Source organism: Myiozetetes cayanensis, unplaced genomic scaffold (assembly GCF_022539395.1).
Source record: "Myiozetetes cayanensis isolate MyiCay16 unplaced genomic scaffold, myiCay2020 scf4, whole genome shotgun sequence".
Lineage (NCBI taxonomy): Eukaryota > Metazoa > Chordata > Aves > Passeriformes > Tyrannidae > Myiozetetes > Myiozetetes cayanensis.
In genome coordinates this window covers 22,003,129-22,075,217 of record NW_026087631.1, presented here as the reverse complement: position 1 = coordinate 22,075,217, position 72,089 = coordinate 22,003,129, and the positions used below count along the sequence as shown (strand labels likewise).

The 72,089-nt window shown below is 37.7% G+C and overlaps 1 long non-coding RNA gene across 6 annotated transcripts; it reads right to left on the bottom strand.

Moving 5' to 3' along the window:
- Positions 1 to 16,142: 16,142 nt before the first annotated feature.
- On the bottom strand, positions 16,143 to 64,752 carry LOC126647261 (uncharacterized). 6 transcript variants are annotated; one of them, XR_007630544.1, is made up of 9 exons: positions 64,617 to 64,752; positions 63,303 to 63,350; positions 61,828 to 61,907; positions 60,124 to 60,271; positions 52,540 to 52,701; positions 38,152 to 38,293; positions 36,329 to 36,629; positions 19,369 to 21,324; positions 16,143 to 16,982 (listed from the first exon to the last, which is right to left on the bottom strand). It is a non-coding gene; the product is annotated as an uncharacterized LOC126647261 (long non-coding RNA). The 6 variants fall into 6 exon arrangements; XR_007630543.1 differs by having other exon boundaries at positions 60,131 to 60,271; XR_007630542.1 differs by lacking the exon at positions 52,540 to 52,701.
- Between the last annotated feature and the right edge of the window lie 7,337 nt (positions 64,753 to 72,089).

The window sequence follows — 72,089 nt, the reverse complement described above, 5'->3', positions numbered from 1 at the left end:
TTGCAACAGTCAGCTGGAAAGGGTATCAAACCTAGAAAACAAGCTGTACACTACTTATTTTCATGTCTGTGTGAATATATTTCCTCTTTTCTGTAAGGCTAGTAGCTGTAACATATTGGAGAGAGAAAAGGCTTTTACTGTCTCTACAATAGGCCTGGAAAAGCACTCTGAGAATAAATTCTGTAAGCAGCCAAATATTAATTTGATTTTTGAGAAATTTAAGCCAACGTTTGAAGATGTAATGTTTACAGTAGTAGTTGTTTGATTGTATGCATCAGCATACAAAAAGCACATTAATAAATTTTCTAAAGCCTAGAGAGAAAAACAAATAGAATACAAAAGAAGTTCCAGAACTTGCCTGTTGCATGTTTTCTTAAATAGTGGTATAGCTCTGCTTTTACACCTTGCACAGATGTTGAAGCCAAATGTCATGAGAATGACATCTGTGAAAAGGTGCAGATGGGAAGGAGAACAGTAGCAGTCAGGAACATCCCTGTTACAACAGCAGTTCAGACCCAGAGTCTTAATACCATTCTCAGATGGTCCAAAGTGTCAGATCTCTAACTTCTACCATTTATTCTAAGCTGACAATTCTGCTCAGTTTTCCACGATGCTTTAACTGGGCTGAAGAAGAGGAAGCTGTTTCATGTCCAGTATCATCAGAGTACCAACAAAGTCGGCCTGCCTCTGCCTGTGAAAGTCCATGCAGAAATACTTCATTACTAGAGGCTATTATAAGGCTTGAATGCAAGGCTTAATAGCCCTTCCAAAATGCTTGGTATCTTTAATTATACCCCTGACTCTTAGAGATATGCATATAAATGTCTAATCCTTTTTTAATCCTATTACTTTCTTGTCCTCCAACAGCCTTGATGATATAGAGTTTCACAGTTTTTATATATCTCATGTGAAAGATTTTTTTTAATGGATCATTTTTTTTTAATTTTCCACCTTTTTGGTGTTATTAGGTGCCTTCTCATACTCAAGAAAGGTGGATCTGTGTGCTCCAGAGCATATATTGCGTTGTACATTTGCATAGTGTCTCTTCTCATGCCTCTCCCCTCTAAGGTAAATGGTCCCAACCATTTTCATTTCATATTTTAAAGCAAGATTGTTTAAAAGTTACCAGTGTATTTCTGAGTATTCTTCTTAGGGTCAATATGAACACAACCATTCTTACTTCCCCTATCAGAAAGGTGACGAAATTTAATAACAAACTCACACAGAGCAGCTGACACAGAGTAGGTGTACCCAGTGAATATAACCAATTCACCTCTGGCAAATCCGTTTTATCTCAGGCACCTGCACTGTCCAGATACTCTGTTACATAGGGACTGCACAGCCAGACAGCCAGGACATCTCCACCAGGAGTGAAGTTCATTTTTCTGATAGGTCAGTTGCATCTTCCCTAGACAGCCCTATGCAATCTGGATTTTACTTTTATCGTATACCAGCTTCAACTCGGAGTAAATCCAATTATTCTGATTTTTTAAAACAATTTGGCAATAGACAGGGTGATTATATCTCACTGGAGACACCACAAAGTGTAACGGGCTAGAAATATTACCCTACTCTCTTTCTTCATGGTTACTGTGAAGTTGTCTTGTTATATCTAGTCAAAAATATCTCTTTATTCATAATATGCTGCAGACAAACCTTTCAAGACTGTCCAGGCATTTTGTTTTTATAGCATCAGATTCTACATTATCAGTAGTAAGTGAAACCAGTCAGTAAGTGAAACCATATGTATTAGTCATATTATCTTCTTCAAGGAGGTGGCGACTATGATGTTGTTTGAGAATAATAATTATTCACCGTGTGTGTAACTAATCAGAAGCTAATGCGACAATATGTATTCTGAAAAGAAATACAGATAAAATGAGAATGTCATTGTTATCTCTTCATTCAAAGAGTCACTCAGAAATTTTGACCTCTTACATTCATACTCCTCTGTTTTATCTCATTTGATATTTCCTACTATAATGTTTTAATCTAATGTATGAAACTGAATAACACAATACATTAGAAAAGATTTCTCAACTAAATATATTTTTTTACTATTTCTGAATTACTTTGGAATTTTACTCTTATGCTTTGATCTGTTTCAGAATTTCAGTATAATTAAGGAAGCTACCATGAATTTAAAATTCTAGTTATCATGTTCTCCCAATAAACAATTTTATTGTGAATTACCAGTTAATTTTCAGACATATTCAAAATATATTATTGCTTCAGTACCACAATTGTTTCGTGGGTGTAACAGGTATGAATATAATACACTCATATTAAAAAAAATTATCAAGTACATTACTTTTTATACCACCTTAAACTTTTGAATTAATGTGTGTGACTGAATTAGACATTCTTCCTGTTTATGTTTCATTGAACTGTACTTTAAATTACAGAATTAAATGCTCAAAGCAGAAGCCTTGTCAGTTGCAATGTCACTGACTGAAATGCTGTAACGATGAAGTAGCCCTACTGTTATTTCTGTCTAAACCTTCTGGCTATACTTCACATCTGGTGCCTTTATTAGTTCCTCTATTTCTATTTTGCTAAATAAAATGTTGAAGCAATAGCATACACTCTGAAATAGACTGTAAGTATAAGCAGTGAACTCAGGCAGAGGTTGAACATATGAAACAAAAGCTGCATGATTTGGCATCCTCCCCAAATTAGAAAATAAAAGCAGTGGTAATTTCCAAAGAAATAAATGAACAAGTATATCAAAACTAAACTAGTACTGTTTTGGCATGTGGGCTATAAAACTGATATGGAGCAAGGTAATGGAATCTCAAAATAACATCCTATGCCCAAAAGTCTCACAGGAGTTAGGAGATGGTTTCTGAAGTTCTTTCTGGTTTTTGATAGGCCCTTGAGTCTTTCGACCTCCCAGGAATGCAATTGTAAGTCATTTATATCTCTACTTAATGTTATACTTAATATACATAGAGGTAGAACTATTCAGAATGAGAGAATATCTGCAGATATTATGTCAATACTGTATTATATTTTTCTTAGGTTGGAAAGTGCTCTTTTAGCAAATGTTCTAAATAATTATGCTTCATTTTGCAAAACAAAAATAGCATCTAACATTCATTTGCTATGATTTCTTTCAAGAAAAGAAGTTGTTATGCAGAAGTCAGTGAACAAAGAGCTTTGCAGATAAGCCAATTATTCTACTCAGTTTTTAAGAGTACTTCTACCAGCCATTGACTGCAGTTTTAAATACTATTGGTCTGCTTATGCCCAAGTCTCAGCAGCAAATTATCTGAAATTTACACCAAAATAACAAAACCACCATAAGTTTCCTCTTCTTGGAGCTTCTTGTGTTTTGTGAGATTTGGCACTGAAATACTCTTTTCCAGCTAGATTTAGTACAGTCAAATAGGTAGTTTTGGTGGGCCTGGCTGCCAGTAAGCTGTGGATTCTGCAAACAACTGTGTTGCACAAGTTCCCCATAGCACAGCACCACACAGAGTACATGCACTGTAAATTTACCTAATTGTGTGTTCTTGTATGTGCCCAGTCCTATATAGTGTCCTTCTTTGAAGTCAAAAACAATTTTGCTCAGTGGGGTACCTGGAACTGTAGAGGAAGAATGCTTTACCAATTAAATTCTCACTTCTGAAATGTGTCCATCACTGAGAACTCCAGATGAAATGGCAATTATGGTTCCTGCTTCCTAGTGCTAACATTTTCTTTAACAAAAACCTAATTTCTTTAGGTTCAACTACCTAAGCCATGAACCTGCCATGGCTTCCAACTGACAGGCTTCAAAAAAAGCTGAAATTCTGATCTCCTTGGTCTCCAGACCAAGGCATTTAAAACTTACAGCAGCACTTTTGAACCAGACATACTTGTTTTCTCAGAGCTAAAAAAAAGTTGGTTTTAGGAAGATCTAAAACAAAAAGATAGCTTAAAAATATTCTCAAGCATCAGAGAGGGAACTGAATGCAATTGAAAAGAAATGAATCACAGAGCAAAATGCCTGCCTACATTTTTCAACATAGAAAAGTTACTGGGACCCAATTCTTATTCTACAAGCTAACACAACTATGACCCTGACTCCTTTACCTGAAACTTAAAAAGTGAATGTATCTAGAGTGGAAGTGGCTTTCTGCTGGCCTGGTAAATTGGACACAATCCCCAAAAATATATTCAGACACATATTTAGATGGATGCAGAAACAGACAGATGGCTGTAACTTAGCCTGTGATCACAAAACACAAAAGAAACAGCCTCAAAAAAATTAATTCTTAAACAATTTCTTTTCCATCTTTATTCCTCGCCAATTCTTATTATATACCTTTTATATTCTACAGTCTTCAAATATTATTATAATTTTGTAATAATTGATTCTTAATTCTTACACATCTTCTGGCATTTGTAATTTCCTGAAAAATAATGACACAATTGTGGCCAGGAAACAAAGACAATCTCTATCTAAAAAATGTTTTACCCTAATTTTTTAACTATAACTTATTCAAATGAGAGCTTTTTATTCACAACTGAAGACATTGTATGATAGCACATAATTATTTTTACTTAAAACATCCCTTTATATTTGCCTGACAATCTTCTGGCTCTTATGCCATGAAAAAGGACCATAACATCAGGATTTAGTGGCTGCACTTTGTCTTCTTTTATACATTTTACCTTTAAATATTTATTTGACAGCCTACTCGAATTCAGATATACCTGCAGTAGGGGAAAACAGTGTGCCATTTAACTTAAGTCAGACATGAATTGTGGAAAATTTGCATCAGCAGATTGACATAATTTATGTTCCAAGTTTAACCCAGAGTCAAGAAATAGCATGAATGAGTCTTTCATGATTTGCCTGTGTGTAGTAATGCTCAGCGCAGAAGACACAATCCCAAGTTTTCTCTTTTGATGTTGCCTTCTGACCTCATAGAGTGGGTGAAACTATATCCTTTATAAAATCCAGTGATTCTGTAAAGATTCCTGACTGTATTTTATGTGTGTGCAGTTGATGTTTGACAATCAGACTACGTTTCCCTCCCTGTTTATAAACTGCTGAAAGAGCTTGCACAATGGGAACTCTGTTGGAGAGGAGCATATCATCCTGTGTGCAGTGTGCATATTTTCAGAAAGAAGGCAGCTTTCTGGTAAAACATTCTTGTTCCCCTGTCCACTGTTCCTTCTGTAAAGTTCCAAGGGGACATTCTTGGTAGAGCATTGTTTTCAAAGAGGAAACTCCACATGCAGGAAGGAATGGACTGCTACAGGACATGCTAAGTTCATTGTTCTCCTGGTGATACAGCCACTTCTTGGTATATGAGGGTTTCCAAAACTCTCACTCCTTTTTACTCTGTCTTTGGGCATGTTCCGGTTAATGGTTGTAGCAGTGTTTAAGAGGGAATGGTCAACATTCAATGTGAATTTTTAATCAATATCTACATTGATTAAAATATTTTTAGCAATTTATCATCTTTGTTTCATTTTTCCTCACCATGAAATGGTTGATTGAGAAGCCATCAATTACAACTATTGCTGGGTGAGTTTGTATTTTCACCTCAATTATGGCGCACTTTTAAGCATTATTTCTATGTTGAGGAGTATCAAATACCCAATCTGGTGTCAAACGTGTGGAAGTATTTCTCAGGGTCTTTAAGGCTTTGGAAACTGGATGGATAAATATGAATTTAGGGAGCTGGTTTCAGTACACAAATTTGGAAAACCAGGGCAGGAGGTAGGTATATGTTCTGCTGACAGAGCACATGCTCAGCAGGCTCAAGAAGAAAAGGAGATGGGGATTACTAAAATACATAAGGAATCAAAGGAGAAAGATTATTCATGTACCTATAGATTTGTAAGTATAGCCTATTCCTGTTTAAAAAAGAAGCATCATTTTCTTTTGTCTTTTGGCTCTTGAGGGTGGTTTTTTTTTAGGCCCCGGATGTATTTGCAAAAATCATAATGTGTATAACATCGCTGCTGACACAATGCTGGCATCACTCTTTTGTGAGTTCATCAGACCGAAAGGCACATTAACATTTCACTATGCAGCATTCAGATTAGATCTACAGAATTATTTCTCATTACAGTGAACTAACTGAAGTATTGCCTTGGAGTTTTGAAACCTCCAAACTCACAGACTGCTCGCACACCCTGACCATTTGCTGCTCTAACTTTCATTTTGCACCGTAAGCTGTGCTCACTTAAGTGTTGCCAAGGTTCTTTAAAGCTTTGAATGAAACTCTTTACAAAACAAACAAAAAATCCATTACCAGCAGCCACCAAACACTGTGGACTTGACAAACAGCCAACCTGGAAAGCTGAAGGAGTTTCATCAGACTGAAGAGTGGCTCTTGCAAAGGTGCTATTTGCTTTAGCATCTGTGCATGGTACAACACCTACTTTTGGAAGTTGTGAATCAACCCGGTAGCTAATTAAAGTACAGCATCAATCCTGTGTGTTTTAGAAGGGATTTGTAAATCCAGCACTGTCAGCCCATTTAAGGTCTGAATTCATTATTATAATGATGTTTTAAGTTCTGTCGCCTGAGTCAGCTGCCTTGGCCCATCCAAGCTGCTGCTCAGTGCAGCTCTGGCTTAGAGTACTTGCTATTGAAAGATTCAGCAGCAGTTGCTCTTATCTCCATGTGCCCCAGCAGCAGTCAACCACTGCAGTCACTCCACTGAAAACTGAAGAGAGAAGCACTCTGATAGGAAAGTCAGAATAAATTTTATACACATTTAAAGCTGAAATTACAAACCCCCACATACATATGCAGAACTGTAAGATACTAAGTAGATTAATATTGGAAAGCTCCTTATAAAAGGAATCTTCAGCAACTTATGTCAAGATGCTATAGAAACCAACAGGGGTTAAAAACTTTTGTAAATTATTATTTAATAAGAAGGCTGTAGCCTTTCCGAGGAAAGTACTCTCTCCTCACAAGTGCACTCAATCTCCACGATAACACTGGCCTTTCCCTATGGAAGGCTGGTAATGGCTGGTATCAGGTGCTTTTTAGCAGTGGGAACCACTGGTCTCCATTACATTTATAAATGCACATTTCGTTGTCAGTACCAAACTGTGTATGAGTTTGACATTTTCCCTCCTGCTCATTTAAATGTAGGTGCTTCTCTGACATCTCTTGCAGCACTGCTGTCTAGTTCAGTTTGCAAACCCCTCAGTATTGCCATATCATCTTACCACTGACCCTGCAGGAAATGAGGCAGTCATGTTTTATCTTCAAATACATAACAGTGTAAACCCAAAGCTGATCAGCTACAGAGCCAAAATTGCTGCACAAGACTGCAGCACCAACCTGAATAATAACAGCAGTTACAACCAGGGAAAGTCAATGTCTTCTAAACTTACTGCATACAACTGTCTCCCTGGTCTGTCACTGCGAAACCAAATGGCAGTGGACTCAAGTAGAATAAAGATCCCACTTGCTGTATGCACAACATTAGTCTCCTTGAAGGTGGTAGGAGTAATGGAGTGCGTTAGGTGAACAGAATGTAGCACAAATATTTTGCTTTGAGTTACTTGCAAATAATATGTCATTAAAGGGGAATTTCACACCTTACTTATGAATATTGTAGAAATAAGAAATGCATTTGCCTTCAGCGGACTCAGTTTTCCCAATTGCTGGTTCAGCTGAATCTCCCTTAGAACAATATTTATATAGGCCCTACAGATGAAGAAATATCTTAGTCTGGATGTATGAATTTCAATATGTCTTTAATATCCAAATCAAACTGTGTGTCTTCACAAAGAAAACTATACTATTTATGATGGAATACATATGGACTTTGAGGAACCTAGAGATTTGCATGAGGAAGTAAAATGTTGGTAACACCTCTTTTAGTCCTTGAAAGATGGGTTGTATGCACAACAGATGTCTTTTCTGTAAAACATTATTCAAAGGAACATTGTACAACTGGCCATCGTTTGCCTCTAGCTGTTATCACAGTGAACAGGCAAGAGGGCTGTGAAGTAACTCAAGCATGTATACACCACAAGTGTTAATGAAACCAAACCTTCCCTCTGCAACACAAAAAATAAGCACTTTTATCACACTATTTTAATAGAAAATTATCCATTGTATTTGGGTTTGGGACATGTTCAGTAAGACAATGACATACCCACACTCTCACTTTTTCTTCCATACATTTTTTTAAGATGTCACCAAAAAAAATGATGTGTGTGTCAGAAAATGGTTTTATCCTCATCCCCCCGAGATAAAAGAATTAAACCTTGTTTTAAGCGTCAGTGAAATCTGAAAGTGTAGTAAGAAGAATCCATTTGCTAATAGCATATTTTCCATGTCAAAAGTTGTATTAAAAAAAACCCAAAGATATGTATGTATATATTCAGCAGCACAAACCTTTGCAGATTTTTTTTATTCCGCAGTACATTGAAATATTAACAGAAATTACCTCTGTCATTATTTCCTGTTAAAATGCTGTAAGGATGCTCATTCTCCTGGTATTTCAGTGAAAAACAGAAGAGTCCTCTCTTAGAAAGGAAAACAATTCTGTTTAGTTCTGTTATCATCCTAAGGGAATCATGCATAATAACATTTATTTCTTCTGGGAGACTTTCTGCATGCAAAAGGGTGGGGGTTTGCCACTGGGCAGTGATAGAGGGGCAGAAGAGAGTCCAAACACAGTGTTTTATGCCACTTCCTACGTTTTCTTCCCTGTAGAGCAGATATTACACAGCATAAAGTGTACAGATATGTACAAAGCTTACTTCCTAACACTCCTCCCTTCCATTCCAACCTGTTTTGAAATTGTTTTGATAAAGTCCTGGTTTTGCCTTCTTGCAAACTTTGTAATTTTCAGTACTTGAGACAACACATCAGAAAATGAAATCCTACTAACTTCGTCTGCAGATCAGGTACAATATTATAATTTTTCTCCCAATATTTTAATGTAATGTGTATTTTTGTGCAAGATTTGTCTTCCTTTAATACTTAAATTAATTTGTATCTTTTTGAATCTTTATGTCAAATATGAGGAGTTTAAAGTCCTTTGCTGATTCATTGAGTACAGGTCCCTAGAACCAGTAGTATTCGGTATTTTTTCTTGATAAGTGGTAATTTCCAATACTGAACAACTTGTGATATAATTCTGGGATGAAAGCAACCTCTACTGCCCAAGTTAACATAAAATTTTGTCTGATAAAACTTATTAAAAAGTAGACTGTCTCAGCCTTAATTATATAACATCCATCTTTCCTCTTCCTGTTTGCTGTTAACTGTGATATGCTGAACTGTAGGGTTAATGGGGGGTTTTAGGTCTGTTTTGAGCCTTTTGTAGTTTTTCCCGTATTTATGCTAACCTTTTTCCATAATTATCTGCAAATTATTATTCTTGGCAAGGCCACTCTTCTCAGTTGTGAACTGTTTACCTTCCACACAGGCTTTGCTTCCTCCTTATCTGAGCTGACTCGTTGATACATCCTACTCCAGCAGCTCTTGTCCTCTCCATGTATTGTACACAAACCTTCTTCTCCTCGCCAGCCATATCCTCACCTTCACAACTCACTTCTCTCTTTCTCACGTTTTATGGATAACAAACCATTTCCTCTCTCGTTTCCTCTCACTGAAGATGTATTTGGTCCCATTCCCAAAAAATCTCTGGCACTAAATAATGCCCATTCCTGCCTTTCCAATGAGTAGGCTTCCAGATGTGTTTCATCTGGCCAGCAATCTAGGGGCAGGTCTGGCTCAATAAATTGTGTTCATTGCTTGGTTAGCATTCCTACCTTCCCAGGGCACAGGGGCTAGGGCTGGTTCCCTCTGGCAATAGGCTCTCCTGCTCATGTCTTCAAATCAGTTGCAAGAAGTCTGTTGTATGAAACAAGAGCTTCATTTTTTTTATTGAAAATGAAAAGAATACTAAACTGGGAAGGAAAATACTGAGTAATCTATACTTACACTGCTAAAATACATTTCTCAATTTATTGAATGGTAAATGTATTATCCAATTACTTTCATATAATTAACAAAGTTAGAAGTCACTTGAAAATAAGTTCAGCAATTCTGGACAAAACAAAGAAAGATCTCTGAAGTGGAGGATTCCTTACAGAGCTAAACAATACTGTCTTTGAAAGTGTATAGCTTTGAAAGAAATTGTGTTTACTATGCTTTGTATTGTTTTAGGCACTTCTATTTTGCCTTCAATTTTAACACCCAAAAAAATATTATAATCTCCTAGAAAGGAATAAAAGAATGAACTCTTTGTCTGATTTCTAGTTGTGACTTGTGTTTAAATGACTATCTCACTGGAAGCATTTAATTTCTTGTCTATTGATTTATATCTGTTAATTTACTTAATAATACTTAATGACAGTGACTAGGCGAATAAACAAATAAATAAAGCAAAGATTTTACACAGCCCAAAATGCAACTTTAACTTGACTGAAACATTACAGAATTAAACTGTTTTGATCTTCACCTTCAGGATGCTAACAGCTGAAAACCTGAGTGTATGAATCAATTATCACCAGGTAGACTTTCCTAGGAACTTCCAGTGTAGCAATGACTATATCAAAGCTACGTCTTTGGGGGGTAAAATACAGGGTGATTTGCGTTGTTTCTTCCCCAGCAAAGAAAGTGAACTCTTCAGTCTCCTATTTACTGTTGGATAAGAATGGAGATTCAGCAGGATACCACCGTGGATCCAGCTAGCACCCAGTAGTCCTTGTGAAATACAATGTCCCTAAATGAAGTGGTTTTGAGTAATAACACAGTTCGAGTGGTACAAAGACTTTTCAAAGAAACACAGAAATTAAAAAAACCAATGTTCATTAGGAGTTTGAGTTAGTTGTATTATGCTAAGGGGCTGCAGTTTTTATGAGAAGAGTTGTAGTAATTCCATCATATGGCCAGCGGGCTCTACCCTCCAAGTAGATAGGTACTGAATGAACTATTATTTACTGGAATGAGACTTGGTCCCCAAATACCTTCAGAAGATGGCTGTTTTAACTGAAACAAGAAGTTTCAGATATCTCAATTAACAAGAGACCTGAGGTTAAAACTCATTTATCAAATCTTACAATGTTTAAGTCTAAACTGCAAACAATTTTTCACAGACAGAGGAGAAGCAAAGATCAGTCAGGGAGCCAACTTTGATCCCAGGATAACTCTGGTGACTTGCACCCTTGTAAAACCAGTGCAGCATCAGGGTACATCAGAGTCAGAGCCTGTACTTCAATCAAACTTTTTTTTTTTTTTCTTGAAAGAAGAGAAATGACACATAGGAATTACATGAGTTTTGATGAGTGGTGAGTTTTTGTTTTACTACCTCTTCTCTCACAAATGACATGAATAGCCTTGTATAATTCCTATTTTCTCCCTCCAGTTTTGAAGAGATCCTTCCCAAGAAGAAACCTTAGAAACAGCCTGAGAGCACTGAATTATTCTTTAGGTGGATCAGATTTCAGTCTGTACATTTTCCTGAGTCTACCAGGTATAATGGTTAGTAACTGGACTAAGCAGAACTTCAGCAGGTTTATATGGGACAGCTGATACATTCATTCTGGCTCTGGGTTTAAATAATAAAGTAGGAAATACCTCTGGTATGATTTGCAAAAAGTTATTAATTTTTTCCCAACTTTTTTCTGGCCTGAAAATTTTTCCCAACTTTTTTCTGGCCTGAGGACCCTTTATATCTGGATCTCCCATTAATTTTCGTATTCTTCCTGCAGACCCAGACTCACAATCTTTGGCATATTCACATGTCTTCAGTGAAGCTGGTTTCACAAAGACTGTGAAATCAGTCTCTAATTGCCTACTATCCTAATATTTCCAGGTGGGTTTTGCACTCTTTTCTTTTTGTTCATAAGCAGAGTTCTGTAAAACAAATTATTTAGCATTTCAAATACTATGGTAACTTTTAAGCAGTATCTTGCCTTCAAAACTTGTTTTCTTGAATGCTCAGTTGGTTACCTCAGCATATTTAGGAGGATCTAAGCTAACATTCTTCCTAAGCTACCAACTGAAAGGCAGTGATTTGCTTATACTTGTGAAAACCTCCTGATGATCAGCATTATTTAATATATGGTTACTTAAAATGAGACAAATTCTGGGAAGTTATTTTCCACTTCTACTTTCTGATTGCATAGAGGTCTAGTGTTCTGGCAGCTGTACCCAGCTCTCTGAAAAATATTGCCCTCCCTTTTGTCTTCAACTTTCTAGGACTGGATGAACGCACTTAAAGTATAGTGGTCTTTATTTCCAGCTAAAAGATATTTGTGTCTCATCAACTGTATTTCATCTTTAAAATTCTGCCTACCATCCTTTACTCAGTGAGACTTCACCCTCTTTCCCTTGTGCATTTGATCCCCTAGTTTTTAAAGTTTGTCAAGTTCCATAAGTTGTTTGAAACGAGAGGAAAAAGGCAAGGAGACAGAAGGAGACACCTTGTTCAAAATCAGTGAGCAAGTAATTTAAAACCCCTTCTATCATTTCAAGCCTATTCCTTCACATAAGGTACCACACACTCTTCAAGAGAATATTGATTTCTGCCTTCTCCAAATTACACACCATGTATTACTTCCCACTACTTGCTGTCCCCACAGGATATCCTTGCACCTATCTCCTTATGTGGATTTAGGTTTCAATGGGTTTAGAGACAGCACAGTGTAAGGGGTTCAGAAGGACCTTACTGACTCAAGCACTGTGCAGTTCCTTTTCCAAGAGCAGCCAGACTCCTACAGAAAGCCAGACTCCTAGCAGAAAAGCAAGAACATCCTTCACCATATACATAAGGGATCTAGGCTCCATAATCACCTAGGTGATTCTGAGACCTGCAAATTTCAGCCTTCAATTACCAAATCAATTCCCAGTAAATTTATCAAATTCCCATCTGTTTTCCATTATACCTTTGAACTTAACACTCTGTGGCAATGAGTTCTACAGTTTTGTGGTAAAGATAAATGTTGTAAAATTCAGACTCTTGGGTAGTTTCACTTTAACTGTTAGTTTAACTATTCTTCCTTTCTCCTCCCACACAAACAATTTGGAAACTTTCACTGTAAGGTTTTTACAAATATAATTCCAAAGCATTATCATCACCTATTTATGTGTCATTGAAACAAGTCTTTTTTTGATCCCCTTCAATGTACAAATTACATGTAAAAAACATTTCTTTGTGTTAAATGCTGCAGGAAAAAATATTTTAAAACTTCTTTGAGTAACTTTAAAAGGGAGAAATCCAAAGATAATAATGTAATGTATTGGAGGACACATCTGTTTCCCTGGACTCTAATCCAAGTGCCTGATTCAGATGTTATTATACCCTTGACAGAGAGAAACTGTAACAATTGTTGTATGGAAATACCTGACTGTGTGGCAGTCCCACACACTTCAAGCAGTTATACGTGTAAGATCCAAGCTCCCATGACATCAACACAAACTAAGAGCTTTCAAGAGTTAGTCTAAAAATGAAAAGTTTATGTAGGAGCCAAACGGTGATGATAGGAAACAGTGAAATAGTAAATAACTCATTTTATTACATTTCTAACTCTGATATCTGCCATATCTCCTGTTCTTCATGATTGGAATAAATCCATTATACCTAAACTGTCTGAAAAGAGCAGAAGAGAAGCACACTGCCTGCTGACTTGAGGGATGTATGAGAAAAGAAGATAGGTGAAAATGTCTTCTCAGTCCTTGATAGTGGCAAAACAGCCAAAGTTGCATTAAGTCTCAAAAGAGAAAATTTACCTTGGGAGTAATTTATACAAAATTCTAGGCTTAATTTCTAAACAATTCTAGATTTAAGTCACGTCCTATAATATACTAATTTTCCCAGCTTTTAGGACTTTTTTCTGTGTTGTGTATAATCTGACCTTTAGAACTTTCCTTCCTTTTTTGATCTGTTGGTCTTTGTGCAGTGCTGAAATGTAAGAGGTTTTGGATAAGGACAGGAATTTCTCTGTTGTAAGTAGCCTATACTGCAGTTTCGCTGACAGGACACTCCTTTACCTTAACAGATTGAATGCCTTTATACCATTTATTCATGTATATGTGTTCATATTTTCTGGTCATCCTCTGAATCTAGATCTTTATGCTTCATAAAGTCAGTGAAAGCTTTGCCCATGACTCCAGGGAGAACAAAATCAAATTTTAATTCCATTTGCCCTCTAATCTATTTGATCTTTTCAGTCTCCCCTCACACTGCCACATCAAATCTTCCCAAACTTCCTATTACTTTCATCATAGCCTTGTTGCAATTAGCTACTGCTGTGATTAGAAGTAAAAAAATCTTCATTTATATCTTGTGGAAGCTCAGTAATCCAACCCCAACTGCTTTTATGGAAGTATTATCACTTTGCTTTTATTTTTTATCTCTGTCTGAACCCCTTTACAAGATATTCTGTGTTTCCATTATCATAATTTTAAGGAAAGGAAAGTTAGGCACAAAGGAGTTATATGGTTGATGCAAAGTTTTCCTAAGTTTCTCAAGTCAGCAAATCAAACTGAAACAAGTCCACTGTATCAGGCTTACATCTTCTCTAATCTTGTGGAAACAGGACTGTTTCTTGAATATTTACATGCAGACACATAGTGGTTAAAAGTCACAAGTAATATAAATAACTAAATCAACTAAGTTAATTTACAATTATGTATTAACTAAACTAACCTCTGAGAATGGATTCCTGCAGCCAAATATTCAGTGGCAATAAGGAATTGTGACAGAACAAAAGTGTCCTCTAATTTCAGTGCACAAGAAAATATCAAAGAGTGTATCACAATCTCCTGTGGACAAAGATGTACATAAAGCTTTTGTCTTTAGACTGCATGAATGTTTTCCATTTTGAAACTTAGAAAATATGTATAATGCTGACTTGCAGCAGGATGTAATGAAGCACTTGAATTGTAGTAGAATCATTTTCCTTATCACTAGCTACAGAGTTAGTCCATTAGTTGGTTACCTGCAGGTCCAATCATGCTAAATCCCTGAGTATTTTAATGGATCTGTAGTTCACAGAAATTTAAATTTCTTCTTTTCCACCCTTCAATGATTAGTGTGGATTTAGCACCTAGGAAAATACCCTGAGCTTTACATCAGTTTTTTCAAAGGGTAGCATGGCACAAAATATGGGCAATAAAAATTTCCTGGCCATTTTGAATAGGATATAATTTACAGAACCATAGTGTAACTTACTGACATTTTTTCTCTAGTTTTGCTCTCAAAGAGAGCAAATACAGTAAAAGAGGTAATAAACAGCATCTGTTTGGCAGTTCTGCCCACAGCTCTCTTCGTGGTGAGAAACAACATTTGACAAACCTGTGGGTGATAGCACTGTAATTTTGTACCAGTGCTGGTAGCAGCCATGGGATGCAGCGAGTGGGAGAATGAAGCGTGAGCCCTGGGAAATGGGACAAAGCTGTAATGATAAATCCACTGCATAGAAGAATTTGAAAGTACGCATGTAACTAAATATATTTTTAATCAAACCGCAGATGTTGTTCGGTATGGTCCAAGATTACAGCATGTTACAGACTCGTTGCCTTGGCCTCCACCCAGGGCCTGAGACAGCAATGTCTGCGCACCATTATGGCTAATCATTGACTTGACTTCTCCTAATAAGTATTTGTTCCTGTTATAGTTATTAAAATTTCTATGGTTGTGATTTATTATCACAAGTTTTGGGTCAAAAAAACCCAAAAAACTAACCACCACCAAAAGCATAATGTTTGTTCATTCCTTGCAGGGAAATGGAGAGGTGGTATTCCTTCCCATTTCTACAATAGCTTGGTGATGGGAAGCCCACTGGATCTGAAGTCTATCTTCTGCCTCTGTTATTGAAAGCCCTCCTTCTTGAAAAAAAAAATGCCTTATCTACCATGCAAACCCTTATTCAGAATATTTTCTTATCTTTTTATTGAAGCAGGTCTATCACCAAGAACAAAATTCATCAAACTAGAGAGCAAGAGGCAAAGTATGATGAAAAAAGCAAAGGAGAAGAATTAAAGACAACCAAAAGAAGCTAGTCCATTAGGACACTCTCTGGGAAGGAGAGTACCTCATGTGAGGAGAGTTTATTTAGTTTACATGAAACAGTTTTGGATTTAGCATAATGTAAGCATGAAATTGTCTCCAAGCTCCTCATCACTGTAAAAGCCAAGGAACTTGTGGGTAAAAATGAAAGCAAAATGTTATTCTTGTCAGAAAAATATAAAATAAAGCAGTTATAACTACAAAACTCTTATGCACGTAGCTATTGCTAAAACATTGACACCAAGTTTAAGACCATCAGTTTGGGTTTGAGTACAAGATGTAAATCAGGAAATAGCTGATTATGAGAGACTTGTAAATACAAATCCAAAGACCAACTGGCAGGCCACCAAAAATCCAATTCACCTCCTCACATTGTATTTTTTCAATTTATTTTCATTTATTGATTACATCTTCATAGATAGCTGCAACTGAGAGATTAAAACTGCAAAAGGGAAGTGGAAGTATAGGAAAGAAGCACCACACTGATAAATACCTTTTATGGAAGGCAATAAACCTTTATTTGGAAGTGTTAGAGTAGGAAGAAATGCAATGAGTTACTGGTAAGGGAAAAGGAAAGTTGTTAGGAGAAAATACAGTCAAAGGGTGTGTAAACACTTCAGATGCATCTCCAAAGTAGAAAAACTGTTTCTGTCTAATCTCCCTTTACATCTTACTCTGTCATAGTTGTGGTATCTTCCCATAACCATCTCTGAAAAAAAAGCTGCTACATCCAGCCTGATTCCACCTTTCGGCAGCTCAAGCCTATAATTAATTTTTCTATTCTCTCTGTTTGGAGAGGATGAATCTCTTTGCTCTTTTTTACCAGGATTTTCAGCAGGGGAACACCATAACCATGCTTGTTGGCAGTCTTCATTTCTAGGAGCTGAGCAGCCTCAGTTTGGGGTTTCTTCATGGGTCGTATTTCCCTGACCTTGTTCTTGCTCCACTCCTCTGGATCTACTCCAAAGGCCCTCAGATGTGTAGTCTCTGAAATGAGACAAAGGATGACAGCAAAAGCTTTTTTGATGTTGAGCAGAAAGATGACTTCATTGGAGGGATCATGGATATTTAAATCAGTGAGACCCTATCTAAAAAAGTCTCCAAATATTTGAGGTTCACTCATTACAATTTATGACAGTAAATGCAAGGACTGAATATAGAAAGCACTTATATACATATATATATTCTCTGTGATATGCAAGATACAACTGTTCTGTTTTATGTTTGAAATAAGCAGAGAAATCATAACAGGACTAGTCCCAGCAAGTACAATGAATTCCCTAGTAGAGTGGGAATTTTTCCCTGTCATATAGGAATCTACTAAAAGATTGTTTAACATACTTTTTTTAAAAGTCTAATTGATGTTACCATGCAAAAACTCAACATGTTTGCATGAACTTTGCCAAGCCTGAATAGAACTACTAGTCCATAAAGCGAGTTCAGCCATTCAATAGAGGCCAGTTTAGGACTACACACAGAGACTTGTTGCCATGAAGGTAGATCTAAAGCAACAGAGTCCTCTATCACTATTACCTCTTAACCTTGCAGCCTACTTTTCTTTGCTGTGTGTTTATTATTTAGATGATCTGTGCTGTCTTCCCTGTGGATTTCAGAAAAGTCTTTGTGACTTCTACCTCCATGGATAGTTGCTTCCCAGTGTTTTCCCCTCACATGTTGTGACTCGCCTTATTTTCATATTTGTTCATTTCAGAGACACAAACTTTCTGTTTTGCCAATTTCTATGAAAAGTGAAACATGAAAATCTTTCCTAAGCTGATTGCCCATTCTTTTGGAGGAGGCTGGGGGGAAGGTGAAACAACCAACAAAAAGCCACCACAAAACAATCATTACCTCATATATCAAATGGCTTTGATTTTAGTATGGTAACATCATCACTGTCACTTATTAGAGAAAGGAAATTTAAAATTAAAAAACAAAAAGTAATGTTGACCCAAACCACGCTTGAAATACAGCTTTCTTGCACTGAGTACAATTCCCCTACCAATACAGTTTAGGAGATATTGAGTGCAGTTAAAATATTTTCACCTAAATTCAAATTAAAGTTCTCACTGAGAGAGAACTTCTAAGTGTGTGTCCATCCCACATCAGCATAGCACTCAATTCTAAATATATGTTTGAGTATGAGTTTGCACTTCTTTGTCAAAGAGGCAGTTAACTCATGCATGTATTTAAACTGAGGCTTAGTCCTGGTCCTTCACTGAATAAAACTGAAAATTTACAGGCTAAAACAAAGCCCACGGAGTTTTAGTAGAAAAAAAAGACATCTCTGTCTTGAGAAATCCTTTATACATCAGAATATAGTCCCAAAAAGGTGGAAAGATAGTGATAACTGACAAACCCTTTTTGCCAAATGTTAGTTTTCTTGTTTCCAGTATAGGTGTGCAACCATTTCAGCTACTATCAAATCCGTTGTTTTCCACTGTTGTAGTGTGAAGTGCTGAAGTGGGAATAGCTAAAGGAAACACTGTTGTTTCCATAAAAGTGAAAGTTCCCAGAGGCAGATATAATCAGTGAGGTCTTTTAGGGACTGATGTTTCAAACTAGTGAGATCTGTGTCATGTCTTGAAGTTGGACTCACAGAATAGCAATATATCATAGCCAATTTATTCTTTTAATATCCTCTGAGATTAATAAGAAATTTTCTAAGTAATTAATTGAAAATTATTTCCAGGAGAGTGGAAAACAAAATAGCATACTTACTCCCACTATCAAATGAGCATATTTCTCTCTTTATCATGTGCATATCTGACTAGATGAGGATGTAAGTGTTTGCATATGAATGAAAAAATTCTGGGTTTTTAAGAAAAAGTTTTTGTGAGCCAAGGAATCCGGTATGAAGGGGAATCTTTATCTTTGTTTTGTTTTGTTTTGTTTTGTTTTTTGCCTTATTCTTAGGTGATATGAAGAAGCAAAATTTAGGTGTTGTTCATTAACCAAAGAGAGAAGAAAAAAGTTTAAAATGTTCTTTTAGATGAGGTTTAGTGCTCAGCTGCAGAGCGGGTGGATTCTTCCACACTCACAGACCAATCCTTCCCACAACATCCAACCCTTAGCTGGGTGTCAGTCTCTCTTAGTGACTGACATCTGAATGTATAATCCAAGCTCAGTTGATCTTTGGCTTCCTTCACTATTAACCCATTCAGTTTCATGGCTTTGAAATTTGTACCACTGATCTTCAGGGCCAGGGGAGAGCTCATCAAACTCATTGCACTTGACAGCCTATTCTAATTGGAAAGTTGAAATCTAGTCTTTTTGCTGAATTGAAATGTCTGTAAATTGCTAACAACATATAAATAAATAGATATATAAATAACTGATTTGTTCAGGCCCTTCATTTAAATGATTAACTTACCTTAATTTAATTTGCATGCTATTTTTCAGACTTCTCTTGATGAACCTCGTCACAGACAGGAATTAAAATGTATTGTTGGCAGCAGAGAAAAAAAAAAAAGACTACTTACAACCACTCAAAACACAGGAAAAAGATTGAAATTTTATATCTGCAGGGTATGGCTCGTTCTCATAGAGTACTTAATTCAGTCAAAGTAAGAAGAACTCCTGAAAGTTTATTACCACTAAACGTTCTTTAAAAGCATGGGCTTATTACATCAACAGACAGAAGAGGTGGAGATTAAATGAGGTATCTGGTCTCCTGAGTCTCTGGAGTCAAAGGGAAATGCCCCCATCCCATCAAACACTACCAGCAAAATACCTCACACAGAAAAAGTGGCTTTTTATTTTTGAGGTAAATATAGCTGAAGTTTTGTCTTCATTGTTCAAAATGTGTGGGATTTTATAGCTTAATGCTAGACAAACTCAATAACTGACTGAAATAACCTTAGAGAAGGATACATATTGAGGGCTGAATTCAGCCTGCTCTGTGAAAGTACATCTGTTTTATACGAGACACACAATCTGTCTCATTCCAACCTGCATTTCTGGGTCACTTGAGACATTTAAACTGCACTTATAATTAACAGCTATTTTTAAACAACGAAAAAATAGAGCACTGGTAAGGTACAAAAGCATTAAAATTGCCCCAGTTTTGCTTTTCAATAGGACACACCACTGCAATATGCTTCAAGATCAAAGAGAGCTCAGAAAAAAGAGACAGGCTGATCAGTGGGGATAAATTGTTCCCATTATGATGGTGTAAGAATAGGGTTCTTTCAGTTGAAACAATTTAATAACCACATTCATTACATTGGTGTCCACTTGGTTTTATCTGAGCAGTTTTTACATAACTGGGAGAAAGTTCAATTGAGCTTATTCTCTAGAAATTAAGATGTGCAGGGTTTGACATTCAGAAATTAGGCACTAATAGTCAGCAAAGCAGTTGTCTTGAGATTCCCCCTGGATATAGCTGGATCTGCGTACCACTAATTATGTCAAATGCAAATGTATTCTCTAAAAGACACACCAAAAAATTTAATTAGCTCATTTCCAAACAGCTAAGGTTATACCAGAGCAATGACAGCTATCGGAGCACGATCTTTTCCATGTTTAGAACATCAGTTTCACAAATGCAGAAGCCAAGCAAGTGCAGCACTGCTGTTTGTAAACTTTTTTCTCCATCATCTACAGCAGTAGTACTTTTAAGGGCCAGTCTTTAATAATCTTAAGGGAAGAAACACGCCCCTAGGGTGACATTTCCAGCTACATTTTTATAAGGAGCAAGAGAGTCATTGAGAGATTTCCCTCTTCCTCTAGTACTGACTTAAGCAGTCAACACCTGTGTTTCAGCAAAGAGAAGAATTCCTCACCAGACACCTTGGCAGAGGAAGATGGAATTTGTCAGTCCTCAGCTGCATGACAGTGTGCAAAGCATGGGGTGAAGTGCCACTTGACTTGAAGCATCGCAGGGATTTTAAGCACAGATTCTCCTGAGAAGAACCAAATCCAGAACTTGTGGAACATGTCTAAAAGCCACCATACCCATTGCTGTCTCCTAGTCTCACTGGTAAAGGGAACATAAGAACATAGACATTTCCCAGAGTACGTGGGATCCTTCCTTGTTTTCTTACTGCTGCCAAACCAGTGAGGAGTAAAGGCCTGTTGAAGTATGCATCATGTGGCAACTGCACAATAAGAGCATTTCTTCCCTTCCCCTCTGTCTCCTTCTTTTTTATCAGAAGACAAAGTGTAAAAACTATGAAGTTATCCTTGCCTCAGTGAAAGCTTTTAAATGGATGACTTTTCCCGAAGCAACTGTTCTTCTGTTACTTGGCTATTTCCCCAGATGGGATTTGCAGTAAAAAGCCATACATGGATCTGATATCGAGGAAAGGGAATAGACTTGTACAAATCACTGCAAAAATAATATGCCATATAGATCAATAAATAAAACCTAGTTCCAAAAAAATCAAGCTCCAGCATTCTAGACCAATTAAGATGTTATTTACTGCATACATGATTGCTAGTTTGACAATCTCCTTATTCATTTTTACTCTATAGGCATTTGTTTTCTTGAAAGATATATAACTGATTTGTAAATAGAAAATGATATAGATAGATTTTATGCCTCATAAAACTGTTAATCTGTGCTCCATATTAAATGTATGTTGTACTATTTCTCTGTACTTAGACACAGCTCTAGTATAATTAAAATAAAGTATGCTGCCTTTATTTTTTCAGTAAGTCATTTCCAAGCATAGAGCTCAAATAACAGTGCAACTGCAGCATGAAATGTGGTTATAATAGCCTGAACCACATTTCCTGAAACTAAAACATGGGAGATAATAGTGTGAAGGTACAAATTAAATGCAAATAAAACAGATTCCCCATTGTTGGTAATCCTTGGATTAGATTTCAGTGAGAAAATTAGCTGTAATGTTTAACTTCTTTGTATAGTAATCACTGATGTTTTAGCAGTTCCATTTTCAGAATTTGTATATGAATTATTGCGCAGAAATTTGAAAAAGCCAAACCTCCACCTTTGACACCCAGAATGAACCTATTCTATGGTAAACCATATCTAACACATAAAAATATTTATCATTTAACACAGAAACAGTTTGAAACACAGCTGTGATAAAAAAAAGGTATACTTTGGTAATGGATATGCATTTGATTTCTGCCACTTGACTTTCTAGTTGCATCCTGACTTAGACCCTGTCTCAGGTTGAGTAATAGGTGCACTTTTGCAACTGCCATTTTAAAATTGATTTATTATTTTAATTAGCTTGATAAGAACACATCTTTATAAGTGTGCAAAACTTCATCTAAGATCTAGCAAAACTTAATAACTAACCAAATTCATAAATTAGTACAAAACTAGAATTAATTTATTTAAAAGTCCACATGAAGTTTTTCCTTCTTTTTAATGAAATAAATGTAAAATAAGTTAGGTAAATGGATACACATTTTAGACACCTGCAGCACTACAAAATTTGAGAAAAACACCAGGATGTTTTAGAAAGTTACTCCTCTTTCTTTGATAGCTCATTTAGAACAACTTACATTAGTAGGTACTTACTGCCTCACAGAACAAAATGATGTGATAAATTTGTAGCATAGTTTGCAACTGTGAGTAGTTTGATGTACAGTTGGCAAATACACCTAAGGGAATTGGGCAAATTGCTTTGGAGAGCCCTGTGTCACAGATCTACATCCTTATATTTGAAGGGGCAATTTTTTCCCTATAGCTTTTCAAATGGAATTACACAACAAAAACAACCTACAAGTTGTGCTTTTCTTACTTACACTTGTTTTGACAGAGCAAATTACTGATCAATTTCTTCTGGTTCTTGCAGTTTTCCTTTTTATGTTGTGGTTACCTCACATTTATGAAATTTTGAAATCTAAATTTGACCTGTTGTTCAAGGTCTAACACAGACTCAGTTCCTGTGTTAGTAGGCCACAGATGAATCTTGCAAATACGCGTTTCACCCTCAGCCATACTGCCAAAGCACATGAAGTACTGCAACGTCTTTAAAGTGAAGGGAACACTCTTAGAAGCAATTACCAATTAAGAGAAAATCTTTCCACTTCCCCTTTCTTTCCCTTTTCTTGGAGTAGTAAAGATCATAGATCATTAGGAAACTACTAAATTATCCAGTTTCAGATTTCCACTGACAGAATGAATTTGGTCCAAACCCATTAAAGTCAACATGTACTGGCCTTGGTGTGATCAGAGCACTTGAGACATCTGACTCAGTTCATCTGATTATTTAGTGTGGACATTGGTAACTGAGAATAGTGGTAAATCTCTTGCACTTCTCTTTGACGTTGGTCACGTCACACTGTCTTCAGGAGTAGAGGAACAGACACCTTCCCAGTTTTAGGTTAGGTCCCACAAAATGGAGCCTGTCCCATGAGGAATGGCACAATGTGGCTATGATTATAGGCTTTTACTGACTCTGAGATGTGACCAAATATTAGCAAGGGTTCACTCTCTCTTCTGTTTCAGAAGATTTTTTCTTTAAAGGTAGTGTGGAATTCACAATGCAAAAATATCTGTTTGAAGTGCCTCTAAAATACAGTAGGACTTTTATTTTTGCCTTTCATCTGTAAAGAACAGCTAACAGATCATCTGAGGCAGGTAGATGGCATATAGAATGATAAATAAAAGCTGATCCTGAAATATCAAGCACTGGCATTCCAGGACATTAAAGATATTATTTGTTGCTCAAGTGATTGCTAGCTAGAGTTTCTACCTGACTTGTAAACCTACTGCAAGACCTTCTCACAAAAATCACCATATCAATGATACCATTGTAATTCATGTGAAGAAAATTCCCCACAGAGAGATGAAAGCATATGAATCCTATACTCTGTGAAAGCAGAAATACTGGTTTCGTTAAAGAAAATGGCTGTGTTCAAACAAACACGGTGTTCTTCTCCCTGAGGAAATGTATCTCAGCAGTTCTGTTGCCAACTAAAGTGACAAAGGTTTGGTCTACCCCAGGGACGTATAGCCCAGTTTCCTTGTCACTTTGCTGTCATAAGTTTCTCATACACCAGAACAGGTCACAGACAATTTTAATGACAGGAATCTACTAAATCACATGGGTTGTAAGATTCTGTTTTGCACCTCCACCCAACTCAGGTTCTGACAGCTCTTGTGGGGCTGGTTACTCTCCAGAGCTGCCACACTGATACCCAACCCATGTCAAATGACTCACAAACAGTCAATGGCAGAGGAGTGTTTGTCCTAGGTGTCAAAAAAAGAAGGTGTATGCCCAAGTCTAGGTGACATGAGAAGACTTCAGAGATGCTGCTGCCACTGTAGGGAGAAAATTCCTGTAGCCAAAGCTCAACGGGAATTGCAGCTGGCCAGAAATGTTTGGGACGATAAAAAGAGGTTTTTTCAAATATATTAAGGTCAATAGGAAGTAGTAACCTTACAAACAGGGAATGAAACAAGGCAGCGGTGTTTAGCACTTTCTTTGCCTCCCTCTTCAAAAGATGATGGGCAAAGAGGTTCGCAGTGCCCTGAGCTGGAGTACCATGACTGCAAGAAAGACCTCGTCACAGTGGACCCTGAAACTGTGTGGGATCTGGTGCTCCAGCTGAATAACTACAAATCTATGGGAACTGATGGGATTGATCTAAGAATCCTCAAAAAGACTGACTGATGACATATCAAAACTTTTCTCCATGACTTTTGAGCAATCTCGGGTGTCCAAAGAGGTCCCAGCTGAATGGAACCTGGCAAACATTGTCCCAGTTCTCAAGAAGACCAAGGAGGAACCTGGAAGCTACAGGCCTGTTAGTCTCACTTCACTGCATGGTAAAGTTATGGAGAAGATTATTTGGGGAATTATTCTCATAGTATTCTTCTGGACAAACTGTCCAACATACAGCTGGATAAACAAAAAAGGTGGTGGGTGAGCAATTGGCTCCCAGGTTAAGCACAGAGGGTAACAGTGGATGGGGTGACATCAGACTGATAACCTCTCACCAGTGGCATTCCACAGGGCTCCCTCTTGTGCCTTGTGCTCTTCAGTATCTTCATTAATGACTTGGATGTAGGACTAGAAGTGATACTAAGCAAACTTGCAGATGACAAAACCAGAGACTATGCAGAGAGACCTCAACAAATTAAAGGACTGGGCAATCACCAAGCAAAAAGTGCCAGATTCTGCACTTGGGATGGGGCAACCCTGGATGTATATATAGACTGGGGAATGAGATGCTGGTAAGCAGCTCTGTGGAAAGGGATCTGGGAGTCCTGGTCAATGGCGAGTTGAATATGAGTCAGCAGTGCCCTGGCAGCCAGGAGGGCCAAGTCTGTCCTTGGGGGCATCAGGCAAAGTAGCCTGCCAGGCAAGGGAGGGGATTGTCCCTCTCTGCTCTGCACTGGGGCAGCCTCACTTTGAATATTGTAGCAGTTTAGGGCACCACAATATAAGAAAGATACTAAGCTGTTAAAGAGTACCCAAAGGAGGGTAACAAAGATGGTGAAGGGCCTTGATGGGACACTGTATGAGGAGCAGCTGAGGTGATTTGGTGGGTTCAGCCTGGAGAAGAGGAAACTGAGGAGAGGCCTCATTGCAGTCTACAGCTTCCTTGTGAGGGGAAGAGGAGGGGTAGGCACTGATCTCTTCTCTGTTGTGACCATTGACAGAGGAATGGCCTGAAGTTGTGTCAGTGTAGGTTTAGGCTGGATCTTAGAAGAAGGTTCTTCACTCAGAGGTGAAGTGGTTGGGTGCTGGAACAGGCTGTCCAGGTAAGCAGTCATAACACCAAGCCTGACAGAGTTCAAGAAGTACTTGGATGATACTTTCAGACCCATTATGTGACTTATCATCATCATGGCTAGACTTCGCGAACGAAGATTTGAGAAGGGTTCTACCCACACTTGCTACAAGCATGCTGATGGCTAAAAAGGCCAATGCGAGATAGACAAGTCCAGTTGCAGAAGGTACAGCAGAAAGACTCCCCAGGTGATATGTGACTTATGGTGATGGTCATGTGCAGGGCTAAGGGTTAGACTGGATGATCCTTGTGGGTTCCTTTCAACTCAGCATATTCTGTGATCCTGTGATTTCATCTCAGAAAAGATGCCCTAACATTTCTTTCAATGGATGTGACTGCACATCTTGTGTCAACTAAGGTGCTGGTCTTTCCCAGATTCCAGTATACCAAGCCAACTTCAAGTTTCAAGAGGTAGACTCTGATGTTTCTTCTTTTTTATACTCACTCACCTCTTTCTTTTGTAACATAAAATGCACTATGCTTTTTTTTTTTTTTTTGCTGGTTTATATAGTGGTTTTGACAGCCTATTGTGGTAGATAGTGTTCGTGGACTTTTTTTATTTAGTGGTAATCACACATTATTTCTGTTTTCTGTGGTTGGTGCAATAGGTTACAGAAGTATGGGGGGTTTACTTATTCTTTTTTACCACCCTTTAAAAACAACGTAGCAAGTTTTTGAGTGAATTCAAACTTAATCTTGCACTTTACAGCAACTGATAACATAAGGCTGAAACACATCTTTTTGCTGACAGTGGTAGCTGATTTGGCTGAAAGAGGAAGAGAAGGTGAAGTACCATGGGCAAAAACAGTGATACAGAAACAATTCAGAAACAAATAAGAAAACACCTGGCAACTTACAGTGGTATTAATAAATCAGTGGGATGGGAAAGAAGCTGCCATATCCATTATTTGAATATACCTGACCACTGTGAGGTACAATGCAAAGTTTCTTGCTCTGCTTCTAGGTTCATAATCTCTTCCACTCCCTTAGCAATTCAGCTGCAAATAGCTAATGAGTTCAAAACTTATTCAGACATGTACACAGCCTTTCTGTGACCAAAAAAACTCTGTTTCTTGGAAACCAGGGTAGAAAAAAGCAACAGAGAATAAGCTTGATGTAGTGCCTTAATTTTTATATGGAGCTGTGGCAGTAATAGAGGCAGGCTGCATGTCCAGCTCTTACAGATGTGATTATGTCAATCAGACTCAACTTCACTGGTAAAAGATCTTGGTTTAAAAGTCTATGACTGAATTTTGAACATGTGGCAAATAACTGCGTCATCATGTCTAAAAAGGTAAGGAAAGCTGGCCTAAGTCACTTGACACTATACAAAAAACTGAAACAAAATTTGTAATTTTTTACTGTAATTTTTCTTCATGTTTTACTTCTTCCTATCAAAAGTCACAAGTATTTCAGAACAAGGCTTTTTGACATAACTTCTAGGAGAACCATACTGGTGCAGACTTGAGTCTCATTATCCTGATACATAATTTTGCTGAATGTGAGGGACCTTAGTGTTTAAGTTGTCACCAACTTAGGACCGAGATTGCGAATAGAAATTATTTCTTCACTACACAGAAGCTTTGATGTTGCAGCTGTTCGGGCTTTGGGTTATTTCTCTATGATATTTAATGTTTTTAAATGATAAATTGAAGTCTCATCTACCTAAACCTAAATTATGACGTCTTAAATAATGTCAAGTGCCATTAGCATTCTTCTTTTGGTTCAGTCATGGTGGTGCAAAAAAGGTTTAACAAGGACAACAAATCCCTCAGAAAGGCTGAGTACTTTTATACAGCTTTCCATTGACCATGTTCCCCAGCTACTTATAAGGGAAGTGTTTTTCTGGTAATAAGGACGGAAAACAGCTAGCCCAACAGTGCAGAACCAGAACACTGGCTGCTCCTATAGGACAGGATTAAAATAATAATGTTCTCTCATATTTTAGAGCTTTGAGATGTTCAAACTGTAGACTTCAGTGTGAGCTGAAGGATAGCCAAGCTAATTTTTAGTAGAATAATTAATGAACCAGCTGCTTACTACCCACAGCTTGTTGGTAGGGCATTTACTCCACATGGGACCACAGGAAGGAATTCTCAGAGTTTGCACCTCAGCTTAGACCCTTTCAAGCTTGTGTACCTCTGGATCATACTGCAGTCTCCTCTAAATTAGATGTGTATGTTACCTGCATGGGAAAAACCAGTCCTTTCAGAAAAAAAAAAGAAAACTCAAAACAACTCTTGGCAAAAAGTTGAACCTGTGTGAACAAATAAAAAAGCAGTGGAACAAGCATCAGGTCTTTGGTCACAAGAAATTGGCTATTGTGTTTTCATTTTTAACAGATAAACATGCCATACCTAAACCTCACTGTCTTCTTTTCTTTTTCGGTTTTACATAGCAGTTTCCCCAACAAGAAAAGACCTTCACTCCAGAACTCTGTACATACTTGAAAAATATTTCCTTCCATTTTGGTCAAAATTATGTAAAATAATAGGGGGACAAAGAAATCCTGCTACCATGGTACTTAAACTCATGGTCAATACAGTAATTAACTGTGCTGAAATGTATGACTGCAGTCAAGCAGCATCCTATCCTGGCCTTCCACTTAGGTGTTTTTGCATCTTCCCAGCTCATGGCTGAAGGGGTCTTATCCATTCTTTTTAATTTCAGACGTCATGCTGGTATCCTTGATTGTAGATGCAGCTCTGAATTCTCATCAAAATCCTCTTCAGGCCAAGAAGCAGAAAGAAGTGGGATTTTTAAAGTGGAGATTTATTCTATAAATATGGGGGAACCATGTGGACAATCATAATGATACATTTCCACCTCCTTCCTATAGATCTTTCCAACTCCTGCTGCAACAGTTACTAGCTGACCAAGCAGAAAGGAAAAACCAACGAAGACTGAATGTATATGACTGAAAAGTGTCATTAGAATTAAGCTCAGGTCACTCTTTTCTTCCTTCAATTGTTTTGCCTGTGTTATCAGTCTTGTACAAAACAAGTATCCACTTCTCGTCTGTCCCTCCTTGCATTGCTCTTTGGAGCAGGATACAGTTTTACCTCGTACAGTGGGTGTTTTCAAACGTCAGCATCCAAAATATTTAGTATCTAGAAATCTGGTGGCCATCATCCTTCCCTACCTTTTAGCAGCCCAGTCTAAAGAAATTTACATGTTAGATACATGTTAACAGGGAACAAACAAAACTTAATTACACCAAATGACCCTTAGTATAGATTAGATGTACAATGTCCTCAGGCACATGGTGTGAATCTTGGGGTTTCCTGTGCAGGGCCAGGAGTTGCACTCAATGACACTGATGTGCCTCTTCCAACTCAGCATATTCTATGATTCTATGATTATTCAAGTGTAATTAAGTTTTGCAGTGATGCTAACATAAATTTGAGCAATATATTTCTAAAATCCTACTCCTTTTTCTCCTGTTTTATGTGCTTTGCCATGCCAAGGCTTTAAACAGAGTACTAAGGAGCATGACAGGGAGCCCCTGGTGGTCTAGTGGTTAAGGGCACGGCGCTGTCACTGCCGAGACCCGGGTTCGATTCCCGGTCAGGGCCACTCCCGGGCAGGTGGAGCTCGTTAGCCCTTAAAGGCAACCCACCTACGTCCTAAGGACCTCGCTGCCACCGTCCAAGCTCGCTTGGCCCCAACAGATGAACCTTAGGATTAAAGGGTGGGCTCAGTTCCGCGCACACTGTGTCTCACCTAAAAAATCCAATGCGCAGGCTGGAAGGTGTAAAGACCTTCCCCGGATCTTCGCTCGTGAAGACTGGCCATTATTTATTATCATTATATAAGGAGCATGACCACTTCAATAAAGCTTTCAGTTGTAAAAACACCCACTACTTTAACCATGGAACATCCAGGTCTATCAGTGCCTGTCTGCTTAAAACTTAATATGTATAGGCAGTGCCAAAACACTTAACATCTTGAAAAACTGAGATAGCTCAGTTGTTAGTAAAGTCTCCACTATCTCACTTAATACAGTTGATCAATCATAGCTTTGCCAGTCCTACATGCACTGCCAGGAGGCCATCCTATACCCATTTCTTGGTACATCCTGGGAGACAGCTCGTCTGGCAATGCTGCTGTACTACAGCCCGCAGTGATTGTGGAAAGTTTATACCTTTAGGGGGGGTTATACCTTTCCACTGAGATGGTGCCAAAACGACAAATTATTGTCTAGGTGTCTTATGGATGAAAGTTACTGAGTATCTAGCCAACAATCTCCAGGGATGATGGAATTGGGCTGTCTCAAATGGGTATTAAAAACTCCCAAGACCTGGGTCAATTTTTTTTCCTGACACATAACACTAAGGCTTTTAATGGAACTAGATGCAACTAATATTGAACAAATAATACCAGGTAGGACATTGCGTAGGTGTTGCCACTGTGTGCATGTTGCATAGGTACACCCACATACTGTGCCTACTGTATCTGTAGTTGTACTACAATATAAATTTTCTATTACCAGAGCTCATTTTAGGCAGAAACACTGAGTAATTTACATGGCAAATGTGGGGTTTACCCCATTAGGTGGTTTAAGATGCTGAGATTAACTCACATATATGCTGCAGTTTTTCTACCATTACAGACTGCTGGTATTAGCAGTTTTGAATCATTAGTTGCCACAGTTAACAGACAGATATTTATTATTTAAATTAACACTCATAAATTTCTCCTTTTCAGAGTACTTCAAAACAAATTTCGGTTTTATAAGCTTTTATGAGTAATTTAAGAATTGTTTCAATAAAACATTTTTTAAGCGCCATTGTATAAGTGCACTGTATAAGTTGTTTAAGAGTATGGGAAAAATGTGGTACAAGAGAAATGCAAATCTGCATAAGCCTCATTGTGATTTAACCCTTTTAGAACTGAGAGTAGCATAAAGGGCTTGACTTTTTTTTTTTCCGTGCAAATGTATATAGACTGCACACGGTCTAAACCCCTCATTTATATTACAGCCTTGACAAAAAAGTGTTCAATTAATCTACAAAATGTAGAGTCATCACCTCAAAAAAGTAATTCACTTCTTTAAAAACTAGGAGGAAAATAAATATGGTGTAGTAAAATTGTTGAGTAGAGGAATCTATCTGGACATTTCACAAAACATTTCATTATGCTGATAATTCCCAGAAGTGCTCTCAAGAGTGCTTTAAGCTGAGGATTACTGCACTGGATCTGATGGACTTTTTTGTAGCTCCTTTAAAAGGCAGTGAACCGTTTTTCTATTTTATTTAAATAATGCCCCTTAAAATGGATTTTTAGAGGTATAATAACTCCTTAAGAGTCAGTTATGCTAAACAGTTTCTCTTGATAGAAATGTTGTAAAACTCGTTAACTGCACAATTTCAGATGCCGGCTTGGTGAACACTAACTGACATGTGAATGGCCAGAGTTTGTAAAATAAATTGAAATAGTTGTTGTATCACACAGCTAGCAATGCACGAGTTGTAAGTCACAAGGGGCTCAAACCTGACAGAAAATTACTTCAAGATGAATGAAAAGTGCTTGTTTCTCTTTATTAGTTTTTAGAGAACAATGAAAATGTTGAATTGTTTACAGAAGGGTTGATTAAATGTGGTCAGTAGGGCCATGTCCTTACTGCTAACTGTTAGCCTTCCCAGCACCCAGCTCTTTCCCTCCACCCCATGCATCTTCTTATAGACTATAATGGTCACACATCTGTGTGTGAAATGTGCTCATTTTGACATTCCTCTGCTGCTCTGAGCTGTTGAGGCCTTTGTTAGGTAAAACACTGTTGTCAAGCCTAACAAGCAGGTCATGCAATTTGCTGGACACTGCAGCAGAGAATAGCCCTGCTATTCTGCATCTAACAATGCTTGGTTCAATATCGAAATACATATGTATTTTTTTTCTTTGTTCAGCCCTGATACTTTCAATATTTTGAAGAAATGCATATTTTGCATTAAAAAAAAATCTGAAATGGGCTTGACATCACAGCACACTGTCTGTTTTATTCTTTTTTGTTAGATATATTGCAGTGGGAGAGGGGAAAAGAGACTTCAGCTGTCCTTTTCTAAGCTAAATTCATTTTCTATGTTGTACTAAAGGCACAAAGAAGAGATGCATCGTGCCACACCATATTCTAGCAGATTATTTGGTCTGCTTTCAAAGCAATTCAAATTAAGGCCACTTTAGTAGAAGTGGTGTTTGCACAAGATGGCAACAACAGAAAATGTCCCTTTGAGGCAGTGACTTTAAAAACATCTTAAAGATCAGGTTCATTTAGCAGCAATCAGGAGAATAGAAACCACTGGGTATGTTACTATGGCTGTTGAACAAAATTGTCTTCTTTTTTTTTTTTTTTCCATCCTATTCCATAGCTTTCATCCCTTCCCCCTCTTCCCCAGAAGAAAAATCAACCACTACTGTGCAAGGTTTGAATGCTATTTGTGGCAATCTGTCACTTTGCATAGTGTTCCACCCTGATGTGAAAGCAGGATTTTCTTTTTTTTCTATCTGCAGAACATGCTTTTCCAGGCCAATTATATGTATAAACAATAGCATATGTGATTACCTTTCTGGGATGACAATTTTTCTCTGCATAACAACTGAAGTTAAGGCAATCGATCTTGCTGCCCCCCACCTTTAAATAAAGGCTATCCTAAATATCAAACAAAAAAAAAAAATCATTTTGGGATGAAATCAAGGCTTCTTATGTCAGCCTACTAAGGGACAGATACTATCACTGCAGCCTATAAATGTCAGCATGATCTTTTTTTTTCCAAGCAGTAATTACTTTACATTTTGTTTCAGATTGAGTCATTTCAACCTTTGCCTACAAGCCAGTTTTGGCACCCCACCTCCTTATACTGAAAACTTTTGCACTTTTGCTAGGGCGGATTTCCTTGGCAATTCTGTGGGTAAGAAAATACCATACCTGTCATGTCAAAACTGTTGGAGGGTGCGAAACGCTGACTTTCTTGTCTTGTTTCAGAGGGTATTTAGAGTGGTGGGCTGAAAGAGTGAGGGATGAAGGAGAGTTTTTTTTTCCTTTCCCCCATTGTGTCCATCTTACTGTGTATGATTACAGTCCTCAGTGGACAAGGAACATCCATACGTTCAGCTGGACAGATCTGGACAGATTTGCCTATGGACAGATCTGTCATTTTTTCTCTGTATCTCACAGTTTAACCTACCTCAAGGTTTCCACTATTGTTTTATATCAAGGACCTGATCCTACAAAGCAGCATGGCTAAGTTTGTGATTAGAATTCAGAAGAGACTAGGCTAACCTAGACCCCTTACCACTGAGTAAGGATGGTCCCATTCCTGGTCCTCTGTTCAGAGACCCAGGGGTGCTTTTTGCTTCCTCCAGTGAGAGCCATGCACGGCTAGAGCTGACACAGGCAACGGTGGCCCAGCAGCAGCCAGGAACTGTACCTGATGTAATTCAGGCTCATCAGAGCAGCCTCATCAATAAGCTGATATCAAAATACCAGTGCAGCACTACCCACCCATACATTTACAAAAACAACCTAAACTACATTTTGTACCTGGAGAAGAGAAGGGTATGATACTGGTGCTACAATGAAAGTCGCACAGCAGTATGTGTTTCTTTTTCCTTGTTGCAAATCGAATTCAAAAAAGGCAAAACCTGTTTATCAGCAACAACATATGCATGTATTTAAAAGAGTGTCTTGCATCCTTTCTCAATCAAGCTTAAGCAAGGAATTTTCTGAGTCTTTAGTATACACTTAATTCTCAGGAAATAGGGCCAAACTGAAGTGGATTTGTGCAAGTTCTTTTTGCACCTGACAACATTGTCATCAGTGTGCCTAACAAGGTAGTCCTAATGCAGACATAACTAAATGAAGGGTGTTTTAATGATGAACCCTTCATTCTCTTCCACGCCATATGCACTGGGAGACTGGCTGCATGAACACCCTTCATGTGTTATGTGCTTATAAAAACTAAAGAACAAAGGCAGGAATAGGGCCAAGAAGAAGCATACACAAAACATAAACTTAAAACCTAAGTAGTGCACATTTCCTTATGGCATATATACAGGCCTTTTATTAACTGGCACACACCTCAGTTTTCCCTTTATCTGTCAGAAAAGACACTGCACAGAAAGAAAAAAGTAGATGAACATGTTAAAAATTTCCTTTCTTTCCCTTCTTCTCTCCAGTTCCTTTGCTGAAGGGACAGTAAGCAGCAAACATACATAGCTACATGCGTTCTCCAGCCCAGGGACAGCATCAGCGTATTAACTGAACCTAATGCTGTGAACAGATTTCCAGAATTTATACCTGGTGATGATGTTAACAGAGGGGAATAAGAATTAGCAAAAGTCATTCAGTTTTTGGTCTGGTAATGGATAAAAGAGAAACAAAAATCACCTACAAAATGGAAATCACAAACAACTCTGCTGGGGAATACAAACAGAGCTTTGAAACCTTTCTTTCTTTTCTTTTCCAAAGACATGAACATAAACCATGAGCCAAAACAGGGGAAATATTAATCCTGACACCAGGATCTTTCTCTAATTCTCTTCCTTGCCAGTTTGAGTAGGTGGTTTTGGAGTTATCCCAAGTGCTGATTCCATCATTGCTTCAACAGTTAATGAGCTTTCTCTACCAAAAGAAAAAAAAAAAAAGGCAAACAAAAAAAAAATTTTCTTTGTCTTGAAGACAGTTCTGAGGTCCATGTTCACCTCTGAGTCTGTGCAAATAATATCTTTATAAGGTTTGAGCTGAGATCTGTTAATGGGAAGGAGAAATATGGTATACTGTGAGATGATGACAACACCCTAAGGTGGTGGTACTAGAAGCTGGTGTTACTTGGCATCTATCTTCATTTACATATACCTTCTTTCTATACCTCCTTTCCTAAGAGGATCTCAAAACACTTGCACAAATCAGAAGTCCTGGCCTTATTCTGGAATGGAAAAGTATTATCACACTTGTTTTAAGGTGAATACACTGAAATACAGGGAAAAAAATATCATTATCAACAATAACAAAAAATTGTTGCTAAAGTTGAAAATAGAACAGATCCGGACTACAGATAAACAGATCCCTACCTTTTCTGTTTCATACTGGTATGGGTAAAGAGTAATATCCAAAAGTCACTGAGTTATACTGTTCATATGTATTTAATCAGACCTATTTGCAGGATCAAGATACAGCTGTGAAGCCATCCTTCTCTACAAAAAGATGTAAAATATGTGATTATTTTATCTGGATTGCTCTTTCCTAGGAAATTTGGTCAGAGAGATAAATTAAAAGCTCTAAAAGATCTGAGAGGTTCAGGTTCTGAGACCTTTTTAATAGAAAGTTCTGTTTGGGAGCTTTGTATTCAATATTGTTCATTTTCCTTTGTGAAGATGTGATGGCTTTATCTCCCTTAATCTGCCCTCTAAAACTGTGAGTGGTTTTTTTAAGTAGTACTCTTCTTTTCCTGGTTACATTAGTATTATGAGGTTTTGTCCAATGAACAGAGCAAATACTGCTTCTCACTTGTTTTCATAGTTTCAGCTTCTGTAAAATGCCATGGATGACAGTAATACTGTTTTTCTGTAAGACACCAGGACTTTTACTATAAGGAAGCCCCCCCTAAGAAGCATAGACACCTTGCTACTTTTACTTCATCTCAGAGTATGTCCAATTCAGCAGTCACTGAATTCAATCTTATCTGTTCAGATATTGGGCTTTGACAAACTGCATAAACCTGTCATTGAGGGGAGGACATGTTGTAGTTACTAGTCAGAATGTTACAACTTTCCTCATTGTTTATTGGAGATGGGGTAAAGTAGCCCAAGCAGAGATAGAGAAGATGAAAGCAAGGTTAGTTAAACACTGAGCTACTTTGTGCTTAAAAAGAGTGATAGTGTTAGGCCAACAGTTCAAAGGTTCAGTGCAAATATTCTTTGACTGTTTGGTTTTTCAGTTGTAATACTGGTCAGTGGAGAGATAGCCAAACATCCATGTAAGACAAACTCAAATTTTTCAGAGGAACACCACACACATAAAAAGTGACTGCTCTTCCCTCACACACTGATACTTAAAAATTTAAACTTTTTTGACCACTATAAACATTATTTCTGATTTCCTTTACCTATGAGTTGCAGGTGGTTCATGTCTTCCCACGACCCTTTTATTCCACTTTTCTTATCAGTCATTACTTACACAGTAATTCAAATCCAATTTCAATATTGACTACTAGGTTGAAAGTTTTGTGTCAAATTCTGGCTCTCTAACATTTTCTGGTTCCATTAAGAACTTATGAAACATTAAGACTTAGGAAAAAGAAGGAAAAAAATATCTAGGGAGTGATGTTAGTGAGTCAATTATGCTTGTGTTGCATGGACCTCTAAGGTCACATTAAACTTGTATTGCTCCAAGTACTTAAAAAGGAACATTTCTATTAAAAATTAAAGCAGGTGAAGAGTGTATATAGTGCATAAGATAAAATTTATGCTTTCCATGATGGGAAAGCATAAATGGTTTTTCTTTCTATCTGGCAGCAGATTACACCTCTGTCCATCTGCACAGAGCATAATTTCCTTGCACAATTTCACCAGCATGACTAGGCCAGCACTAAATAACCTTCTTTGGGGCTGATCTTTACCTTTTTCTGCAGGAAAGCTGTGCTGAATCCCAGCAGTCACTTGGCCCCAGTATCCAGCCAGCTGGAAGGATGGTGCTGGGAGAAACTGCTTTCATGATGCTGTATGGTGGTGCTTTTCATCAAGTGCAAGGACAACCCTGGCCAGGTCAAGCTTAGAACAGGATACGTGATGGTATGAAGCCACAGGTGCAGTTGGAGTGACATAAGTGATGAATTTTTCCTCTAGGGTTGAGCATCACTGCCAGCTTGACATTAACAGGACAGTGAAGTGTTTCCAGTCAGCTCCTCGTGTTGCAGTTTCCTAGACATAGAGAGCAGATGTCTTGATCCTGTGTTTGTACAGCAATGAGCACAGAGGGATGCTGTCCTCTGGCTGCTGCGCAATGTCCCACTTCAAATATTTAAAGTAATGCATGAACACTCAGTACTGAGCTTGCCAGTATTGTAGAAAACTGTCCCTGACAATGGCCTACAGTCCATAATTAAAAACCTGTTCCACTGACGGCTTAAATTTCTGCTTTGGGGAGTAGCCAGGGAAAAGCTCCACTATATCAGCAGTTTGTCTCCCTTCTCTGTATTGCAGCTTTCTTTTGTAACACAGATACTTATGACCATTGAAAAAAGTGAGCTGGTGGGTGTATTTGTGTCTTCTGCTCTTGCAATCATTTTATGCCCTGCCCAGAGGTACCTTTAAAAAGAATATCCTTTTGCCTCTACTTTACATCCCTCCTGGTGAATGCTCTCTAGTGTGGTCTGAGCAATTTCTCTGGTGTTCTCTTCTGATCAGTCTTATTTTGATTACATGTGGGACTAAAAATTAAAACTGTTCAGGTTGATGATGTTCAGTGTATGGAAAGAATCTCATATTCTTCTATTTAGCAACATCGCTGAAGGTGATAATGGTATGTCATGATCTTGTGTGCAACTACTTGACAGATGGCTAGAAAAGTTAACTAATATTCTGATATCACTTGTAAGGAGAAATAATTGATTCTGTGAGGCTTGAAAAAATCACCCTGCTTTCCTTTCTACCTGGGTATTTATTAGGGTTTTCCCAAGTTGTTCTTGTATCATTAATCTCATCTGAAAACACTAGATTCACTGTTCTGAATCTGGAATTAAATTGATAATAAAGTGAAAAAAATCAAATTTATCTGAATTGTATATGTATGTACATTGAATGGTCTGGCTGATATTCTTGGGACAGGTCTACTTCCCCAAATTTTTGGACTACAATTCTGTTACCTGTGAGCCAAATGTTACTCTCACTTTTGGAAGTCCTTGTCTGACAGGCTGCACAACTGATTTTTTTGAGAGAAGTTCTGTATTAAAACTTTCTGTGTTCGCAGAAAGCAGAACCTTCCTTCTCCTGTGAAATTTCATGTCCTCAATGCATCTCATAACACCAGGCATTAAGAAAAATATATCAATATTGTAAGATGATACCAAGCACTTGGGTCTTTAGGTTTCAAAGATGGTATAACCTATGGATCTGAAGAGATTTGAGGTGTAGTACAAGTCAAATAAAGATCCAGGAGATTATGTTTTTTATTGTTTGAGTGGAAAGCTTGATAAGGTATACTGCATGATAAGGTTTGTCAAGTAAACAACCAGCAAATTTTTACTTTAAAATTATGAAGGAAGCAACGATTACAATTACTAACTCCCTTGTATGTCAGAAAAGGTAAGGTCTCTAGTATCAACCATCCTTTTTTCCTTCCTAAGAATTCACTCAGTGTCTCCTCTGTCCCTGGATGCCACTTTCAGTTTACAAAAGTAAGTCTGGAGTCTCCTTCAGATGCTGAAGTTGTGACTAATTTTACCAGTAAAGCAGGCTGGACCCCTTGGCAGAGTTTGCTCTGCCATCCCCCATGAGGCTTCCAGTCTTTTTATCCTTTGGTCCATTCCTCGTCAGGGGCAGGAGGCTCAAGATCTCACTGGTACCAGAAGCCATAAAGACTGGTCCTGTAACAGCAATAGCAAGGTAGAAATGAGTACAGCAGATGACACCAAAAAAGTAATTTTATTTAAGAAAATAGCCATTCATAGTTGGGCCTCTGTCACTTTAAATTTTAATGGTAATAGTACTGGAACTTTAAATTACAGCTTTCAGTGGCTTCACACTGAATCTCTCAATTACTCTTTGTAACTCCCTTCCAAGAGCATGTGTGCTGTGACATTGATTTTGCTGTTTAAATCAAAAATTACGTCTGTGTACACCATGCAGGGATCCTGCCTGTCTCCAATGCCAGCGACTGGGCAGACATACAAGGAGGTATCGGTCGTAGGTCTGAACCAATCCTGGTAGCCTCATGTAAAAAAATTGTACGTTCCTGGCACTGATACAGCATCCAGCTCACCCAGAGGGTGGGCTGGGGAATGCTTCTGCAGGTATAGCCTTTGGTGAAAGGACAGCCATCTCTGAAAGAGGCAAGACAACCCTGTGAGTTATTATTATTAAAATTAATATTACAATAGCTGTTGAGGTTGCCATTGCACAAAGATGCTGGAGCATCCAGAGATGGCAAGGTGTCTTGCAGTTGGGATGAAAATGGAGAGTGGATAAGTATTTTCCTTCAAAGAGAGTAAAACTATGTAGAGCGACCCAAAAGGATGTGGGAAAAAAATAAGGGTGGAGAAAGTTTTAGGTGTGTTACATTCTGGTGTAAATTAAGTCCATATTATGGATTTTGTTTCTGTTACTAAAAGCTCTGTTTTAATAATTAACCTGCCATGATGGTCCCTTCATCTGTAGCTTCAGTCCTGAGAGAGTGGACTTGTCCTAGAGACAAGCACAAAGCTGGCAAGGAAAATGCTCAGTTCCATGTGACCAGAAAATACACTTTTAAACCCTGGAATGGAAGAAGGTCTTAGAAATGATTGCTGTAAAACAGGTTTTTGTGAGTAACCAGCTTTGAAAATGTAGGGGACTGCTGTTAAGGAAAAGGCAAATTTTGTGGTGGTTGTACCCAACACTGATGGAAGCTAGAAGAGATTGAGCCTGCAGCTAACAATAAGTGGGAGACCACTTTGTCCTTGCAGTGACCCTGTCTAGATAACTAGAAATCTGCATACTGTAGCTTAAATCCAGCTGAGACTAGGCTCCTGCCTATTCCTACTTCTAGCCTGGATGAAAAACATGAGGATGAAGGTCACTTAAACTACTCTGTTCATGCAGTTCAGAGCTATCTGAATAATCCAAGCACTCATTTTAAACAAACAAAGTGACTGGCACTTTTTGGTTCTAAAGAAACCTCCCTGAGGTATGGGTGAACTATGAAGCCACTGTGTCCTGTAGATCGAGTGAGAAATGGCAGTACAGAGGAATGAATGCTTCATAAGGTAAACAGAAGTGCAAGAGATGGAAAATTTTTCACATTTTATTAAATCAGACTTTTACAGTAGTTGTTGAAAGCAAAAAACACTGAATTATATTTAGATAATAGTTCCATAAATAACGTGTGTTTTCACAGCAGTTACAAAGTCTGGAATTTATGTGCTAATTACAGACCCCAAATCATCTCTGCACAGATTTGCAATTAAAACTGAAATATTTTCATATACAATGTGAGCCCTGTATTCATAGCAACAGCTAAGATACATGCTGGTTACAGTTTGCTCAGTAAATATGAATATTTTATGTTTGAACACAATTGTTTCACTATTGTTTTCCTTACGTTTGGTATATTAAAAGCTGGAAGAGTTTAAAGCTGAGTGCCACATTGTGGATTATTATTCCTTTCAGAAAAAATATTCTGCATATAGTAAAGTATATGTTGCAGCAATCTAGGGGAATGACAATCATTGAAAGACATGTAGAAAGAAAAAATTCTGCATATGGTTACCTTCTTAATAAATATTGTAAAAATATATACTTTTAAAAACCCTGTAGTGCCAGCAAAGTAGAGGAAGAATACAAAATTAGGGAGAACATTGAATAATTCAGTAGCTTGTTATGTGATTAGGTCTGATTGGCCCACACTAAGATGCTGCTATAAAAATGATTTCCCATGGTAGCATTGGTCTTGGGGTGGGGGCTTATGATGTCCATAAAATGGGAGAACAAGGCTTACTGGAACTAATAATATCATGTTTGTGCAGAATGATTGATGGTCTTTAAAAAGGCCCAGATTGGTTTCATCTTTCTTTAGATTTTATCACTCACTCTTTCTTAGTCACGTGCAGTCACTAAGGCAAAGAGAGGTAACAAGTGTTTGATGTATAATACTTAAGCCACTTTTGTCAGAAACGCGTTTATTTTAAACTGCTCTTGTATATGATACTCACAAGATGTAGATGTTCTATATTTTTTCTCCAGCTGATAAGAACAGACAGTCCTGTGGCTGGATCAAGAGGTAAGCCAAGCTTGCATTAAAGCAACGGTGCCAAAAATTGCAGTAAAAATTAAACAGATCCTCCTTCCTTGCACTGGGACCATTTCTATTACTGATTAAATGGATATAGAGCTGCACAAGACTGACATCTTGGGAGAACCTCATATCCTTTATTATTTGCAGTATGCACGCACCTTTCAGAATGCTGCTTAAGCTTCTTGGAATACATTATCTGCTTCTGTTCACTTTCTGCTTTGCAATCTGCAGAGAGTCAGTAAAGCTTCTTTTATGTCAGAAGAAATTTTGGATGAATAGGGGAAAAAAAACACTTAATTTAACCAATTGAGGAAAAAAGGGGTCTTATCCACTTGTTTCTGAAAGCCTACACATCTCCTCAAATATGACAAATCAAGCCAGATATCTTAATCATTTGTTGTAACCATCCTTATCAGTAACTTATTCATAAAGATCGCAGATGTGTGAACTGAAAAATGTTTGGCAGAGTCCCAAAAGGCAAAGAAAGAGTATAAAAGGGTTGATCAAGTAGCAATGTACTGGAGTCATGCTCATTTGAAAAACTTTCCATTACCCTCATTTGTTCTGATAGGAAGAATAAAAGAAATAAATCTGCAGGACACCAGATTTCTGAACCCCATCACTGATACATACTCATATTTTTGTATGACCATATGCATACCTATGCCATACACCTGTATGCTTATACATGGCTGTGCATACGGACACGCAGATCCTCTCACTTCTGATGTTTTTGTCTCCTACAGAGTCTAATGGTTTTTTGTTTTGACAATTTAAACACTGACTCAACACTGTTTAACAAAATCAAGAGCAATTTTGGCAATTAATTTCTGCCATCAATAGTACTCTCAAATTGGGCAACTCCCCTTGGAACAGGGAGCAATAACAGCAGAGACTGTGAGAGTGAAAGAGCAAGAAAATTCATTAGACAATTCTGCAGCAGCTAAAAGTGGTGAGGGATGTCAGACCGTGTTCCTGTGCTTCAATACTAATGAGAGTCATTGCATATTCATAATCCTAAATACAGTCAGCTTCTGATAAAAACTTTTGTCATCGAAGCTTCACAGCAAGAGCAAAGCATTGCACACCTCATGTCGTGGCACTTCCACCAAGCTGGAGCAAGAACAAGATTGATTGTTTTCCAACATAGCCTGACAGGGAGCTAAGAGATACCGCCCCAAGGGTTCTTAAACTAAGCTTAGTTTGATTGCAAGGCTCCAAGTAATCAAAGAAACAAAAGAGAGGAGGAAAGTAGGGGGAAGAATGTTGTTTTGCCTTGCTGGTGGGTTTTTGTTTGTTTTTTTTTTAAATTACTTTGTGAAGATAAAGGTGACTCTAAAAATGTAGTTTTTCTTATTGAGACTTGAGAGTAATTATCTGTTAGGCATTTAAAACTGTTCATATCAATTTTTATCATGGAGAAAGGAGAACAGCAGGTGCTAGTAAACTTGTTCCCATGTTGTAGGAACAATGCTGCATGTCTTAATGGATACAAATCTCTGAAACTGTATGAAGTTTCACATCAATATGAATAGCAAAGATTAGTGAACTTAACCTGACAGATATTAAAATCAGCTCTGCCAAGTATTGTGCTCCCCAGAATTCACTTGTACGTTCCTTTTAATTTATTTTTTTTTGTCAGCTCCTTCTTCTTCTCATCATTGTTGCCATTTTTATTAATAATTTTGTGAAACTACCCATCTACTTTGCTGGCAGTCAAATCCTGAAGGTACACAGCTCTGCTAGCCTTTAACCTGTCTGCTAGGACAGCTGTTAGCATTCCCTGAAGTCAAAGAGAAACGTATGTTTCAGCACCCACTTTGAAAAATCCTTGAACATTTTCCCACTCATAAAGATATCTTCAGCTGGAATGCCAGCACATTTCCACATCTATTTGACAGGCAAACAGTCTATGAAATATACATAAAATTAAATAAAAATTAAATAAAACAGGACAGTAAAACAAAGGCTTAAAAATCTGATTACGGTGAAAGATTGGATTTTTTTTCAGTAATTATAAAATTGCGTATGTGAGAGAAAAAAAGAATTCACAGCTCAAGAGAAATCTCAAAGATCAAGGATGTGGAGATTTCTCTAAACTGTTAAATATTTCAGTCATACGTATACAGTCTTTGAAAATAGAGAAATCTTGTAGTTATGATTGATTGAAGTAACTGATTATCCACAGATATTTTAAGTGTTGAGACATTAAATTGTCAGCCGTATCAGTTTGATTGCAGTAAAACATGAAAACATTTACTTTTGTCTGGTTAGAGAAATTTATTTTTCCCAGAATGACAATCGTTTAAGTAGAAACCAGGCAGCTTGCCAGCTCTCCATGTCATACATTTGAAGTTTGTAAAAGCAACCATATTTTCAAAAGTTTTTCAAGGTCCAACGTGTGCTTCAGAGGTCTTGGGCAAATAATCTTGTAATAAACAGATTTCTGTGTACTGCTTTGATCTCCCTTAAGCCTGGTATAGATTAGTATTTATTCATTACAAACCAATGAATGGTAGAGACAATGGTTTGCATTCAAGGTGTATACATATTCAGAGCTCCTCAATTATGTAAAACATTTCCATTAAAAACCGGTAACCCTTCTTGGACTGAAGCTACAGGAACAAGTTTGATTAATATGTTTTACAAACCTGAAGTAAACGCTCATCATATCTGCCAGCAAGCTGACAGCTTTCAAAAAAGAACCTTTGTTCTTGGGATAAGTAATTTGTGTGATCTTCTTTAAGATACCACACTCAAAACCTTAGAGGGAGAAGGTGTTACATTCAAGCAAAATCTGCTCAAAATGTGAATGCTGTTAAGTCTGCTTTGCATTCCAGATCCTTGGTATGCATTATTTGACAGGATAGTGACTTTTTTTAAAATTTGTTGTTCTTGCTTGTCAGAACACCAGTGCTTTCCCATTAGGTGGAGGTGTACTTGACAAGCTTTTTACCTATGTGCAGGAAAAAAGCCTGGGCATAAAGATTACCAGATGTGTTAAAAAATTACATTCAACTGACTGGAAAAGTAAGGAGGTAGACCAAAATTTGGAGGACAACAAGGGAATGATTTAGCTGAATCCATGACAAGCAAAGGGAACAATTCCATCTTTCTGGAGTGCTAAATATTTTCTCCTAACTGGAGTACTAACACCTCTATCACAAAGATTTAGGTAGTGGTATGTTGTGTTGTCAGCATTAGTGAGCAAACACCTCAAAAACATGTCAGATGATGAAAAAATAAAACTGTGGTTATCCATTGCCATGGGAAAATATATTCTTTCTAACCTCTTCAGGCAGAAAGGTTACTCTACAGCATGAAGCACTACATTTGATTCCTTTTAGATAGTCAAACATTGTACTCAGCTTCTAATTTCAAAGCTGGAAAAGAGTATTCTGCTTAAGTAGTGATGTATTTATATGTTTATATGAGTTGCTACCATGAAAAATAGCAATGAACCAATACAACCTTGTTTAAAAATTCAGTCAAAATATTTGACCAAATATTTGAAATCACCTTGATTTCAAGCTACATAAAGGAATTAATCTCATTTTTATCTATTAACGTGCCCTTCTGCTTTTGATCTGTGGGTCTGTGTAGAGTAGAAGAGATGCCCTCTGTTGTTTGCCTATCTCCCCTCAACTAATCTTCTCTTCTACAGATTTTGGGTAAATCCAAGGTAATGCAGTCTTAGACTGCAGTCTAACTACTTGCTTTGCAATCTGACACACTAAATAAAACCTATGTCCAAAGTGTGTCACACAAGTGACACCAAGTGTCCTTCTCAAAGTGAGGTGAGCAATCCTGGATGTGCTCCTACACCCAACCAATTATATTTAGTATGAAAATGTTACATTGGTTCCTGTATTATTTACAGGTTTAGACCACCAAAAAAACCACATCCTTACTTAATTGCTGGTTGAGTTATTGCTATATTTTTAAATATGGGATTGTCTGAACACAAGCTAGCTTACAACCAGATCTTGCCTGAGTCTCCAGTGGCACTACTACATCCTTGCAGGCTCTGTAGTATTGTCCCACAGGACAAATCTGGAGAGTCAAGCTTGATTTCAGGAGCAAACAGAGCTTCAACTTGGGCATGGACAGACAGACAGACAGATTGCTGTGTAGTGTGGGACCTTGCAAGGAGCTGGTAGAGACAGTCAGAGCTCAGAAGATATCTCAGTCACCGCAACAGCCTCCCACTGGCCATATCCATTTTAGAGACACTCACAGCAACTTATTGACAATAGTTAGTTCTTACCTTTTCCTACCTAAGACAACATGAATGGACATGGCCAGACAAACACAGCAGGGATGATCATCCATCCTAACTATGTGTTAGTACAATTTTAATTTACCTTCATGCTAGGGAGATGATTGGTGCAATAAAAATAATAAATAATGCCTGGTTTAGTCCAAAGTAAGGAGTTCATTCCTTCTTACAAGTAATTTATTTCCTTAAAAACTTTCTTTAAATTATTCTTACCATAAGACACTGGAAAGTCCAGATTTCTTTATTCCTTGCTCACTTTTACCTGTTTTGCTCTAATTCAACTTCTTTTTGTAGAAGAGGCATTTTTTAGTCCTCTCAGGTTATACTTCTCCAAGTCATGAAGTGCTGTCTTATCTAGGAGAGCTCAACAGTTTTTCCAGCACCAGTATGAGTCTGAATTTTCCCACCATTTTTTAAAAGAAACTCAAAACCGTGAAATTAACAGTACTAGTGCCTTTCAGTCTACGATGGGGAGGTTGTTTTGTGTTATTATTATTAAATTAAAGAGGCAAAGTATATTTCCACCTGTGTATACTGTACTTAATAAATTTCTAGCTTCAGAATTTTGGAAGGAGATCACTCAGTCCTGGTAATTTGCTATTACCCAGTCTCTCAAATTGCTTCATAGTTTTCATGACATACATCAACTTCTTAAGAGCATATTTTTATTTCCTGTGAAAAATGACCTTGGAATAGAATTTAGAAACAAAAACATATTAAAAGCCTGAGAGAGCTGATTTACTGGAAAAAGGTTGTGTTCTGAGTATTGATAAGTGTTGACAATGAGATGTAATAAAAACCTATAAATATTTGAGGGCTTTTAACAGTAATAGTTAAGAAAAAAAATTATTGGCTGTGTCATTGAAATATTTATCCTGATGTATCTATCTTACAGGAGAAAATGACAGCAGTATTTCAGACACTGAGGTATGGCAACTGGTTTTGATTTTAAATCTTTAATCACAACCACTAGAAAATATGAAAAAGAAAATAGAGCGATATGTCTCGAAATTTTATTTGAAAGCATAATCCACTGAATTATGCTGCAGCATCCCAGATTAATCTGCAGAATCCCCATTGGCTTGATAAAACTCCAGTGAAATAAATGGACAGAAATAGCATTCCTTTGACATGAGGATTAATGAAGTGGAGAAAGGAAGAAATGAAAGAACAGGGAAATTCAACATTCAGCCCATCTGTCCCCTCTCTTTAGCACATGATATTGTCCACACATGTACCATTTGCACTGGTAATTAATTTAATAATATTGTATCTGTTCTAAAGTTTTGAGTTCTCATAGTTTCTTTGATCTTTCACTCTTAACTGCTCCTGATTTGTCGGTGTCATCCATTTTTATTACCTGATAGAGTATCAGTTTCAAAATTTCTTTTTCTTGAGGCCCTGCCTTAATTTTATACTTTTCTAAACACTTATGAAAACAAATAAAGCTGAAGGACGATTGTTTCCAATTGTTTTAAGGGAAACACGTAGGCATAGGAGTTATGTCTGGCTTACTCCTCATGAACAGCCTTCATTTGGCTATAAACTCAAAGTTCTGTTGAAAGGTAGAACCAAATGAGATCAAGTAACCATATCTGTGGAGAGCCATGTAAAGGTTTCAAGTCTATTGACTTTGTAGTTATTTCCTATTTCACTATTGGCACTCATATTTTGATAACTTATATCTGAGTGGGGTGCTTGACATGCCTGAAGGACAGGATGCCATCCAGAGAGACCAGGACAAGCTCAAGAAGTGGGCCCATGGGAATTTCATCTGGTTCACCAAGGTCAGGTGGAAGGTCCTGCACCTGGGCTGGGGCAATGCCCAGTATCAATATAGGCTGGGGGATAAGTGGACTGGAGAGGTGGGCTTAGAAGAAGGACTTGTGCATACTGGTGGATGAAAGGCTGGACATGACCCAGCACTGTGCACTCTCAACCCAGAAAGCCCACTGTGTTGTGTTCTGTATCCAAAGAATTGTGGCCAGCAGGCCAATGGAGAGGATTCTGCCCCTCTACTCTGCTCTAGTGAAACATCACCTGAAGTGCTGTGTCCAGCTCTGGGACACCTCTCTTATGAAGGCAGGTTGAGAGAGTTGGGCTTTGCTCAGCCCGGATAAGAGAAGGTTCCAGAGAGACCTTAGGGCACCTAAAGGGACAACAAGAAAGATGATGAGGGACTTTTGACAAGGGTATGGAATCACAGAACAAGGGTAATGACTTTAAACTGAAAATGAGTAGATTCAGAGTAGATATGAGGGAGAAAAGTTTTAAGATGAGGGTAGTGAGAACACTGGATCAAGTTACCCAGAGAAGTGGTAGTTGATCACCCCATCCCTGGAAATATTCAAGGCCAGGTTGAACTGGGCTCTGAGCAAGCTGATCTAGTTGAAGATGTTCCTGCTCATTGCATCAGGGTTAGACTAGGTGAACTTTAAAGGTCCCTTCCTACACAGACTATTCTATTATTCTGTGTCTTACTATTTAATTAAGGGAATACCTTGTGCTAGTATTGTTTGCTCTACTTGTCATGACCTAGTGATAACTAGTTGATGCTGTAAAAGGGTTGATCACTCTCCAAAAGCATACTTCTCAATTAAACAGGCAAAAAACCACTTTCTTGATTAATAGTTCTAAAGAGTTTTTCTTCTCACCTTCAGCCAGTCCAAGCAACTCACAACATAACTTGCAGATCAGATACATCCTCAGGCTTTCGATACTCAGTGGTGGCAATTGGCTTACTGCAGGTACCACCAAACCTGCAGCAGTGTCTGCACTGGTGCTGTGTATGTCACTGGGAATTTGGTCTTTTTTAATGAAAAAGCATGAATGGGTTTGGTCATTGTTTCAGATGACCGTGTTTGAGTTTGCAATGTCTTTTTATCCACTAGGTTTTCTTACTTCTTATTTGGGAAGGAGAAGGCTTCCTGCCCATTTTTCTCTTGCTTTGGTCATGGTCACGGTCACCTAAATGTATACAAGAATATACTCATCTTGTGTGACTGTTCAATTGTTTGGTCCTGTGTTGTTTCATGGCAATAGAACAAACTGACTGTTTGTTGTAGAAGAAGTTGCATGCTTAATAATGATGAAAAGAGTAAAATGGTCTTTCCTAGCAGTGGAAATGGTTGTCTAATTCCTATGTTGTAACAAATTTTTCTTCTCCCTTTGAAAATACAAATCAGCATCATTGCATTAGGCAGGTAAAAACATTTTTTATTAAATGGAACAAAAATTAAATTTAAACACTCTATGAATTCAATCTTCTTTTTTCTTTCCCTGAATCTTCGGCAAGAAATTGTGGTAACATTGAAACATGTAACAAATGTCGGTATTTTCTTACATCTACCACTTTCAGTTATTCTTCTACCCTAAATGTGACCAACATTTTTAATTATATTACTTTAAAAATTAGAAATAAAGCATCCTGATAGGATATCTTTTTCAATTTTGAAAGTAAAAAGCAGAAAGAGAAATTTGTAAAAAAAAAAAAAAAAAAGGCAACTTGGTAGTCAAACTGCTATTCTGTTTTTGTTTCCTACAGGTTACCTGGGGTTTATGTATAAAGCTGAGGAAAAATTATTTTCTCCAATAAGTATTTTCTGATTTTTCTGATTTAGCACTTTGGAATTGTAACATGTTCTCTTAACATTTTTGCTATTATTATCATGCTAATCATGTGTGCAAATTAAAAAATTCACCAAGAATAATTTTCAAAAATAATAATTGCTTCCTTTTAAATGTGTTTTCATTTCCAGACTTCATAACCTCCTCCAGAGAATTATACAAGCTTTTCCATGAGCCAGATCTCAGCCTCACTTTTCTTTTTTCTCCAGTGCAACCTTTGGTGAAACAACCCCACTGCCAACTGATTAATATTTGCCTTGGTACCACTTTATACCTGTAACCAGTACAGTGGCATTGCAAATGGAGCAGCTAAAGATGCAATCTAGAGTTCAAATGGAAAAGGAAATTAACCCATTACTAATAGGTGGGTGGTTCATATGGCACTTTACATTTAGTTTGTATTTTTGTAAAGTAAATATTTATATATATTGTTCATGTAATTTATTACGTGTCCACATGTGTGAAATATATGAAGATTATTTATGATCTGTGTCAAAAGGTCACAAACAAATTGAATTTATGGAAAGGGATTGCTATTCCCTGGTGATCATGACAGTATGTGTTTCTAAAAAAATATGGAGACAGATCTTAGTCTGTTTGCTGCTCACCAAACACAATGGCTCTTAAGCTGCTGGCAGCAGCTCTTCACACTAAGTAACGGTATCTGTCACTAAAACAGAGTAGGACATATTGCAGCATCAATTATTAATTCGAAGTAACTTCCTCCTGCATATCACAAGTTGCAGCACCATGCATGAGCAGGAGAAAACCCCTGGGAAATGTAAAGGTCTTTCCTTATCCTCTTGTTCTGCTGCAAGCAGTACCCCATGTCTAGGTGCAGCGTCCTTTGATAAATGCTCTGATGCCCATGTTTTAAGAACATGAGAGAAGTATTCGGTTCAGTGGACACTTTTCTCCTTCTGGGCCAATCTCTCAATCCTTGAGGCCGGTAGAAGGTTGTTGAGTAATACATAAAGTCACTTGATGGTACAACAGGACATCAGTTCTTATTATGAATATAACCATCATAGGGCAGGAAAACAATCATTTTCTTCCCAAATAATTTTCTTTGGTGCCCCAGGAAAATGACAGACCCTCAGCAGACTATAAAACACCATTTTAATAACTCTGATGTTCATCAGTGAAAGGAAATATGAATGTTACCAATATTTGCACATGTTGTACTATATGTCTGGAAAGGTAGCCCTTATCCAAGACTTTTTTGTTGAATTTCTGGCACATTCCAATAACTTTTTCTTTTTGTTTGCATCAAATCATATTCTGCTATCCCTTGTGGCAGACCAAACACATTAATAGTGTTTTCGCATTGAAAGTTGCTTTCAAATGAGCACCAGCATGCTTTCTCTGTACTTTCACTAAACGTTCATATGTCTTCTGTAGGACATGTTAGCATCCTCTTCATTTATTCCTGCAGATTTTGCTGATTAAAGCTAATAAAAGATAGAGTAAAACTTCATATTTCAAAATTACTGGTTAATTATTATGTATTTACCATTTTAACATTTGTGTATAAAAACTGAGATGCTTTAGTGTACTTTGATACATTCATTTTTACAGAAATGTTAAAATGAAATGAGTTAGAATGATTCTGATCATTTTATAATCAAGATACATAGGCTTTTAACTAGCCTATAACCTCATCTTGCAAGGTAGTTACAGATGATACATTAGTTTAAAGTATTTACATAAGCTGTTCAAACACGGTAAACAATCAGCAAAAATTTTAGTTACATCATATTAAGTCTTGAAGTTAGTAAGTCATTTTTAGTGAGCACATACATGTATAAACATTTGGGGAAGTGATTGCAAAGAGTAGGTGATGACCTCAAAATTTCTTCCAGTACTAATAGATTTAGTATGAGGCTCTTTGTTGTTAGACATTAAATGATCCCATCACCAATTAATCTGAATATTTGCTTTAATACAGTTCTTTTATGACTGAAGTTTGGAGATATTTTCTTAGACTAGTTATATTTTAGTGGCTTAATCTCGTAATAAGTATTAGCCATAACTTGACAATATAGATTATCAGAAAGAATGGTTTTAATAAACTTAGAGTTAATTTGCTGGAAAATTATAATTGCTTCTTTTTTAATCAGTGTATGAGTTCACAAAGTGAGAAAATTAACTTTCTAAATATGGTCAAATTCCTATTTCTTCATTTCAGAGAAATTTCCTTTCAATGTACTATTGCCTGAGTGAGGGATAAATAAATGTTAGGCTGTGGTAAATATGGCATCCAGCAAAATTATGTATATTCCTGCTGTTATTAAGAAGAAGTTATCACTCAACATTATACTGCATACTAAATTGGATTTGCCTGACCGTGATAATGTTTATAAACTATGAGTACTCTGTTGTTGCTATTCATAAAGAAAGGGGCAAATCCAATCCTTCTTTACTATAAGTCAGTGTTTTCTTGGGGTTTTTTTTAGTTTTTGTTTTCCAAAAGTTATAAAATCAGGTTCTCTGTATCTCAGCTACTAGGCACATAAATTATCAAACTAGGAGAAGAAGGATTTTTTTTTACCCTCTGGATTGTTCAAGAAATAATTATTTAAGAAGTACACTAGAGGAGAGATCTTCCATTGAAGTGCCTCTGAAAAGAGAGGTGTGGGTCAATTCACATCAAAAGAGCTGCTAATCGGAAGGGCCCAAGGATGAATTTCTAAAAGAAAACCTAATTTTATTTGAGCACCAGTATCTATCACCATCCATTAACATTATTCCAGAGATTCACATGAACTAATTTTATCACAGAAAATAATCAATAATTTCTATTATGATCATAAGTTTGATCATAATTTTGAAATTGTTTTCTTGTCTTGTGGGGTGTTTGGGGGAGTTTTTTTAGCATATGAGTAGCAGATAAAGTCCACAGTTGATTTTTTAACCATAATTTCTCTAAAAAGCAAGCCTTCAGAACTGCAAGTGGACTACAAGGAGATTTTGGTAGTGTACTCAACATATTGAGAAAAACACTTTTTTTCTACTATTATTTGTCTTTCTAAGTTAGTCTCATGCCAATGTTTGTGGTTACTGTCACCAAAAAAAACCAAAAAAAACCCAAGAAATAGGCTGATGAAATATGCTTTAGAAATCAAACCACATTAAAAATTTTATTAAAATACATTCTATACTGAGTCCAGTTTGGTATTGATCCTTCTATTCCACAGCTTCTGCAATGTGGGTTTGACATTACCAAAGCTGACTTTGGTCATTTCTATGTCAACAGGTTTATAATGAGAAGTGGCTGTGTCGACATGGAAGTTCATCCCACATTCCAATGCCAAAGAACTTGCAGCCCCACCCAGGTGTCTCTTGGACCTTAAAAATAGGAATGTTTCAGCTCTGGCCCTCTGGGGGTGTCAGCTAGTCCTCAAGATCCAAGCCCTTGTACATCTCTTGGTTGTCAAAATTTGCCAGGACACATGTCCACCTAAAGAAGTAAACTACCACTGCTGGAAAATGGTATATAAGATGTGTATTACCATTCCTCTTGGACAAAAAGTTAAACTGTTTGCAAACAACCTTCACCTGGTTCTCAAGGTTCAGTGCACATGGAGCTTTAAACTGCTTCCAACACAGCGTTTCTCCTGCCTCTTCTTCCACAGCAAAACTGCTTTTAGATAGCAGTTTCCACAAAAATTAAGTTCATGTTGTATAACAGTACTCCAGACTAATTTTTTTTCCTAAAAGCCCATAATTTTAAAGTTCCTCATATATATTTGTATATATGTAGAAGAGACCATAAACATGTATAGTCTCCTAGACTTAAAAAGTGAGAAATTGCTTACATATCTATATATGTGTGTGTCAGTACATGCTCTCTCCTAATTTAAAGGACTACACAAAATGCTTGTCAGCATTTTGTAACAGAGAAAATAGTGGGAGAAAAAGTGGCTTATTAATACCTGCAGTATCACTGCCACCTGGAGAGGCTCAGTCCACACTGGAGATGTAAAATTTGGACTCAGATTTCTGATGTGGGATGCCAGACCTCCATTTCGATCAGTCAAAGATATCACTGCAGTTTTAACCATCACGCCACACCCATTTGGCATCTGCATAAAGGACTACACAGGGTGCAGAGCAAATACAGTGTTAGTCCCACTGAGCTTAAGAAACACCTATGAAGGGGCAAAAAAATCACAGTTCATCTGTGGATCTCTGAGATCTTTTTTTATAACTTAAAAATGTTCTGAGAGGTGCAAGTATAAAACAAAAGAGTTTCAGTACAGCCAAGATAAAAATAAAAAACACAAATAAAAACATATGTAGACCTTTAGAAAAAAGCTAAAAATTGTCTTCTACAAAACCCAAACACACACTCCCTTGTTCTTCCTGAATCTCATGAGGAAAGGGTGGTTCTAAGTTTTCTCTCCAGATGAAGAACCCATCAGCCTATTCCCATCCAGCACTTCTTCCATTATCCACATTATCCACTTTCTCTAACACCTGCTACAAAATATTTCACACTTGTTCTGCCTCACTCAAGGTACAGGGGAAAAAAGGCACTGGCACCATCAAAGGTTGTGCCCAGCACTGTAACTGACTCTTCCAAAGCAAGCCATCTTTACTGTCCTTGTGTTATGTGGATAAGGGTGTCTGTTTCATAGACATCATTCAAGGAACAGCATCAGTAGTACAGGAGTTGATACTTCAAATTCAGTGTGAAAGAAAGGACTCATGAGATTCCCATGGCCAGTCGTCTTTTATGATTTTCTCTCTCATAATATGTGATATTTTGAAGATGGAGTGCTGCTGCTATTGCACATAAGTAGCCTGTGGCAATGAGTGAGGAAGAGACTTTTCCAAGGCCCACACAAGGAAATGTATTAAAAACACATTTAAAAACCACGTTAGGTGTGTGTGTTCAGATGACTTTTTGAGATGTAGCCTATTGTTAACACCACAAAATCTATTACATACATCTATCATTGTTTAATGTCATACAGCTTTCATCAAACATATGTTGGCCAAGATTATCCTGTCCTTCCAGATTCATGTTGGTACATGTACACCACAAAGCTCAGACTAGTTCTTTCCTTGTCCTACTCCCTGTCAAGAGTGGAAGGGCCTGAAAACTGTTTTATTGCCCCTCAAGTAACAGGTTCACCAAAGGCCTATGGACAAACTTGGAATAGCTTTGTGTCTGTCCATTCAGGGGCCAAACCATATGCTCCAAAAAGGTTCACACTGGAAATGTTCTGCAGCAAAAAAGAAGGTTACATTACAGTTGCTGGATATGTTGTCTGAGACCGTCCTCAGTGGCCCAATCTTCACTAGGAGCACCAGGTGGGAACTCTTCAAGAGTGCAAGAGCAATGCAAAGCATTTGGGTGTCCTTTAGATGTATCTTTCTTAGCTTGAGTCATTAATTCAAGTATGAGTTATGTCAGAATAGAATAGAATAGATCAGAACAAAACAGAATAGAATATTTCAGTGGGAAGGAACCTACAATACTTATCTAACCCACCCGCCTCACCACTTTGTGTCTGACCAAAACTCATGTTATTGAGGACGTTGTCTAACGTTGTCTTAAACACTGATGGGTTTGTGTTTCAGTATTTGAAACCACCTTTTCAATAAAGAAATGTTTCGAAATGGCAAGCATAAACCTTCCCTGACACAGGTGTAAATCATTCCCACATGTCCTGTTGCTAGATGCCAGGATCTCCTTCTTCGCTTCTCCTCCTCAAGAAGCTGTAGACAGCAATGAGCTCACTCCACAATCTCCTTTTCTCCAAACTAAAAAACCCAGAGTGCTCAGCCGCTCCTCAACCACCCAAGCTTAGGCCAAGAAGGACCACAGTGGAGCTTGCCATCTCGTGTTGGTAGGCCTATTTCTGTCTGTCCAAGCGAGTCTCCTTAAAAATGGAAGTTGATTTACAGGACCACAACAGAGTTGTTCCAAAGATCAAGGACAAAGAAGCAGTGTTGGCATGATATGAAAATTATTATTAATAAATTATAAAATAAAACAAGCTGACCTCTTTTGCTCTCCAAAACTGAGGCAATTGTTTGCACCACACTAAGGTACAAATTTCTGAAAGTAACCCAAGGGCTGTACTCCTGTCTGCGGTTCGTGCTGGCCTGTAAAATGATCTGTAATGGAAAAGTGAGCAGCCACACAGCTGCCTAGTGATCCCCACATAGGTGGGCACCATGTCCATCCTGGTGGCTGTTACTTAGTAAGGGAGGAGGAGTGAGTCCACCACAACTACAGATTAACCCTATGTGTCCCAAAGAGGGGGTCATATTCTCTACTCAGAAGCTAAAAGACAGTGAGGTGGGCACAGAATTTATTTCCGGATGCAGAAGATAAGCACTTTAATAAAATATCCTGATTAAGGGAAATTAAATTCTGGTATTATTCCAGGTGTTCTGGAAAATTACTGTTTCCATATTAACCATTTCTAGATATTGAACAAATTTGTATAGCACTGATAAAAAATGTGAATAACCTTATATTTTCTATCCACTCTCACATGGAACAATGCAAGCACTTATACCCTTTTTACATTGGAGATAAGATTTTTCAATATTTACACCACTCTCCAGAAATTATATTCACACAGTACAAAATTTCAAACAGTGGTAATAGCAGAGGTGGGGAAAATCTGGTTTTCCTTTTTTTTTTTCTAGCTTGTTGTTAATTTAATGATATGTGACATTGCTATCAGTGCAGTGCAGTAAAAATTAAATGGTACCCAATGTGCACAGAAACTATGAAAATTTTAAATGACAACAGCAACAACAAAAATTATACTTTCCCTTTTCTTTCCTATGTCCTTTGCATTAACATAAGGATATGTGACTTTGCTATCCATGCACTACAATAAAACTGAAATCAGTGGCCAACGCGCCCAGAGAGATTCTTCAAAAAAAAAAAAAATTTAAAAATTGTATTCCTCTGCATCATGTAAAGGATAGATGCTGTAAGGAACAAATTTTACTTCACTGCCACATCACAAATAATATGTCAGCTGTGAACCTATATTTCTTTCTTATCATGAAGGAGAAAAAAAAAAAAGTACTTCAGAACAATTTCTTCAAATTTCTTTTCCTTTTTTAAACACTACAAATATGTTTTAAAACATTTCTTATATTAGAGTCATTGTGTTTATATATTTCCTAAATGAATGCTTTTTTGGTAACATATTTGTGTCTAACATTACTTACATAAATAAAAATATACAGTCATTTTATGGGATAATAGGCAAACAGACATCTGCATGCAACATTTTCCTCATTAGATGTGCTCATGTTAGCATATTTTTATGACTTCACTCAGAGTACAATGTGCTGATATGAAACCTTCTTAAATATAGTTTATTATGTATGGTAACAACCCAAATGCTTTAGTTATGCTCAGAGAATTGTTTAATAAAGGAGCAGTTAACACTACTGTTGTGTGAGGTGATGTGACCTGGAAGAATATGCCCACAGGCACAGCAGGAGCAAAAGCAGTAGCTCCTCATCTGTGATCAGTAAACTGCTGATGGTCCACAGGTCCCTTCTTCAAGATGATAAGACTGTCACCTCACTGTCCTTGTTTACAGCTACTAAACACCACTGCAAATATTTAGGCATGTATTAGGTGACTTAGCATTTTTTTTCCGCTATGTAGCTTTCATCATCAACACAAAGATGCATAGGTTACATTGAAAATAAGCAGTGGAAGACAGACCTGTTTTAAAGACCATGAGTTTTGAAAAAATCTGATCTATGATTCAAAACAACAACAGTAAATGAAAGGCATTAGTCTAGAAGGCTTAGACCAAGTCTTAATGGGAGTGAGCTCCATCCTTGGGTGTTGCAAACCAATTGTAATGGTTTAACATGAGCACAACTGTCACAGCTAGAAGCCCTCTTTGGAACAGGAGGAACAGAGAGTTCAGGCACTGGCAACATCAGGCCAAGGAGTCTTTAACACATGAGCAGATGAGGTACCTGTGAGTTTAAGTTTCATTAGGATGCATTTGTACAACTAGGCAAAAATCAAGTAATCGGAGGGGTTGATAATCTGGCTGCAAAAATGCACAAAGGCACTGTTTGAGCACTTTCGCATTATGCTGCAGAAGAACCAGGCAAGCCAAGCTAAGGAAACCAAGGGCTTCTGATGAAGTGATTTACACACTGGTCAGTCTGAACACAGTCTGTTCTGATCTGGATGTATTTAAATGCTTTCTTTGCTGTGATTGTAACAATAGAATGAATCCTCCAAACCCTTAGTGCTTTCAGCTGGGTTTGATAGTATTGTTACACCTTCTATGCCCATGCTCAGAAAGATGAATACATAACTGAGAAATTCTCTCTTCTAAAATATTTCTTAAATCCAACAACAAAAGAGTTTAATCAGAAAGTTGCTCCCTTTCAGGGATAGTTCTGCCATAGCTGTTTGGATAAAATGATTGGAAATCAGAGCTACAGTCATTTAAATAATCTGTTAAAAAGCTATTACGTTTCCATAATGCTAGTAATTTTTAAATGGCTCTCGGTTTGATTCATGAACAATACATGAACAGTACATGATTCACATGGGCAATTTTTATTGAGCACTCATCCCCAGAAAAATGTCAGACTGGGAGAAATCTATTGTATATTGCAGCATTTTCATACTTTTTTAGTAGTAGGCTTTAAGGTTCAACTTCTCACAGACCAAAGTTGACGGAGAAGTTGGGGCTGCCACAGAAGATCAAGGAGCCAACAAAGGCTGAAAGATATTATATAGATAATTGTAAAGATCTTGCTGCAGTTCAAGTGCTTTTGAAGTCCTGTAATGACTTCTTGCTATCAGAAACTGTCAGGTTTAATTGACATCAAAGCTTGTTACTAAATCATGAGATCCGTAAGTGTATAAATATTAGTGCTGCTGCTAAGCAATGATTCACCTTAGTATTAACTACAAAAAAAAAAAAAAGAATACTTTGCACTTCTTTGAGAGTAGGACACATAGTGGGCTATACTGAGAGGTGCACTGGTGTATTTGCAGGGAGGATCATGCAACTTCGGGGGATCAGGACCTTCTGCTTTTAATTTAAACTGGCTTGGTGTGAGGGTTGGGTATGTCAATTTTCCTCCATAGAATTGTCCCTGCTGTTATGTATGGACTACATCAATAATCACCCACCTAACTGATCTTAAATTTTCATATAATTTTAATTATTCAAATATTCCTCCAATTTGAAGTTCAGTATAACAGATAATATGTGATCATAAAGGCAGTCACTTAGGGCTTTGAAACCCTTGTAGTAAATATACCCATACTTCATATGCACAGCCACCGTAGATTTGATTTTAAAAGTAGTGTTATTGCTCATTGCCATTTTGAAACAAGCAGTAATGAGCAATATGATCAAAATTCAAAATATTGTTTCTGCTGCGTTATAAGAGAAGTTGAATTATGCAATTTGGTACCAAAGTGGCTTAGACTTGCTGAAAGGGTTCTAAATTATGGTAAGGAAATAAGCAGATATAACCGATGAGCAAGATTTCATATGGATCACAATGGGATTAATGAATAAATATCAGGGTCTTATGTTACCTATTTACAAACACATTTAAAAGTAGAACTACAGCTGTTAGTTATACTTGAGGTACCCTTCACAAAGGAGACTAGGCAGTAAATTGACATGTCTGCACAGCCTCTTGCTTGAGCTGCCTGGGGCACAATATTTCAGTTTTGCAGATCGTCCAGTTAAAGTTCATCTACTTATCAAAGTTTTGAGGAAACCTTAACACAGACTTTATCACATGACACCCTTACAACTCTTCTACCCACCACATACTGGAGGTTCCCTGGGGGAAAAAATAGTGTGGGTAGGATCCTAGGTAAAGTGTACCTCTAGCACACATTAAATTTTAATGAATCCCAGTTGTACTTCATTTTGGGAAATGATTCCTCTTTTATTGTTGAGTTAGTTAGGTCAATAATCATGTTCCTAATATATTTAACAAACCATCAGGATACACGAAATATATTACCAGATAATCCTCTCTGGAATCCACAGTTCAGTTTTTAAGTATTCCTTTCATTAATCTCTGTAATCCTGTGTTGATAGAGGTCAGCAAAACAGTAGCTAAAACCTGTATGATAAAACTAAGTCTAGATTTTGCAATCATTCTTTCTATATTTTTTGCTGCATTTTTCTCAGCTGTTTTTACCCCTAAAGGGATGTGACCAGCATTATGGATGTTGAACATGACAGTGCCCAGAAACCACGGAGAAGGTCTTTACACCAGTACATGAGCCAAGGGCAGAGATCCATCAGTAAACTCACTATATATTCAGAAAATATATGTGAAAGTCAAAACAGGGACTATATGCTAACTGAGATTACATTAGTTTACCTGTGTTCACAGCCACTGGATTAGCAATCAGTGTTCACAAGCAATGAAAGTTAACAATGCTGGGTTTCTATTGTCCAAAAAAATAGTCCAGTGTGTTTTCTCCTTTTCACTGTGGTTTATTTATGGGAAGAATATTACTGCATGCTTTGAAAATATTTCATTTGTCTTTGGCTGATAGAACACACAAAACACTTACTTAAGCAGAAGTATTAAATAATAGTTTAAATGTGAACATTCATGTCATAAATTCTGTGGTCTTTTTAATGTAGGATAAATCTGTGTATTTAAAATGGTCTTTCTTCAAAACCATCTTTTCCCTTTTTTTTTTTTTCCAAACAATCATAAAGGAAACTCTGATTTGTGCTACATGAACAATGCCAGCACCATCTTTGTAATGTTACCCATATGGGCTTCTAATAATAGATAAGCTTTTAGAATTTTGTATTGTATTTCTTAGAGACATTTAAAGTCTTGATAAGGAAAGGCTGATTTCATTGGCCCCACAGTTAAAGGAAAGCAGACCCTAATTAAAAGAATTCTGTTCTGAATTAACTAGTTTGACATGTGTTAATTGACAGTTCCTGTGAAATGGTTCTAATTAAAGTCAATATGTCTTTTTCAATTAAAAGGAAATTAAGAATATACTAATATACATTAACAACTTAATCTGCCTTCAATATCCCATGCATCAGCTGCTTTTTTTCCCGTGTTATTGGTGAACCATCTGACATACATCTTCTACTGTTTCATTATGATATCTCATTATTACTCAACAAGAATACAGGCACTGGTGGATAACCTCTAGAGCAAGAAGAGAACTTACCTCTACTCCATGCATGAAATTTCTTATCACTTGCCCAATAAAAGGTTGTCATGGTTTAGGAATGGTACTAGACAATTCAGTGCCCCCAGTGAAACTCTCCCAAACCTCATGCCACTCACTCACTCCACCATTCCCATCCCCCTTCCCACTCCAGCAGGATGGAGTTGAGAACTGGAGGCACAACAGGTAAAGATCAAAGGTTGAGGTAAGAACAATTCCCTGAAAACAGCAATGAAATAAGGAAACTAACAGCAACAGCAACAATATTAATAACAGAAGTGTGCAAAAGAAAGGGTGATTCACAAGCAAAAATACTCACCACGGACCTCAAGACAATGAAAAATGGCAAACAATGCCATCATATTTTTTGGACCAGAAGCCACGCCCTTCTTCTCGAAAGCCAGAGAATGCCTTCCCCTGGCAATTGTGTCAGGTGCTTTAGAATAAGGTCCAGGTCCTGGTCAAAACTAGAACAAAGGTATTACTTCTGTATTTTCCACACAGAAGGAAAAAAGACCTTTCTCATGATCAGAGATCTCCTTGTTCTTGCATGCTAGGGCAAGTACTGGCAATTAGTGAATTAATTCAAACTTTTTCTAGAAGTCTTATAAGCAGTAGTTCACTGCTGGGCTTTTCTTTCAGTATTTGGCCCAAAGAAAGGCAGGAATTTCACTTTTGAGTACATCTCTCCTGCTCTTTCAGAAATGAATGCAGGGCAAAGTTCTCTGGTGAGAATGGTTTTAATTGTATATACAAGAAGAAAATAAAAAGCATGTCTCCTTGGCAGAGCAGTGCTGAAAACAATCCCATTGTTGTTGCTGGAAATGTGATGCGGTTGTTTTTAGCCACAAAATTAAGCATTCAAATGTGCAGTTGTGTTCTTGCTACCAGTTCCAAGGCTCTACTGCTACTGACTTTACTAACTAAAAAAAGCACCATTAAAAGTATCAGGCCTTATGCCAATAAGAACACTGTCTTGAGTGTATGGTGAACTACACAGAAAAATGACCTCTTCTTGTGTAGACTTTGGTTTTGATTTTTCATAACTTTTCTTTTTTATTTGGGAAATAATAATGAAAAATTCATCTGATACATTTTGGAGAGAGTAGAGTCACGAGGGGTGACAAAGTAATTGACTTAAAAGGGAATTACATGACTGCTTTTTAAAAAATTGCATCATATAACCTGTTAAGGACACAATCTTACTTCTATTATAAATTTTATATTTCATGGAACACAACTTCAGCCATGAATATTCATTCTGATGAATGTTTCACAAAGAGAATATATTACCCAGTCAGATTTTACCAAAACATGACTGTACTCCAGCTGTTTATAGTGGTTTAATTTTTTCAAGTGACTCTTTTAAATTATAACAAAAATATTTGTCTGTTTTCATAAATATTAAAATTAAGCAAATAATAATTTACTTTAACCTGTGATATTATGAGATAAAATTAAGTGGCAGAGAGTAGATTTTTGTAGCTCCAGAAACTGCACTAAAAATGCAACTAATATTCAGAAACTCTGAAATGTATAAAATCATCTAGGAAAATGTGGGTGTTGTAGTGAAATGTTATTTTTCACTTTTGTTTGAAGATGCTGTTTTTCCTGGTATTTGTTGAAATTTATAGTCATTTTAAGAAGCAGCTAGTATCCAAAATCTTTCATACTGTTGAAATAAAAATTACCACAATGCATATTATTGTTTGGTTTTGATTAACAAAAAAATACAGCCAAAATTTTTGGACTGTGTGACCAGATTTTACATAGACAGTTACTTAATTTTTTGCAAAAGCAAATGTCAATGAAAGATCTAAAACTTTGTCCCAAAGCATCTACTACACATCTCACAGTGCCTTATCTTAAGGCTAAGAACAACTTTTAAGAACAACTTTCTTGATCAGCCTTCTTAAAAGCATAGAGACCACTTACACAAGGTTTTAGACTTGGGTAAGGCACTTGATTCCCAGATAAGACAAAGATTTTTAGATAGCCATTATGAGACCAAGAAGTTTCTTACCCAAATCCCCTCATTTGTGCTGCTAGTGGGTTTCCTCAACTCTAAAGGAAGATTTTGAAGGGAAAATTATTTCATAAAGCCTGTAATAAAGAAAAGGAGTAGCTAAGATACTGACCTTAAAAACTAACTGTTTGGTTTTGCCAAATGGAGTTAAATACCCACCTCCTCTTGAAGACCCAAAATAAATGGCCTGATGTTTTATTTCAATATAATAATTCTATTTGAGAAAATCAGGTGCTAAGATAATCAGGTCCTAGAGTCCTCAGTGTCCTCAGGAAAAATACTCATACGTTTACAATAAAAATTGAAATAACATCTTAAATTTTTCCTTTATTTTAAATGCAGAAAAAACCCACAACAGCAAAGTGGACCGGACTCTCTGATGCCACATCTTTGTGTTTATTGTAATATTTTAATATTTCATTACCTCAGCTGGGGATACATTCATCTGTATGTGTATCTAGGACTGTGTATGACTCACAGACACCGTCTTTCTCAGCATCAGATTTTTTTAACTGTTGCCTCAGTATGATGCTGGTACAGATGCAACACTGAACTCAGTTGTGAAATGTGTCTCTAAAGTAACAAATAAACAAATATCTGGTAGACAGCAGAAACTCTGACTGCTTGTATTTGTTAAAATTCCATGGTATTTTGCACAAGTAGAATGCTAATCCCAGAGTCTAATCTGACACCCAAACCCACAGGCCTTTAAAACGTTTTTAAAATAGAGTAAGACTACTTGCAAGGTTCAGTTTGCAGTCCTAGGTGACAACTGATCCTCAGTATTCTCCCTGCTGCTTCTTTTTCCACTGTCTACATTATTTCTCTATTCTCTCTCCTTTAACTGTAGCTTTGCTGTAAACTGCTAGGAACTTATTTCATATATTTCCTCTTTTGGCTGCATTTTATGAACAAGTGAGAGGATAAGGATTATGGCATGTGAAGCACTAGGAAAATTGTTTTCCTCTTCCTCCCCTCGCTAATCCTGTTTCAGTATTTCGACTCCTTGGTCTAAAAGTGGGGAGAAAAGGGGAAAGGAGTTGCATAATGTGAAAACCAGTTGACTTGAATCTGAAAACAGTTATGAATAAGTTCTGTTTGACTCAATAGTGTAATGCATTTCCAGGACATGTAAGAATATTCTTCTCACAGTGCAAACATTTGCGTTTGATGAGGTTGGTATTGGTAGCTGTGGAGTACTTCTTACTCATACAAGTAATCTCAAAAGCCAATTGGGTAGGAAGGAAGAGAAATTATTTGTCCAAGTAAAGATAGTGCTTTATATAAATGCTTTATTATTATTGGTTTCATTGTTGTTGTTATTGTTACTATTATTGTTAAAATAATAATAGTTGTTATTATTATTATTATTATCATTATCATTATTAAGTAAACAGTAGCAATACTCTCTGGGGGCAGGGGGGTGGAGGGAAGATCACTGTGTGAATCAGAGTAGTAATCTTGTGAATTACCTTCCTGTGGATGAAGGTCTAGATGGTTTCCGGTGGAGTCTGACAGCTCTGAAAGTCAAAAACACAGTAAGATCTAAAAGAAAACCAACTGCCAGTTCCTACTAGCCTTCCAGAATGCAGCTATCTCTGCCTTTGTAAAAATGATTGGGGTAGCAGTCTTTCTGTTTATATCCATCCTAACTAGATAGAGCTGCTTGGGGAACGAACTGCCATGTTCTTGATGCAAGCCAAGCACATCTTATGAATTTTACATTCCAAGAGAAAGTTTGTCTTGGCGACAAATTTGATTGAGAAACCAGCAGGTGGGACATGAGGTGATGTGATCCATGTAAAAACCTCTGGTTAGCAAGTTTTTTCTCTTTCAAGCATCTCTCCTTCTTACCATTTTTCCTTCTTCCTCTCTCTCCTTCCACAACACTTTATGTAGTCACATTTTCCTAGCTGTGAATGCTGTGCAAGTTACACATCCTCTTAATACATGCATTATAAAACATATTTGGTTTTGTTCTTAGAACAGATAAACATGTTTTCAGTGTGGATTTTCTAATGAGCTGAAAAACAAAGACATTTGAGGTGTTTTTAATATCTTGTTGGCTTCACTATTGAGAACTTTTGGCCCCAGGCAGCCTCCATTTATGTACCATGCCCCACATCTTTTCTGTTATTGTTAATTGAATATTCACATTACAGTGTTCCTGATCCTGACCCTTTCTTTTTCACATGAATTTCGTACTCAGTGGTATCGATTTTTCTGGCACTCTTAATATTATCATTCAAATAATTATTTTGTTAAAATCATCCCCATCACTGACTGCAAAAACAACTTAAAACTGAGAATGTGTCTGCATCTCTGTGTTTCATTCAGACAGATGGATCAGTACAGAAAATAACTGTGGCTAAGAAGGTGTACCAGTTTAATCTCCTATATTTAAGTATTCACATTTTTCTAACCTTTACTTTCATGCCTTTACATTTTGGGCTAATCTTCGTGGTCTTCACATTTGCTCCAAGACATCATTTTTAGAATGAAGTTAACTAGAAATATATACATTTTTTTTAACCATAACAGAAATTTCATCCAAAACAACTAGCTGTTGGTAATTAAAACACAGCATGGAGCAACTTTCTAAGAATGTTTCCTTCCACTATGACAGAGACATCTAATTAGAACTGTGCCTTGACTGAGATTTTGATAGCTATATTCAGGTCATTTTGAGTCCACAGCCAGGGAAGACTGTGCTGAACACATGCATGGATGAAACTGTTGCTGAGTGGGAGGTGAGCAGAAGTGTTAACAGGCAAGGAAGGCTGTACCTGTTTTGATTAGCCTCTGCAGCTCCTTGTATATTCAGCAACAGAAATCCTGTTGGGATGCTCTTCGATGCATTCTGCAACTCCTGCTAGTTATCAAAATGGCCATCCAAAATCTGGCGATGGACTGAATTCATATCACCTGAAAAGAAATTTTAGTCAACCTTTGCACATTTTTTGGCAGCCATGTGACTTTTCAAAAGTCAAGAAGATGCAGAAAGAACTCAGTTGTGCATGGGTTCATTCTGAGACCTTCCAGTCCTACTCTAGCCCAGACAACCTGTGAGCAGAGAAAACTACACAATCCCAGTTTAGGGGGTACAAACTGGAACATTTATTGAACACAAGCTTCACAATATAAAGGTCTGGTGGGCAGGACATGTTAATGAAGGGGACGGGTTATGTCAACTAGAGGACGGGTTATGTTAACTAGATGACTAAGCAGTTCTCTGCTAAGGTAACACAAGGTGGTTAGTATTTCTTTGTAGCAAGGGGACACAAGGGTAGTGGAACGAAGGGATTTCTTCACCTTCTTGCAACATCACTTTAAAGCCTTTCCATATCTTACTAAGTGAGACAGAACTATCAAACATAGTTAAACGTTAACAGGTACAGTCTACACAGTATCTCTTGTAGAGAGGCTTTTGGTTCCCAGAGCAAGGAGTTCCCTCCAGCTCCCCCTGTCCATGGCTTGCTGCTTAATCCTGTCAATTCTTTTTCTGCTGATAGCTGAGTTTCCATCCCAACAACCAGCTGTAGACACATAGCACTCCTGTGTTAATCTATGAGCTAAGATACTCAGAAGCCCCAAGGCAGTTTTTCTTCTGGGCCTTCCACCATTTTTGCCTACATTCAGGAAAGATATATTTAAAAACTGAAACTATGGGTGTGTAGGGACTTCATGACAGTGTACTTAACAGCTGGGAACCAACAAAGTTTACAGTGGTGTTCACGCCATGAAAAATAATGATCAGGCAAAGTCATCAAAGATAAACTCATGTACAATATGAGAGGACGCTTTTATTCATCTCAAGCCTCTGTCCTTTTACTTGAAATGCACACCTGACTGCACACTGATGTGTTCATGGAGCAACTGATGTGTACACGGAACACATGTTCATGTAGGTACATCAATCTACCTGTATGCCATATGTTAAAGGTGTGAGATGTCTGATATATCTGTAAAAAGGAACATGCTGAAATGCTGCAGAGATAGTGAATGTGCCTAGCTAGATAGAGCTGCGTGGGGAGAGTCCAGTAAAAGTACATGAAAAGTACCCTGTAGAGAGTACTTGTATTTCTGACAGGTAATATTAAAATAGATAGCAGTGAAAGCAAACTGGCAGTGTAAAGCTCTCTAAAATATGTAGATGCCTTTGTTCCACTATCACAGAAATAGTGACCCTGTCTAATGGTCTGTTAAAAGTTTTGGGTGTCTAATTAAGCTTTCATATCCATGTTACTCACAAGCAAATTTGGAAACCCAGTGTGAGATAGCAAAGGAAAATAACCATGGGTGTCCCGAAAGGATCATCTTTTTTCTAGATATTGCCATTTTACTGCTGTAGTCCATTTCAGATATACTAAGTACTGCCATTCTCTAACATATTTGTAATGTCTATCTTCTTAAAGCTGAGATAATACCTTAAGAATACTACACTTTTTTGGTGGAGAAACACCCCACACCTTTGAAGTAAAAACTAATATAACCTCAAAGACCAGACTAAATGTTGCAGTGGAGCTTAGTCATGTTCCTGTTTGGGTAGTTAACTATTGCATCTTTGATCCATGAAATGTCTTCCCAAGCCAAAAAAATAGCCCACTGTTAAGTATGTGATTGTATAGTTGTAGTGGGTTTCTCTGGCTGGGTTTTGGTAGTGGGGGGCAGCTAAAGGGTTGGCTTCTGTTAGAAGTTGCCAGAAGCTTCCCCTGTCCCTGGAGCCAATGCCAGCCGGCTCCAGGACAGACTTCCTGCCACTGGCCAATCAGGAGTAACAGTAACACCTCTGTGATAACAAATTTAAGAACAGAAGGCTGTGGTGCAGAAAGAATTCCAGCCAGGGAAGAGCAGAGTGAGAACATGGGAACAACAAGGCAGACACCAAGGTCAGTGCAGAAGGAGGGGCAGGAGGTGCTCCAGGTGCCGGAGCCGAGGCCCTGCAGCCCCTGGTGCAGCCCATGGTGGGGCAGCTGTGCCCCTGCAGCCCAGGGAGGGACATCGGGGTGCAGAGACCCCCCTGCAGCCCATGGAGGAGCCCATGCTGGAGCAGGTGGATGCACGAAGGAGGCTGTGACCCCGTGGGAGGCCCAAGATGGAGCAGGGTCCTGCCAGAGACCTGCAGCCTGTGGAGAGGGAACCCCACACTGGAGCAGGTTTTACCTGGGTAGGACTTGTGGCCCCTGTGGGGGACCCACATCAGTACAGCTCATTTGTGAAGGACTGCACCCCATGGAGGAGTGACCCACAGGACAGCAGTTTGGGAAGAACTGCTGCCCATGGGATGGACTCATGCCAGAGAGGTACATCAGGGACTGTCTCCCGTGGGAGGGACCCCAGTGGAGTAGGGGAAGGACACTTCTCTCTGGGCAGTGGCAGAAACAACAACAAGACCGTAAACCCCGTTCCCCATGCCCCTGCACTGCTGGGTGGGGAAGAGGGAGAACATGGAAGGAAGAGGGGTGGGGGAAAGGCATTTTTAAGAATGTTTTATTTCTCACTCTTTAAGTACTATCCCCGCTTTGAGTCTGTTTTGCCCATGAAGGTAATCAGTAACTGACCTCTGACAGCTGTTATCTCAATGCATGAATCCTTAGCTGTTTTTTTCTTCTTTCGCCCCTGCCCAATTGCAAAGGGAGAGTAAGACAGTGGCTTTAGTGAGTATCTGGCATCCAGTCAGGGTCAACCCGCTACAACAGTTCAGATTGCAAGACTGGAGACTTGAAGCGGTATTAAAACAAGGCCAGATGATGGTCGTATGTGACACCTCTTACTCAGCCCAGTTGAAATCAGTGGGACTGTGGTATGAAAAAAGAAATTATTCACAAATGATAACAAGGAATTTCCAGTCTCATCTTTCAGGTTCCGCATAGTTTTTGTATATGCTTATTGAAAATAAGATGTCATTTTATATTTTATAATTTGAACCATATAGAATCAGCTTAATTTATGCAGAATCCCACATGCCTGTTAAGTAGTCAGAATGCTTTTCCGGAGGAGAAAGCATACAGACAGATCCAATATATCTATATATGTACATGCGCAACCAGCAGACCAAATTTACTGAAAATAACTTACTGGAAATAAACTCTCTAGCTGTGACATTTTACACCAGTCTTCAGGACACAAGAAGACAACTTTTTGTCTTCTTGTATCAATAATTAAAAGGGGTTTTGAAATTCGTTTCATTCCTTTTCCTGTTTTTCAGTAAACACAAAATGACAGTTTGCTGGGGTGATGGGGAAGTCTTATCCTGAGGTTTCTAAAAGGCACAGCTCAGCAATATACCATGAGACAGGGTCATATAAATTAGTTATTTTTGTGAGTGTACAGTGAGATAATGTATTCAGGGCCCCTTATTTCCCTGTGGGTGAAAGAGGCATCCATGAGATTTGGTGAATGCTCAAGGCTCAGTTTCTTCAGGCTCTAGAACAATGTATCCCAGTGAGAAAGAAGGCAGGCCAAGGGAACAAGAGACTTCTGGAGATGACAAAGAACTCCTGTCATCGCCCAAGTATAAGCAAGAAGTTCACAGGAGATGGAAGCAAAGTCAAGCCATTTAGAGGGAACATAGAGAGGTGGTCAGGATAAGAAGAAATGAGAGCTAGAATTAAATCTGGCCCATCTAGAATTAAATCCTGCCAATGATATCAAGAATAACAGAAAAGGCTTTTTCAAATACATAAAGGAAAAAACGAAAACAAAGGATAATATTAACCCATTAATAAATGTAAGGGGGACCCTGGTAACAGAGAATGCAGAGAAAGCAGAGTTATTTAATGCATTCTTTGCATCAGTCTTCACCAATAAGATGAGCTCTCAGTGATCTCTGACCAAGGAGACCAGGGAATGTGAATGTCAGGAGGGAGACTTTCTGTTGGTGAAGGAGGACTGAGTCAGAGAACACCTAAACAAACTCGACATCTGCAAGTCCACGGACCCTGACGGGATGCATCCATGAGTGCTGAGAGAGCCTGCAGACATCATAGCTAGGCTACTCGTGATCATCTTTGGGAGGTCATGGAGATCAGGAGAGGTACCTGAGGACTGGAAGAAAACAAATGTCACTCCAGTCTTTAGAAAGAGCAAGAAAGAGGACCCAGAGAACTACAGACCAGTTAACCTCACCTAAATTCCTGGAAAGGTGATGAAGAAGTCCAACAGAATCTTGGGATGCACTAGAAAGAGCATTGCCATCAGGCCAAGGGAGAAGATCCTGCCCCTTTACTAAGCCCTTTTGAGGCCACATTTGCAGTACTGTGTGCAGTTCTGGGCTCTACAGTACAAGAGAGACATGGATCTCCTGGGTCAGGTCCAGTGGAGAACTATTAAGTTGGTCAAGGGTCTGGAGAACCTCTCTTATGACAAAAGTCTGAGGGATCTGGGCCTGTTCAGCCTCGAGAAGAGATGACTGAGAGGAGACTTCATTAATGTGTATAAATATCTAAATAACTAGAAGTAATAATATCTACATTAATGTGTATAAATATCTGCCAAGAAAATGGAGCAGACTCTTCTCAGTGAAGCGAACCAGTAGAACAAGAGGCAACAGGCATCTGCAAGTCATGCACAGGAAGTTTTATCTAAACATGAGGAATAAGTTTTTACTGGCAAGTAACCATGCACTGGAGCAGATTGCCCAGAGAGGATGTGGAATCTCCCTCACTGGAGGTATTCAAGAACCATCTGGACACAGTCCTGCGCCATGTGCTCTAGGATGACCCTGCTTGAACAGGGAGGTTGGATCAGATGACCCAGTGTGGTCCCTTTCAACCTGACCAATTCTGCAATTCTGTGTGTAGGGAAAGCTGAAGTAGGAACTGACTTGAGTTGCAGCAGAGGTGTTGTGCTGTGTTGTCTAGGTCAGTGCATGCAAGGTGAGCCTTCCTAGACTTTTAATCACCACAATTGTGATTAAAACATTGCCTGCCTGGAATTAAGTACAAGGGGGCCCTTTTCTACAGGCAGTTGCCAATTTTTTAGATAGCTAGTTTGCAGGTTGAGAGAGGATGCATCCCTGTTTTCAGCATGCAGGACCATTAAAATTAAATGAAAACTGAGAGTTTTTTCTGTGTTTATATTATGGATTCTTCCTTATCTCTGACATTAGGGCTATCCCAGATCTGGAAGCTGTCATTTGTGCTGTAAATGCAAAGTCTTTCTCAACGTTGTAGAAAGTATGTGCTTGGGTGTTATTTTTTTGGTTTTTTGATAAAAGATCTATTCATTGCTCATGTACATTTGAAGTGTACATGTGTATATTCAAGTAAGACTCAATGTATATTTATTTATAAAACATATATCCCACTGTATACAGTCTATGGAAAATATCTGCAGATTTTTAATGAAACTCATGCTTTGCAGCCAGGGCTCCAAAATCTTCTGAAGAGTAGTGCAAAAGCAGTAGATAGAAGCCTCTGGCAGAGCTGTATTCTAGCAAATTAAAATGTCCTAAGAGCCTATATAAAAATCACACACACCAGCTATTGCATTAGTACAGTCCAAATTGTGTGTGATAGAGAAAGTACTAAGGGTTTTTGAAGAATAATATTTTCAATCTTTTGTCAACATGTTCTCTACAAATATCGCTATTTATTTGAAGTACCTGCTTTTTGGCAGGGGATGATCTGCACAAATTGTCTTTGCAAGACATTGTAAAAAAAAGCTCAAGAAATTATATGGATCACCAATTAATTTTAAAGATTTGCCAACAAAATGGCAAAGTAAGGAAACGGAGCACAATGTTTTACCTTCAGTGCTAGAATATGGGTACATGTTAAACATACATATTAGAGAGAGTCTTGTGATCCTTCTCTGCATTTCTCTTTGCAGCCATAAAATGGGGGAGTGACCACCAGAGAGAAATGAAAAGTCATTGTAGTATCAGATTAGGTTGGAATCTGTCATACTTGGAAACTAGTGTGAATATCGTGGTCTTATACCCAGAAAAAGAAAGGAACATTAAAGTTCTGATTGGGTAAAATGACACACAGATAAGAATGGATCAAGGCCACTAAGTTCTTAGGATGTATTTAAATACATTTAGACAATTCACATAGCTTAAGTTTATACATCTTGAAATTTTGTTGTTGTCTTTTTGTTTCTGTTCAGTTTTTCAAAAAGCTAAATTTAGAAAAAAATAGATGGATATTTGTGAATTGCTGAGAACTCTTCGTAAATATTCAGTGGCTTACTGGTGGTAATTTATTGTCTTACAAAGCCAAGGTACTCAGGAACTCAATACTTTGTAATGTATGGCTTTTGTAGTAGGTTATCCCAATAGAGAAGGCACAGGCCTTTCAGAATGCAGCACACACAACCAAGTCCTAACACAACTTGTTTTACGTAAATACATTAAGTATCTTTTTGCTGATACCAAATTTGAGCTAAGATAGTATTTGTTAGTACAGGAGGAGGTTGTAATAATTTAATATAGAAAAATAATTATCCTTGATTGAGGTACAGTACTTCCAATAGAGGTTAACGATATGTACCCTTTTTTTCCCCCTTCAAAGAGACACATTATAAAGTCAATTAATCAAAGCAGCAGTTAAAGTCACCTTGACACACACTTCTCTGTCAGCCTTGTTGATATCAACAGATGTGTATAGTGACTGTAAACCACCAGGTGAACCTAGGGCAGGTTAGCGATGAGCATTTTACTCTAAATTCCCTGTATGGTGCTGGCTGTTGGAGCGATCAATTGATCTTTGTGATTGCATCACACGATAGACTTTCTAGTTAGGGCTAACCTTTCTTGTAAGAAAAACATAGTTTTAGCAAAAATGGTTGAACACTTACCTTTTCATATGCCTTTTGGGGCCATATTGATTTGAGGCATTTATGACTTTAGATACTTAAGACAAAGAACATATTGTCCAGTGCAGAAATTTACAAATTTTACTTTGAAATCATCCCCAACTTGCATCAAAGCAAGTTTGCACTTGTCACCAACAGGGCCACAGTTTCGCCTGGTTTTGCCATAATTGACCCTTCTACTGTTGTGTAACTTGATGTGTAGGAATAGTTAACATCAGGTTTTCCCTCCATAATGCACATGCATGTGGCAAAACACAACTGAGTATATATTTATTAACCTTTGACCACAAGCCAGAAACATAAAGGAAGCTATGAAGAATCCTAGTGAATATAGTATCTCTCCTGAGCCAAATCTTTGTATACTGAGCCCAGCCTAGTATCTCTCATTAGTATTCTTAGTATGTCCAGTTGTTTTGGCAGAAGATCTGTATTCAAGAATA